The sequence below is a fragment of the Theropithecus gelada genome, chromosome 1 (assembly GCF_003255815.1).
Source record: "Theropithecus gelada isolate Dixy chromosome 1, Tgel_1.0, whole genome shotgun sequence".
Lineage (NCBI taxonomy): Eukaryota > Metazoa > Chordata > Mammalia > Primates > Cercopithecidae > Theropithecus > Theropithecus gelada.
In genome coordinates this window covers 121,181,563-121,241,598 of record NC_037668.1, presented here as the reverse complement: position 1 = coordinate 121,241,598, position 60,036 = coordinate 121,181,563, and the positions used below count along the sequence as shown (strand labels likewise).

The 60,036-nt window shown below is 41.7% G+C and overlaps 1 non-coding gene and 1 pseudogene across 2 annotated transcripts in view; one reads left to right on the top strand and one right to left on the bottom strand.

Annotated features, from left to right (window-relative positions):
* Window positions 1–29,801: 29,801 nt before the first annotated feature.
* LOC112615371 lies at window positions 29,802–29,908 on the bottom strand. The gene has a single exon (XR_003117334.1). It is a non-coding gene; the product is annotated as a U6 spliceosomal RNA (small nuclear RNA).
* Window positions 29,909–59,364: 29,456 nt separating this feature from the next.
* LOC112634911 overlaps window positions 59,365–60,036 on the top strand; it is a 962-nt pseudogene continuing 290 nt past the window's right edge. Inside the window, exon 1 of the transcript XR_003121846.1 lies at window positions 59,365–59,755. The product of XR_003121846.1 is annotated as a trafficking protein particle complex subunit 2-like protein (transcript). The remainder of the gene's footprint in view (window positions 59,756–60,036) is intronic.

The following is a 60,036-nucleotide window of genomic DNA, read 5'->3' as shown; positions in this document are numbered from 1 at the left end:
TTTTTTGAGACGGAGTCTCGCTCTGTCGCCCAGGCTGGAGTGCAGTGGCCGGATCTCAGCTCACTGCAAGCTCCGCCTCCCGGGTTTACGCCATTCTCCTGCCTCAGCCTCCCGAGTAGCTGGGACTACAGGCGTCCGCCACCTCGCCCGGCTAGTTTTTTGTATTTTTAGTAGAGACGGGGTTTCACCATGTCAGCCAGGATGGTCTCAATCTCCTGACCTTGTGATCCACCCGTCTCGGCCTCCCAAAGTGCTGGGATTACAGGCTTGAGCCACCGCGCCCGGCCTTAACATTTCTTGAGTTCTAATCTTTCTTCCCAACTGAGTGACTCTGAGCAAATGATGTATTGTTTGGCAAGTTCTTGGAATTGAATTGGATGTTTTCATCTCTCCCTTATCTTGTCCTGACTTAAAAAACTAGAAGAGTGAATTGCTGAGTCATTTTGCTCAATTTGTCAAAGTGAAGAACAGATGGCCCTGTTCAAAAGGTTTTAACCCCCAAGAGGGCCTGTGGTTGACAGGGAACAGGGGAGGGGTTGAGCAGTTGGATGTTGCTGGGAGCATGGGGCATGCATGTAGCTCAATGGGGCATGCATCTGATCCAGATGTGCATCAGGTAAACCAAGAGAGGTCTGATACAAAGCTCTTCAACCTCCTAATCCTCTCTAAGAAGAACAGCAGAGCATCAGAATAAATGGATAGAAAGGTAGTTGGTAAATTAAAATTGCAAATGCTCAACGATAATAAATATTGCTTTTTATCTACATGTCATTTAATGGCCTTAATAAAGGCAATATACAGATTACCTAGAGAAATATTTAAATAACAAGTTATTTATAATACTATTTAACCAGAAAAATATGTTAATCAGATTCACTAAGGTAAAGCACAGGACAACTCTAAGTTATTTTATAACTATGATAGTAATACAAGCTCAAAAATATTTACTGAATATAGAATTAGAAAAAGGAATCTAATTTTGAAGAAAACATTTTAAGCTGCAGCGATGGGCTGCTAGACACTATCAAATGTAGTAAATTCTACTATCCATTGTTCTATTAGTAAGAAATGCCTGTTATCTGAACATTTCCCTTTTTAATCCAGTACCATATAATTATTATAGGATTTCATATATTATTTCATTATTATAGGATTTCAATTCTGTGTTCATGGAGCAAATTTGGAGAGCCATATGCAGACCCTGGGACTCACGTAGTGATTCAAAATTTTTGAATGGTGACATTATGTTCCATTTTATTTCAATAATATTATCACATTTCAGTGCTTTGAAGACTTAATTTCTGGAATATCTTATTTATAATGTACACATAGTATTTGATTACCAATATATCCTATTCTCTGGCCAAACATAAAAACTCTAGTAAGTAAAGATTTTATTTACTTAATTTCTAGATGAAGATTTCCAAATTTCTCTATATATCAAAAACATATTTCTGCTTTTCAAAAAACTTTTCATCATTGTCAAATAAATGTAATACTTGATTTACTTTTCTAGACCTCTGCCCTTCTATAGTTATAAAATTCACTTTTGTTGCTTTCATGTGCCACAAGCCTTATATCAAAACAATGTACTCTTTTAAAACTGCAAGATGCAAGCGTAAATTTTATACCAGTACAGATGGTTAATACACTACTGATTGGTAAAGGGAGGTGGAAGCATGAGAAATACAATCTCAGACCAATTTTCATGGCATTGTTCAAGCATAGAACAATCAGAAAGCCCTTGTGGGATCTTCTTCTACATTAAGAATACTTAGTGCATGAACAGATGCATCAGCCTTTTAAAATGATGATGCATCTAGCTTGGTTGTTTTCTTAAGAAAACTATTTAACTATTAGCTAGAAAGAGGTATTTTTAACTTCTCTCTCAGTTAAACTTCCTCGGCATAAAAGTATATAAATCAAAGCTTTTCCTACACCTACTCTCCTATTTACTTTATTTGAATTGTATGAATTCCCATGGTATTGGACTTTTTATTTAAGAAACAGCTTTATCATGAATGCCATTAATCCAATATTTACGTAAAAATTTCTTTATCGGAAAGAAGTAAGTCAGCCGGGCATGGTGGCTCATGCCTGTAATCCCAACATTTTGGGAGGTCAAGGCGGGCAGAACACAAGGTCAGGAGATCAAAACCATCCTGGCCAACATGGTAAAACCCCATCTCTACTAAAAATATAAAGATTAGCTGGGCATAGTGGCGCATGCATGTAATTACAGCTACTCAGGAGGCTGAGGCAGGAGAATCGCTTGAACCCGGGAGGCGGAGGTTGCAGTGAGCTGAGATGGTGCCGCTGCACTCCAACCTGGTGACAGAGGGATACTCCGTCTAAAAAAAAAGAAGTAAGTTTGTGTTAGCAATCTAAGGACCCATAAATGATGGATGCTAGCACTGATCATCGGTGAACTGGGAAGCTGTATTGGAAACAATGACACCAAAGAAAAACCATAGACTTTCTTTTTTATCAACCAGACTGATAGATTGAGGAAATGCTAAGAATCGAATGTTTCCTAACTAGAGCAGAGAAGTTGGCAAAAATCTTCCATTGTCTCCTTGTGAGTAACATATTAAAGTGGAAGTGGAAGGATGGTATTACAGGTGGCTTCATAGCCCACGGAACACTGTACCCAAAGGGTGTCTACCAGTCTGGAAGGAATTTTCTAGTAAAGCATCCTGGGCAAGTACTTGGAATTGCCCATTTTAAGACTTATATCGGTGATTGAGATCATGGTTTTGAAGATATATAATATTTTTTCTTTTTTTATTTTTCTTAGAGACAGAATCTCACTCTTGCCCAGGCTGGAGTACAGTGGCATGATCATGGCTCACTGCAACCTTGAACTCTTAGGCTCAAGAAATCCTTCTACCCCAGCCTTCCGAGTAGCTAAAATTATAGTTGCACACCACCATACCTGGCTAATATTTTTTGTATTTTTGTAGAGTCAGGGTTTTATTGTGTTCCCCAGGTTGGTCTTCAACTCCTGGCCTCAAACGATCCTCATGTCTCAGCCTCCCAAAGTGCTGGGATTATAGGCATGAGCCACCGCTCCCAGCCTTAAAGATTAGTTTTGTAAAGTATAACTCTTTACTCAAGCAAAATCATCACAAAAGAACAATATATAAGTGGATAAAAATGGAATGGCTCTGGTGAAGACAACACATCTCTAGGTCTTTCCAAAGTTCAGTTAGAGAACTTGTGACCCAAGTTAATCATATTGGCTTTTTTTTTTTTTTGAGACAGAGTTTCACTCTTGTTGCCTAGGCTGGAGTGCAATGGCGAAATCTCAGCTCACTGCAACCTCTGCCTCCCAGATTCAAGCAATTCTCCTGTCTCAGACTTCTGAGTAGCTGGGATTACAGGCATCTACCATTATGCCCGGCTAATTTTTGGTATTTTTAGTAGAGACGGGGTTTCACCATGTTGGCCAGGCTAGTCTCAAACTACTGACCCCAGGTGATCCACCCTCCTCAGCCTCCCAAAGTGCTGGGATTACAGGCGTGAGTCACCGTGCCCGGTTCATATTGACTAACTTTTACTGGGAGTCACTATGTGCCAAGCATTGTGCTAAGAACTTTACAATCTATTTACAATCTATTATCTCATATAATCATCACCACCACCCCTTTCTATGAGAAACAATCCCTTATTAGCTCCATTTTACAGATAAAGAACCTAAAAGTCAAGAGCTAAGGTAATTGTTCATGGTCACATGGTAGTAAATAATGGAGCTGGGCTTGGACAGAGCTTTCGTGATTCCAAAGCTCAGTCTTTTTAACTGCTATGGCATTAGGCCTTCATGTTACAGGTGTCAAATGTTGGGCAGTGCAGTAGGGTGGGAGGAATAATAGTGGCACTGTGTTCACTCAAAGCAACCCAATCCCCAAAACACACCACCAAGCCAAGGCACACTGGCTTGCTCTCTATCTGCTCTCAAATCTCCTATCTCCATCTATTATCTCCTTCTGCCCTTCCTCTTTTCTCAGCTACTGATCTGTGCCTCTCTTAGTCTGTGGCATCCTTTGATCCAATTTGACACCTTGTGGTTAAACACAGGCTTCACCCCGTGATGTTCCCATTGCTTCTCTGATTGAGTCTGACACTCGCTTCCGCTTCTCAAGGAGCCCATACATCTGTTTTCAGTGCTGTGATGCCCCAGGTGTGGCCACCAGAATCCCAGTTATGGGCAACAGTTGCTACCATGAAAATTCAGAGTGAACATCAAATGCATTTTTTTTTTTTTTTACTTAGAACAAAAGCACAAGACACTTACATATGAGGTGAAATTGAGTGTTCTAGTTTCCACACTTATGTGTGAACTTCCTAATAATTTACTAGCTTGAGCAAAAGTATTTCAACATTGCTTTGAAAAGGAAAAGTTAGTTATTCTATACTGGTATGCAGTCATGAAAAAAATACTTTTAAGAAACGTGAGAAACGTAACTGCTTATTTCCTTCTGTCACGCACTATATATATTATATATATGTTATATATACTGTTTGTATATATGTGTGTATATGTACATGTACATACATAGTCTACATAGTACATATTATATACTACATAGTTAACATCTCAAATACAATAGACATTTAGCATTTGTGTAAAATTAAATGTATAGAAAGCATTTTCACACTGATCCTTCCAAAGTTCTCTCCATGACGTGGTCCAAATGAACCACGAGTTCAAAGAATCTGGGTTGCTGCAGGAGGCTGGTCTTGGCTCTCATCACATCAGCCTCCTAGAAAGGAGTCCTGCAGAGAGCCAAGGAGATGAGGCAACAAGACTGCACCTGCCTCCACATTGTTCAGACCCAATTGTCATTCACACTTTCTGTCCATGTTTTTTCAAGCCTCTTCAGGCTCCTGTGTCCACCATGGGATCCAATACTCCTATAATTCCGTAAGCCCGGGAAAATGCCTGTATTTCTGGAGAAATTTTAAAGTAGGGAGGTACTGCCTATTTGCTTGCCAAAATCCCAGCTTTGATAATTTCTGTTGAGACTTCAGACTGTATAATCAATAACATTTCCAGAACTTGGAACTAATTAGGAGAAAGATGCAAGGGTCAATTCGAGATCAAAATACCACTTTAATTATGATAAAGGGTAGTTTGGAGGATGTAGTTTAGCAGCAGACTGGGCTGCTATACAGACGGGCTACCCACTCGCAGGCAAACCTGGGTGACCCTGGAGCTCTTGCTGTACAATTCAGTGTAGAGGAGACACACAGAATGCATGTATTCCCTGCAGGAGGGCAGACGCCAAAGAGAAACAGAAAAGGAACATGCTCATCTTCCTTAACAACAGGAGTGAAAGGATAAATGGTCTGAGGCAAGAATATATACAGACTCTGGCAGTAGTCAATGGCCTGACCATCAGGGGCTGATCAGGGGCTTGAGGATTGGAGACAGAGGCGTGTGTAAGGACACGAGAGAGTAGGCACCAAGTGTGAAGATTTTTGCGTCATGTGTTAATGGCCACCAGAGCAACCACCACGGAATAATTCCTGAAGAAAGTAGACAAAATTTCTTGGCTAGTTGATGTTAATCAGCCTTTGCCACTGTCAATCCCAGGACAGGCACAATGGGCACATGAACAGACTGGCTATGGTGGCAGAAATGAAGGCCATGTATTATTGACCCAAAAGCATGGACTCCCACTTCCCAGGGCCAGCCTGGCTATTGCTGCCTCTCAATGTTCAAATTTTCAGCAATATAGACCAATACTGGGGTCCCCGAGGAGGCCAGCCTGAGGGTCCCTTCCATCCTAGGAGGGCCAGTAGTTCATGCTCACAGGCTAGATACTTATTCCAGACATGGATTTGCCTTTCCTGTCCACAGAGCCTTCGTCAGCACGATTTTCTGGAGGGTTTTGGAAAGGCTGACCCACAGATATAGAATTTCATCCAGTATAGCCTCTGACCAGGCAATCTATTTCATAAGGAAGACATGTGGCTCTGGGTCCATGACTCCATTTCCTGGTTGAATAGGACAGTCATGGCTGTAAACAGTGGTGTTCACAATGATTTGATCTGTTACAGATTTCTTTGTTCCTTCTCCACTCCTACTTCTTTACTTGAGTAGCCTTAAAAAAAGATGGAGAGAAAAAAGAAAATAATGTAAACTTTCCATTTTTCACTTAGCATTGCCTGAGTAGACATTGTGGAGTTGCTACATTTTGATCTTCTTATGTGCTGTTATAGATTGAATTGTGAACCCCCGAAATACACATGTTGAATTCCTAACCCCTAGTATGACAGCGTGTGACTATATTTGGAGACAGGGCTTTTGAAGAGGTAATTAAGGTAAAATGAGGTCACTTGGGTCCCATAATCCCACATGATTGGTGTCCTTATAATAAGAGGAGATTGGAACATAGACATACACAAAGGAAAGGCCATGTGAAGACAAGTGGAGAAGATGGCCATCTACAAGCCAAAGAGCAAGGTCTCAGAATGAAGCCAATCCTGCTGACCCTCCCCCCCACCCTTTTTTTTTTAAGGAAGGCGGATTGCCACATGCAGCACCTCATTTGGACTTGCCTGGAATTCTGGGAGATCCAACATGCGTTCCTACATTTTCTTCTTTTTTCTTTTTTTGAGATGGAGTCTCGCTGTGTCGCCCAGGCTGGAGTGCAGTGGCCGGATCTCAGCTCACTGCAAGCTCCACCTCCTGGGTTTACGCCATTCTCCTGCCTCAGCCTCCCAAGTAGCTGGGACTACAGGCGCCTGCCACCTCGCCCAGCTAGTTTTTTGTATTTTTTAGTAGAGATGGGGTTTCACCGAGTTAGCCAGGATGGTCTCGATCTCCTGACCTCATGATCTGCCCATCTCGGCCTCCCAAAGTGCTGGGATTACAGGCTTAAGCCACGGCGCCCGGCCACGTTCCTACATTTTCTTATAAAAAGACCTTGAAAGCTTATTTGGAGGTTGTAGCAAAACTCAGAAAGAGCACAGCTATTCTTCTTCTTATTTTTATTTTTATTTTTATTTGAGAATTGCTCACTGCAATCTCTGCCTCCCAGGTTCACGCCATTCTCCTGCCTCAGCCTCCCGAGCAGCTGGCACTACAGGTGCCTGCCACCACGCCCGGCTAATTTTTTGTACTTTTAGTAGAGATGGGGTTTCACCATATTAGCCAGGATGGTTTTGATATCCTGACCTCGTGATCTGCCTGCCTCAGCCTCGCAAAGTGCTGGGATTACTGGGGTGAGCCACCACGCCTGGCAGAGCACAGCTATTCTTATATCTTTGACGAAAGAATAGTTATGTCCCTTGCTAGAACCTGATGTATGTCCCTTGGTTTATCAGAAGTTACCAAAGCTACTTCCTTGAAAAACTCAGAAAAAGCACAGCTACTCTTATATCCTTGACCAAGGGACAGTCCTCCTCTATCAGCATGCAGCTTCAGGAGGGACACACATGGAGTGGTGAGGAAGGGGACACTCACTGAGCCAGCCAGATGAGCTGAGTCAACCCTGGGGATCATTGGGGTGACAGATGTTGCAGCCAGATGCCCTCACAACCCATGCCCACACCTTGATTTCAGACTTCCAGCCTCCAGAACTGTAAGAAAATAAATTTCTGGGGGTGCACCCAAGATGGCCAAATAGGAACAGCTCCAGCCTCCAGCTCCCAGCGTGAGCGACACAGAAGACAGGTGATTTCTGCATTTTCAACTGAGGTACCGGGTTCATCTCACTGGGGCATGTCGGACAGTTGGCGCTGGTCCATGGGTGCAGCCCGACCAGCGAGAGCTGAAGCAGGGCAAGGCATTGCCTCACCTGGGAAGCGCAAGGGGGAAGGGAATTCCTTTTCCTAGCCAAAGGAAATTGAGACACATGACACCTGGAAAATCAGGTAACTCCCACCCTAATACTGCGCTTTACCAAGGGTCTTAGCAAACGGGCACACCAGGAGATTATATCCCACACTTGGCCCAGAGGGTCCCAGGCCCACAGAGCCTCCCTCATTGCTAGCACAGGAGTCTGAGATCTAACTGCAAGGCAGCAGCGAGCCTAGGGGAGGGGCGCCTGCCATTGCTGAGGCTTAAGTAGGTAAAGAAAGCCACTGGGAAGCTCGAACTGGGTGGAGCCCACCACAGCTCAAGGAGGCCGGCCTGCCTCTGTAGACTCCTCCTCTGGGGACAGGGCATAGCTAAACAAAAAGCAGCAGAAACCTCAGCAGAGGTAAATGCCCCTCTCTGACAGCTTTGAAGAGGACAGTGGATCTCCCAGCACGGAGGTTGAGATCTGAGAATGGACAGACTGCCTGCTCAAGTAGGTCCCTGATCCCTGAGTAGCCTAACTGGGAGACATCCCCCACTATGTGCAGACCGACACCTCACACCTCACACGGTGGGGTACACCCCTGAGATGAAGCTTCCAGAGCAAGAATCAGACAGCAACACTTGCTGTTCAGCAATATTCTATCTTCTGCAGCCTCCACTGCTGATACCCAGGCAAACAGGGTTGAGAATGGACCTCAAGCAAACTCCAACAGACTTACAGCTGAGGGTTCTGACTGTTAGAAGGAAAACTAACAAACAGAAAGGACACCCACACCAAAACCCCATCAGTACGTCACCATCATCAAAGACCAAAGGCAGATAAAACCACAAAGATGGGGAAAAAGCAGGGCAGAAAAGCTGGAAATTCAAAAAATCAGAGCTCATCTCCCCCTCCAAAGGAACGCAGCTCATCGCCAGCAATGGAACAAAGCTGGACAGAGAATGACTTTGACGAGTTGAGAGAAGAAGGCTTCAGTCAATCAAACTTCTCAGAGCTAAAGGAGGAACTACATAACCAGCACAAAGAAACTAAAAACCTTGAAAAAAGAATGGATGAATGGATAACTAGAATAATCAATGCAGAGAAGACCTTAAAAGAACTGATAGAGATGAAAACCGTAACACAAGAACTATGTGACAAATGCACAAACTTTAGTAACCAACTTGATCAACTGGAAGAAAGAGTATCAGCGAATGAAGAGCAAATGAATGAAATGAAGCGAGAAGAGAAGTGTAGAGAAAAAAGAGTAAAAAGAAATAAACAAAGCCTCCAAGAAATATGGGATTATGTGAAAAGACCAAATCTACATCTGATTGGTGTGCCTGAAAGTGACAGGGAAAATGGAACCAAGTTGGAAAACACTCTTCAGGATATCATCCAGGAGAACTTCCCCAACCTAGTAAAGCAGGCCAACATTCAAATTCAGGAAATACAGAGAACACCACAAAGATACTCCTCGAGAAGAGCAACTCCAAGACACATAATTGTCAGATTCACCAAAGTTGAAATGAAGGAAAAAATGTTAAGGGCAGCCAGAGAGAAAGGTCGAGTTACACACAAAGGGAAGCCCATCAGACTAACAGCAGATCTCTCGGCAGAAACTCTACAAGCCAGAAGAGAGTAGGGGCCAATATTTAACATTCTTAAATAAAAGAATTTTCAACCCAGAATTTCATATCCAGCCAAACTAAGTTTCATAAGTGAAGGAGAAATAAAATCCTTTACAGACAAGCAAATGCTTAGAGATTTTGTCACCACCAGGCCTGCCCTACAAGAGATCCTGAAGGAAGCACTAAACATGGAAAGGAACAACCGGTACCAGCCATTGCAAAAACATGTCAAAATGTAAAGTCCATCGATGCTAGGAAGAAACTGCATCAACTAGCGAGTAAAATAACCAGCTAATATCATAATGACAGGATCAAGTTCACACGTAACAATATTAACCTTAAATGTAAATGGACTAAATGGTCCAATTAAAAGACACAGACTGGCAAATTGGATAAAGAGTCAAGACCCATCAGTTTGCTGTATTCAGGAGAACCATCTCACATGCAGAGACACACATAGGCTCAAAATAAAGGGATGGAGGAAGATCTACCAAGCAAATGGAAAACAAAAAAAAGCAGGGGTTGCAATACTAGTCACTGATAAAACAGACTTTAAACCATCAAAGATCAAAAGAGAGAAAGGCCATTACATAATGGTAAAGGGATCAATTCAGCAGGAAGAGCTAACTATCCTAAATATATATGCACCCAATACAGGAGCACACAGATTCATAAAGCAAGTCCTCAGAGACTTACAAAGAGACTTAGACTCCCATACAATAATAATGGGAGACTTTAACACCCCACTGTCAACATTAGACACATTAAAGAGACAGAAAGTTAACAAGGATATCCAGGAATTGAACTCAACTCTGCACCAACCGGACCTAATAGACATCTACAGAACTCTCCACCTCAAATCAACAGAATATACATTCTTCTCAGCACCACATCGCACTTATTCCAAAATTGACCACATAGTTGGAAGTAAAGCTCTCCTCAGCAAATGTAAAAGAACAGAAATTATAACAAACTGTCTCTCAGACCACAGTGCAATCAAACTAGAACTTAGGACTAAGAAACTCAATCAAAACTGCTCAACTACATGGAAACTGAACAACCTGCTCCTGAGTGACTACTGGGTACATAACGAAGTGAAGGCAGAAATAAAGATGTTCTTTGAAACCAATGAGAACAAAGATACATCATACCAGAATCTCTGGGACACATTTAAAGCAGTGTGTAGAGGGAAATTTATAGCACTAAATGCCCACAAGAGAAAGCAGGAAAGATCTAAAATTGACACCCTAGCATCACAATTAAAAGAACTAGAGAAGCAAGAGCAAACACATTCAAAAGCTAGCAGAAGGCAAGAAATAACTAAGATTAGAGCAGAACTGAAGGGGATAGAGACACAAAAAACCCTCCAAAAAAATCAACGAATCCAGGAGCTGGTTTTTTGAAAAGATTGACAAAATTAATAGACTGCTAACAAGACTAATAAAGAAGAAAAGAGAGAAGAATCAAACAGATGCAATAAAAAATGATAAAGGGGATATCACCACTGACCCCACAAACTACCATCAGAGAATACTATAAACACCTCTACGCAAACAAACTAGAAAACCTAGAAGAAATGGATAATTTCCTGGATACTTACATCCCAGGACTAAACCAGGAAGAAGTCGAATCCCTGAATAGACCAATAGGAGGCTCTGAAATTAAGGCAATAATTAATAGCCTACCAACCAAAAAAAGTCCAGGACCAGATGGATTCGCAGCCAAATTCTACCCGAGGTACAAGGAGGAGTTGGTACCATTCCTTCTGAAACTATTCCAATCAATAGAAAAAGAGGGAATCCTCCCTAACTCATTTTACGAGGCCAACATCATCCTGATACCAAAGCCTGGCAGAGATACAACAAAAAAAGAGAATTTTAGACCAATATCCTTGATGAACATCGATGCAAAAATCCTAAATAAAATGCTGGCAAACTAAATCCAGCAGCACATCAAAAAGCTCGTCCACCATGATCAAGTGGGCTTCATCCCTGGGATGCAAGGCTGATTCAACATACGCAAATCAATAAACGTAATCCAGCATATAAACGGAACCAAAGACAAAAACCACATGATTATCACAATAGATACAGAAAAGGCCTTCAACAAAATTCAACAGCCCTTCATGCTAAAAACTCTCAAAAGATTCGGTATTGATGGAACATATCTCAAAATAATAAGAGCTATTTATGACAAACCCACAGCCAATATCATACTGAATGGGCAAAAACTGGAAGCATTCCCTTTGAAAACTGGCACAAGACAGGGATACCCTCTCTCACCACTCCTATTCAACATAGTGTTGGAAGTTCTGGCTAGGGCAATCAGGCAAGAGAAAGAAATCAAGGGTATTCAGTTAGGAAAAGAAGAAGTCAAATTGTCCCTGTTTGCAGATGACATGATTGTATATTTAGAAAACCCCACTGTCTCATTCCAAAATCTCCTTAAGCTGATAAGCAACTTCAGCAAAATCTCAGGATACAAAATCAATGTACAAAAATTACAAGCACTCTTATACACCAGTAACAGACAGAGAGCCAAATCATGAATGAACTCCCATTCACAATAGCTTCAAAGAGAATAAAATACCTAGGAATCCAACTTACAAGGGATGTAAAGGACCAGTAACAGACAGAGAGCCAAATCATGAATGAACTCCCATTCACAATAGCTTCAAAGAGAATAAAATAGCTAGGAATCCAACTTACAAGGGATGTAAAGGACCTCTTCAAGGAGAGCTACAAACCACTCTCAGTGAAATAAAAGAGGACACGAACAAATGGAAGAACATACCATGCTCACGGATAGGAAGAATCAATATTGTGAAAATGGCCATACTGCCCAAGGTAATTTATAGATTCAACGCCATCCCATTAAGCTACCAATGACTTTCTTCACAGAATTGGAAAAAACTGCTTTGAAGTTCATATGGAACCAAAAAAGAGCCCACATTACCAAGACAATCCTAAGCCAAAAGAACAAAGCTGGACACATCACGCTACCTGACTTCAAACTATACTACAAGGCTACAGTAACCAAAACAGCATGGTACTGGTACTAAAACAGAGATACAGACCAATGGAACAGAACAGAGCCCTCAGAAATAATACCACACATCCACAGCCATCTGATCCTTGTCAAACCTGACAAAAACAAGAAATGGGGAAAGGATTCCCTATTTAATAAATGGTGCTGGGAAAATTGGCTAGTCATAAGTAGAAAGCTAAAACTGGATCCTTTCCTTACTCTTTATATGAAAATTAATTCAAAATGGATTAGAGACTTAAATGTTAGACCTAAAACCATAAAAACCCTAGATGAAAACTGAGGTAATACCATTCAGGACATAGGCATGGGCAAGGACTTCATGTCTAAAACACCAAAAGCAACGGCAACAAAAGCCAAAATTGACAAATGGGATCTAATTAAACTAAAGAGCTTCTGCACAGCAAAAGAAACTACTATCAGAGTGAACAGGGAACCTACAGAATGGGAGAAAATTTTTGCAATCTACTCATCTGACAAAGGGCTAATATCCAGAACCTATAAAGAAGTCAATCAAATTTACAAGAAAAAAACAAACAACCCCATCAAAAAGTGGGCAAAGATACAAACAGACACTTCTGAAAAGAAGACATTCATACAGCCAACAGACACATGAAAAAATGCTCACCATCACTCTTCATCAGAGAAATGCAAATCAAAACCACAATGAGATACCATCTCACACCAGTTAGAATGGCAATCATTAAAAAAATCAGGAAACAACAGGTGCTGGAGAGGATGTAGAGAAATAGGAACACTTTTACACTGTTGGTGGGACTGTAAACTAGTTCAAGCATTGTGGAAAACGGTGTGGCGATTCCTCAAGGATCTATAACTAGAAATACCATTTGACCCAGCCATCCCATTACTGGGGATATACCCAAAGGATTATAAGTCATGCTGCTATAAAGACACATGCACACGTATGTTTATTGCGGCACTATTCACAATAGCAAAGACCTGGAATCAACCCAAATGTCCATCAATAACAGACTGGATTAAGAAAATGTGGCACATATACACCATGGAATACTATGCAGCCATAAAAAAGGATGAGTTCGTGTCCTTTGTAGGAATATGGATGCAGCTGGAAACCATCATTCTCAGCAAACTATCACAAGAACAGAAAACCAAATACTGCATGTTCTACTCATAGGTGGGAATTGAACAATGAGATCACTTGGACACAGGAAGGGGACCATCACACACCAGGTCCTATTGTGGGGAGGAGGGGAGGAGGGATTAGGAGATATACCTAATGTAAATGAGGAGTTAATGGGTGCAGCACACCAAAATGGCACATGTATACATATGTAACAAACTTGCACATTGTGCACATATACCCTAGAACTTAAAGTATAATTTAAAAAAAAAAAAAAGCAAATTTGCAGCATCTACAAAAGTAAAAACAAGCAAAACTTAAATGTATATATGTATCAACATATTTGTTCAACTTTTATTATTTTCTACACATATACACATAACAGTCTCAGTTACACATAGAAATAAGTGGGAATTATAGCAGGGGGGAGTAGTAATTAAAGTGGCCTCTAAACATCTTCTTACCTAGTAATTCTCCCTTACCTCTAATATGAGAATCTAATAGAATAATTCACTGTTTAAATACTATGCATTGGCTAAGATCATACTTTTCTAATAAAATGGCATATACTAAATGCTCAATAAATGTTAGATTCTCTACCACACACACACAAAAAAAAGAATATAAATTTCTGTTGTTTAAGCCGCCCAGTCTGTGGTATTTGTTATGACAGACCTAGCAAACTAACACACATGCTAATTTAATAATAGTTAGCATTTATAGTTGGATTTATAGCTTATAAAGTACTTTTTTGAATCTCATAACAATCCCAGTGGTTGATAGGATGCTATCATTTTCATTTAGGAAACTGAGGACATGGGAAACCCTCTGTATGTGGGGATGACATGGTAAGAGGCAAAATTAGGTTTTGAACCCAAATATTTTGACTCCAGCCCCTCTCTACCAAGTGAGTCCTCTGTTTAAAAACCCTCAGTGGCTTTCCACTGCCCAAACTGTTTTCTGAGAACGGCATGCAAGGTCCCTTACGTGCCGGTGCACTAGCCTTCCAGTTCCATCTACCATCATTCACTTCCTTTCAACTCGTGCTTTATCAGTAAGGAATTAGTCAGCACTCTTCATAAATCACATGCACCTTGCTTTCTCATGCCATTGTGTGAGCTATTTCTCCAGCCGAGAGGTTTTCACTGCTTTCTTAACTTGAAAAATTACTGGGCATTCTTCACATGCCCAACTCAAATATTACCTTCCCTGTGAACCACATCATTGCTTTCTCTGTGCTCCCATATTTTGTATGTATTTTTACTATTGCACTTATGAGATAGGAAAGCAAATTAACAGAGTGGAAAGGGCTAGAGCTTTGGAGCCAGGCACACATAGGATCAAATCCTGACTCTGCCATATTTCATTCAATCCAATAGCTTTTATGGAGCATGAATTGCATGAGAAGCACTGAGCCATGTTCCAGGGATACAAAGATGACAAAGCTGTTCTCACCTGAAAGATTACAATCCTAATGCAATATACTTGAGGGTTCAGACAAATAATATATTAAAATTTTGAGAGACAAGTGCACTGTACAAAGGAGAGCAAGAGAAAGGCAAGGTAACTTCCTAAGCCTCAGTCTCCTCATCTGTAAATGGAGAGATGTGCACCTGCCCCTTACAGTTGGTGATAGGATTAAATGATATCGTATGTAAATCATCTAGTAAAGTGCCTGACATTAAGTACTCTAATTATGTTGTGGCTATATCTGTGTTTCTGTCTCTCCTACTTGACCATGGAATCTCCTTGAGGTCCAGGAACAGTCTTATTCATCTTTGTTTCTTTGTTGGTTGAATGAGATCATGAATGCATGGGAGCCTGAGAATGTGTTTTATGATCTTGTCTATTCAAAGCACCAAGGTAAGAAGGTTAAGGAGCCAAAGAAACTACAGCAGCCTTAAAAAAGCTCTTCAAAGTTGTAAAAACATTCCGTTTTTTAGTAGAGCAAGAGCGAGCTCAGTGGTTCACACCTGTAATTCCCAGCACTTTAGGAGGCTGAGGCAGGTGGATCATCTGAGGTCAGGAGTTTGAGACCAGCCTGGCAAATATGGTGAAACCCCGTCTGTACTAAAAATAAAAAAATTAGCCAGGCATGGTGGTGGGTGCCTGTAGTCCCAGCTACTTGGGAGGCTGAGACAGAAGAATTGCTTGAACCCGGGAGGCGGAGTTGCAGTGAGCCGAGATCACACCGCTGCACTCTATCCCAGGCAAGAGAGTGAGACTGTCTCAAAAAATAAATAAATAAAATTAGTAGAACAAATAAGGTTTCCTGAAGTGATGTATGCCCCTTGGTTTATCAGAAGTTACTAAATCTGCTACCTTAAAAAAATAACTCAGAAAGCAGGCTAGGCACAGTGGTTCACACTTGTAATCACCTGAGGCCAGGAGTTCGTGACCAGCCTGGCCAGCATGGCAAAACTTCGTCTCTACTAAAAACACAAAAATTAGCTGGGCCTGGTGGTGACGCCTGTAATTTCAGCTATTCATGAGGCTGAGGCAGGAGGATTGCTTGAATCCAAGAGGCGGAGGTTACAGTGAACCGAGTTTGTGACACTGTACTCCAGCCTGGGCGACAGAGTAAGATTCTGTCTCAAAAAAACAAGTAAAACAAAAACACCCAACAACTCAGAAAGCAACAGATCTAGGAAGGGTAGATTTTGAGATGAAAAAGAGGAGTAGCCGGGCGGGGTGGCTCAGGTCTGTAATCCCAGCACTTTGGGAGGCCGACGCTGGCCGATCATGAGGTCAGGAGATCGACATCATGGTGAAACCCCATCTCTACTAAAAATACAAAAAATTAGCCGGGCGCCTGTAGTCCCAGCTACTCGGGAGGCTGAGGCAGGAGAATGGCATGAACCCAGGAGGCCGAGCTTGCGGTGAGCCGAGATCGCAGCACTACACTCCAGCCTGGGCGACAGAGCCAGACTCTGTCTTTAAAAAAAAAAAAGAAAAGAAAAGAAAAGAAAAGAAAAAGAAAAAGAGGAGTAGAAAGTATAGGTCAGACCAAGTTTAATCCAAATCCCCTGATCTTTTTCCCCTGCAACAATTATCAATGCCTTATTTCAGAGAGTTTAAAACATGTATTTAACTAAGAAGTTGGTCAATGTTGGAAAGCTAGAAGATCAATATGTCAGAAACTCCCCCCTCCTTTTTTTAGTTTTTGCCCTTGTGGCAACCCTTAAGGAGGATCCTGGGAACATGGTAAAAGACACTACTTTAATAAATTCTATAAATACCGTGCACGTAAATAGAAGCTTCTAAGTCTTCAACAACCATTGTTTTTAGCACCAAAAAAAAAAAAAAAAAAAAAAAACGATGATATAAATACATTGGTCTTCAAGGTCAGATTCTCTTGTAACTATTAACTGTGAGAGTAATTAACTTGTAATTTAAGCACATTTTAAATAGCTTAACAAATCTTTGTCCCGTGAAGCATTCCTAAGAGGAGATGCCATACCTCTAGATTAATCTTAAAGGTTCTCAGCTGTATGTGCCATCTGAATTTATGCTCCAATACCAAATCCAGTTCTACTTTTCACTATTCCATAGATTTTCTTCAGTTTGTATGCAGATTTCTGCCAAGCAGGTGGCCTGTAGCTTGCAATTGACAACACCTACCAGCTGTTAAATTTACACATCGCTCCAATTTAAATGCTTAATTGCTCTCAGCGCACTCAATTTACAGCTCATAAACCCCTCCCAGATGGCCCCTAAACCTCTTTGCCAATGATAGATTCTAAAGTTAAATGAACCATAGTGTCCCTCGGTAGAAAATTAAATATCTGAATAATCTTATACTTTTGGAATGTTTATAATTATATGTTGGAAAAAATTAACATCTGAGGGTTTTCTTTTTATTTTATTTTATTTTTTTATTTTTTGAGACAAGGTCTTGCTCTCTCGGCCAGGCTGGAGTGCAGTGGCACAACCATTGCTCGCTGCAGCCTCAACCTCCAGGGCTCAAGCAATCCTCCTGCCTCAGCCTCCCAAGTAACTGGGACTACAGATGTATGCCACCACACCTGGCTAATTTTTTACTTTTTTGTAGAGACAGGGTCTCACTATGTTGCCCAGGCTGGCCTTGAACTCCTGGGCTCAAGTGATCCTCCCACTTCAGCTTCCCAAAGTACTGGAATTACAGGTGTGAGCCACCTTGCCCAGCCTAAGGGTTTTAAGTTAGCCTTGGAGAGAAATAAAAGTTTTAACAACTGTCATGTCTTCTACCAGTCTCCCTTAGCATACTTGTCTTTGAAACTGGAACATAAGGTTGTTACCTGCCCTTATATTTGTATAGTGTCCTAGATGACAGGGAGGATAAAGGAAATATTAAATATGTTGTGGACAATGACTGTATCATTACATTATGACTATCTCAATGTCAATGGCATCTAAGATAAAGAACACAGGTACTGTAAGTGTGGTAGTCTGGTAGGAGAGTCTGTGAAGGCTCTTCTACTGTCTGCCTGCCCCCTTACCTGGGAAGGTGAATGTTGAGTTTGAAAGAGCTCATGTCAGGCCGGGCGCGGTGGCTCACGCCTGTAATCCCAGCACTTTGGGAGGCCGAGGCAGGGGGATCACAAGGTCAGGAGATTGAGACCATCTTGGCTAACATGGTGAAGCCCCGTCTAAAAATACAAAAAATTACCCGGGCGTGGTGGCGGGCGCCTGTAGTCCCACCTACTCGGGAGGCTGAGACAGGAGAATGGCATGAACCCAGGAGGCAGAGCTTGCAGTGAGCCGAGATCGCACCACTGCACTCCAGCCTGGGCGATGAGCAAGACTCCATCTCAAAAAAAAAAAAAAAAAGAAAGAGCTCATGTCATTCAACTCACTCTGTTTATAGATGAGGATGCTGAGTCCCAGAAAGCTCAAGTGGATAGCCCAGCCAGTGAGTGAGGCGGGGCAGGACTGGGATCTCAAGTCATGGTCTCTTCAAATAGCATCTTAACCACTTGATCTACCCTGGTTTGTTGCCATCAGCATCAGAAAGGAGACAAGGCAGAATTCAAGTAAGTCTTTCTTAAACCTGTACAAGATACAGAAATAAATTTTTATTCAACCAATGATGCATACCCAGGTGCTTCCTGCTTTAAGTTGTACCATATATGAAAATAGAGATTTACACAAGGCTAAATTACAGAGTTCTTCTTGACCTAATTAAAAAGGATTCATTATTGGATTCCCTTAAATATCTAGCACCCCTAGTGAATTTTTAAGTTCACTTATGCCAGCCTCAAAGCACATTTATTATGTAAATTAAGACATTTAAGCAGTTTAACTGATTAGCAAGTGTTTATAAAGTACCTAACACTATGCCAGGTGCTATACAAGTTTTAAAAATAATAAGTTTAATATAAGCCATGTTCCCTGCTAACAAAAAGTTTACATCTTAGTGTGAGCACAAAACAAATGAAACAACTTGAAAACAAAACAGTATATAATGAAGCGTTGCATACTATAATATGGAAGGCTATGTACAATAAAGGAAAAAAAAAGACAAGTGAAACACTTTATGAAATTCAAACATCTCTAAACTCATTTCATTTGTGTGTTTTTCTTTTTATTCATGGGCTAGCAAAAGGAAACAGGTTAATGGCAACGTAGGTGAGAAACTGTCCTTTACTCCCTTTGAAATACGGTCATTAGACAGGTTTGTAAGTTTTGACACCTCCTAGTGGCAAGTCATAGTAACTGTCCGTCTGAACTTAATGTTCTGTAACAATTTTTGATGCCAAAAAACGGTGAGGAAAACTTTCATTTAAATCGACTTTTCAAAGTTTTCTTTGAATAAGAGAGGCTGAGTAGTGTAGTGGTCAAGCACGTAATCTCTGAGCTAGATTTGCCTCAATCCAAACATCAGCTTTGCCACTTACTAGCTACTTGAGCTTGGGCAAATATTCTGTCTATGAAGTGGGAATAATAGCAGTACTTTCTTTATGACATTATAATGAGGATTAACTGAGCGAATACTTGAAAAGCAATTAGAGTAGTGCATATCACATAATAAGCATAATATAAATGTTTGCTAAGTAAATTAGAGCAAATCACAATAAAGATCATTCTTATATTTAGGTTATACTGATGATAATTCACATTTTTGCTAACTTGGGGAAATTATCTTACTTCTCTGGGCCTTGGGTCATTTACTAATGAACAATTGGCTGGGTGCTGTGGCTCATGCCTGTAATCCTACCACCTTGGGAGGCCGAGGTGGGAGAGTCTTTTGAGTGCAGGGGTTTGCCACCAGCCTGGGCAACATGGTGAAACTCCATCTCTACTAAAAAAGCACTAAAATTAGCCAGGTTTGGTAGCGTGCACCCCTAGTCCCAGCTACCCCGGAGGCTGAGGTGGAAGGATGACTTGAGCCCAGGAGGCAGAGGCTGAATTGAGCTGAGATTGCAACACTGCACTGCAGCCTGGGCAACAGAGCCAGACTCTGTTTCAAAATAATAATAATAATAATAATAATAATAACAACAACAACTATGTGTCAGTAAATTTTTAAAAAATAGATTTTCTTTTCTTTTTATTTTTAAAATTTTTTTATAGAGATAGGGTCTCACTGTGTTGGCCATGCTGCTCTCAACTCTTGGCCTCAAGCAGTCCTCCCACCTCGGCCTCCCAAAGTGCTGGGATTACAGGTATGTGCCACCATGCCTGGTCAGATTTTATTCTCTAGAATGGTTTTAGATTTACAGAGAAATTGAGCTTTGAGGAGTACTGGTCAAGTGTTTTGGATCATGTTCTCCAATTGGAATTTGATGTTTTTCTTGTCTTAGATTGGGGTTATGAGGGCACAGGAGGAAGATTGTAGAGGCAAAGTGCCATTTTCATCACATCATATCCCTGTATATACTGTCATCATGAATTATGACTGCTGATGTTGACCTTGATCACTGACTGAGGTGGTTTTTGTCAAGTTTCTCCACTGTAAAGTTACTCTTTTTCCTCTCTTTCCATAATCTTTGGAGGGAAGTCACTATGTGTTGCCCATACATAAGGAGTGGATGTATGCTCCCTTCTGGTGGGGGGCAGAGTATCTACATAAATTATTTGCAATTCTTCTGTACGGACAATTTGTCTCTTCCCACCACTTATTAATTTATTCAATTATGTATTTATAACATAATTAGCTCGTGCGTACTTGTTTTATACTTAAGGTTATGATTCAATATTACTGTTTTTTTTTTTTTGCTCAAATTGTTTCCCCTTTGGTCACCAGGAACTCTTTCAGTTGGCTCTTATGCCCCTTTGACATAATCCAACAACATGATTTTTTTTTTCTAGCACTTCCTTACTTTTCGGCACTGCAACATGCTCCAGGCACATCTTGTCTTTCCTTCCCCAGTTCTAGAATCAGTCATGTCTCCAAAAAGCCCTTAGTTCCTTTTATTAGATAATGGTATTAGGAACCAAGATCTGGATGGTAGGTGTCTGGGTACTAGAGAATATGCTAGGTCTTTGAAGACTTCTCTGCCAACAGATCAAATAAATAAATGTGTGTATACTAACCAGTGTATATACATCTATCTATAAATATTTTTATATGGGTCGGGTGCAGTGGCTCATGCCCAGAATTCCAGCTACCGAGAAGGTTGAGTCGGGAGGATTTCTTGGGGCCAGGAGTTTGAGACCAGCCTGGGCAGTATAGAGAGACCCATCTCTAAAAAATTAAAAATAAATTAGCTGGATGTAGTGGTGCATGCCTGTAGTCCCAGCTATTCAAAAGGCCAAGGCAAGAGCATTGCTTGAACCCAAGAGTTCAAGGCTGCAGTGAGCTATGATCATGCCATTGTGCTCCAGCCTGGGCAATAGAACTAGACCCTGTCTCTTAAAAAAACAATCTATATTCATATTAAGCTAAATATGAGTTCTTACTGATGTGTCCAACTTTAATCCATTAGTATATGGATCATTCTAGCTTTTTCTCCTTGCTTATCTGTAAATTCCCACTCCAGCAGTGAGAAACCTAGCTCCTACAATCCGCCATCTGTTTACTCAGTCATTTAGTTCCAATACACATGTGTAGCAGTATCAGAATTGTGAACCCATGCCCCCAAATGAAACAACTTTATCAACTAAAGCAGCATTCTTTTTTAAATTTGTTTTTATTTCAATAACTTTAGAGGTAAAAGTGATTTTTGGTAACATAGATAAATTGTACAGTGGTGAAATTTGGGGTTTTAGTATATCTGTGTGTAGTGTACCCAACAGGTAATTTTTTCTCCCCATCCTCCTTCCACCCTCCCTCACTTCTGAGTCTCCAGTGTCCATTACGACAGTCTATATGCCTTTGCACATCCATAGCTTAGCTTCTACTTTTAAGTGAGAACATATGGTATTTGGTTTTCTATTTTGTAGTCACTTCACTTAGAATAACGGCCTTCAGTTCCATCCAAGTTGCTGCAAAATACATTATCTTGTTCTTTTTATGGCTGAGTAGTATTTCATGGTATATGTGTATCACATTTTCTTTATCCACTCATCTGTTGATGGGCACTTAGGTTGATTTCATATCTTTGTAATTGTGAATTGTTCTGCAATAAACGTACAAGTGCGGGTGTCTTTTTTTTTTTTTTTTTTTTTTTTTTTTTTGATAAAATTTTTCTATGTCCCCCGGTTTTTTTTTTTTTTTTTTTTTTTTTTTTTGAGACAGAATCTTGCTCTGTCACCCGGGCTGGAGTAGAGTGGTGTGATCTCAGCTTACTGCAACCTTCACCTCCTGGGTTCAGGCAATTCTCCTGCCTCACTCAGCCTCTCGAGTAGCTGGGATCACGGGCGTGCACCACCATACCCGGCTAAATTTTGTATTTTTGGTAGAGATGGGGTTTCACCATGTTGGCCAGGCTAGTCTCGAACTCCTGACCTCAGGTGTTCGGCCTGCCTTGGCCTCCCAAAGTGCTGGGATTACAGGCGTGAGCCACCGCGCCCGGCCCACATGTCTTTTTTGTACAATGACTTCTTTTCCTTTGAGTAGATACCTAGTAGTAGGATTACTAGATCGAATGGTAGATTTACTTTCAGTTCTTTGATAAATCTGCATACTTTTTTCCATAGAAGTTGTACTAATTTACATTCCTACCAACAGTGTGCAAGCATTCTCTTTTCACCACATCTGCGCCAACCTCTATTGTTTTTTGACTTTTTCAAATGGCCATTCTGACTGGAGTAAGGTGGTATCTCATTGTGGTTTTAATTTACATTTGCCTGATATTAGTGGTGCTGAGTATTTTTCATGTCTGTTGGCCATTTGTATATCTTCTTTTGAGAACTGTCTATTCATATCATTTGCCCAGTTTTTAATGGAATTGTTTTATTTTTGCTGATTTGTTTGAGTTCCTTATAGATTTTGGATATTAGTCCTTTGTCAGATGTATAGTTTGCAAATATTTTCTCTCATTCTAAAGGTTGTCTGTTTACTCTGTTGATTATTTATTTTGCTATACAGAAGCTTTCTAGTTTAATTAAGTCCTGTTTATTTATTTTTGTTTTTATTGCATTTTTAAAGAAGTGTTCTTACATGCTTTTAGTATGCAATTTCTTTTGCCTTTAGTCTTAAATATTCCACTCATTTCCAAAGTAAGTTTAGGTCAGTATGTGTTCCCCCTACTTCCTTCAGTGAGGTCGTTTCATACATTTTTAATAGTTAGATTTTACTGCCATGGTCTGCCTCCTTTCCTGAAACTCTCCTACCTCCTAAATGACTTTACTTAATCAGCATAATGGCTGAAAGCGGCTGCTGCAGCCAGAGTCAAAGGGCATGCAAGACAGCATCTCTTTAGTCATCCTCACACACGTGAACAGCAACTCCATTCCGAGTGTCAGCTTCCAACAGGAGGAATTATAGAGTGCTTCTGCAGCTTTGCATGTATGTGTGTTACACATGCACATGTGTAACATGAAGAATTATGAGGAAAAATGTGTGTGAAGTGCCCAGCACTGTGTCTGACACATGGTAGTAGGTGCTCTATAAGTTAGAGTTACTGTTATCATCAGAGTGAAAGGGCACCTGACATTCTGGAAAAGGCAAATCTATAGAGACAATACATCTCCAGCAATTGCCAGGGGTTGAGAATGGGGGTTCATTAGGAAGATGAAGCACAGCAGATATTTAGGGAGGTAAAACTATTCGGTATAATATTGTAATGGTGGATACATGACATTATGCATTCATCAAAACCCACATTTACAACACAGCCGTTTCTCACTCCAGCTCCTCTTCTAGAGGTCCCAAAGCTTTGGAAAAGCTGTGGCATTATCATTTGCTGCATTCCCCAGCAACCTCCTCTGTCTTAATCAGGGATCAGGTCTCCAGCACATTGCATTTTTTTCCCTTACCTCTATGACTCTTTGTTTACCTAAACAATTCCAAGAATGAGTGATGATAGGAATTCAGAATAGAATGGGAAAGCACCAAGCTTTTCTTTTATGAAAGTAATAAAATGAAGTCAACTTTCTCTTCACTCTGCCCCATGTAAGTTTCCTGAAGAAAGTCAAAGCAATTCTGTTAATCTGCGTTTAGACCGTTTACTTCCTACTCAAAGAGTTCAAAACTGAGCCTTGAGATTGGATCAACAGTCCATGGAGGCCATTAGAATAGCACTATTAAGAAATAAAATTCTCCAGGAGGAAGATTTATAAGCATGTGGAAACTGGGGAAAAAAACTGCCTCAGTTGCACTCTGTTTGGTCGTCATGACTTTTGACACTATAAGATGACATGTCAATTTGTACCAAAACCAAAATACCAGTTTGGGATAATCTTTGGTGAAGACTTGGCAACCCTATTGACTCTGCAGATCTTTCTCATATTTCAACTAATGCAATCCTCTAGAGAACATATACTGAGTGACACATCACATAGCTAAAAATAAAGCAGCAGTTAATTTGACACCCACTGCTAGATAATAAAAAGTGATTCATAATTATTATTTCCAACATTTCAAAAACTGGTAATTGAGTTTCCTGTATGCATTTTCCTCAGAGGCAAACTTCCAAAAATTAAACTCAAATTTGTTGTAGAATAAAATTTAAGGATCTGAAGAACTGTAGATAGTCAGAATTGCACAAATATAAACATGTATCCTCTTCCTAATGTGGTTAGTTAACATTTAGTTTACAGTCATTATCATTTTATCATTATTGTAATTACACCTTCCCCTTTCGAAAGAAAGTTATTTTAGTCAAGTTTAACTAGAGGTAGTTGTGTATACTGTGCAACTAATTCTGCTACTGTATCAAAGCATCCTGAGGGTAGGTGTGTGTTTCAAGTGTCCTTGTACCCTCCGTGCAGCAGAGGCTTCCAATTGTCCTCTAATATTCGTTGTACTAGATCCCTCAGTTTTTAAATGGGTCACATGGCCACTCAGAGTAAAAACCACGTTTCCGACTGGGTGCGGTGGCTCACGCTTGTAATCCCAGCACTTTCAGAGGTCGAGGCAGGCAGATCACTTGAGGTCAGGAGTTCAAGACCAGCCTGACCAACATGGTGAAACCCAGTCTATACTAAAAATACAAAAATTAGCCGGGAGTGATGATGCATGCCTGTAATTCCAGCTACTTGGGAGGCTGAGGCAGGAGAATCACTTGAACTCGGGAGGCAGAGGTTGCAGTGAGCCAAGATTGTGCCATTGCACTCCAGACTGGGCAACAAGAGTGAAACTCCGTCCCAAAACAAAAACAGAAACAAAACCACGTTTTCTCAGCCTGCCTTACAGACAGCTGTGGCCTGGTAACTAAGTTCAGGCAAATAGATGCAAGCTTACGTGTTATATAGCAGTCTTTAAGAATCTTTCTTAATATTGCTTTTTTCTCCATTCCTTCCTTCTTCCTTCTGACTTGGTGGTGGAGCTGATGGCTGGGGGTGAGCAGCTATCTTGGATCATGGAGTGATCTTAGAAGAAAATTCAGACCCAGCAGATCAACTCCATGGAACAAGATCACCACACCAGTTCTGGCCTGTCTCACTTTGGACTTCTACGTGGGATAAACTTCTATCTTGTTCAAGCCGCTGTCACTTGCAATGAAACAGAATTCTAGCCAATAAACTCCACAATCTCAAGCATATCCTAGCCTGTCACTAGAGCAAAATATATAGTAATAAATGTTTATTGAATAAATGTTGCAAATTTGGGCTTTGGGGAAGTACACTATTTTTGTTAGTCCAGAAGTTTATGAGCTGAAACAGGACAGCAGTGAGGTCATCTAAGGCCAGAGGGAAATGAGACCAAGTGACTGAAGCAACCAGGAGACCACTGACCATCAGGCAAATAAGGAAGGAACAGTCAAAGCTAAGGCTGAAAGAAAGAAGACACCCCTCAGTCTGGGGAATCTGGAGGCAAGAGAAGTTTGAAAACATCTGTCTCTGGTCTGGAGGATAGCGAGCAAGTAGCTCAGAGTCCACAGTCAGCAGTTCTCAGCTGGGGGCAATTTTGCTCTTCAGGGGACACTGGCAATATCTGGAGACATTTTTGGTTGTCACAACTGGTTGGGGAGGAGTTGTGCTATGGGCATCTCATGTATAGAGGCCAAGGATGCTGCTAAAAATTTCACCATGCAAAGGACAGCCCCCAAAGCAAAGAATTATCTGGCCTAAAATGTCGATAGTGCTCAGGAAAAGAAACCCTGGTTCACTTCGGGCCCCAAACTCCAGCTACTCTTAGAGTTCAGGCCAGAGGGGAGATGGGTCATTTAGCCAGCCTGGATAACAGCTTGGAAATAGACAATCCAGACTTTCGTGTTCAGCATCATTAAGCAGACTTTGTGACTAAGCTGAGTACCTGCAAATTGCTCTCTGAATATTAAGTAGCTTATACCACAGAGTTCTTCCCACAATACAAAGATAATTATGCCCTACCCCAGGCTAACAGAGACTGTGACATGCTCACAAGCCATTAAGAAGAGTCTGAAATATAAAACAGGTATACACTGGGGTCCTAAGGTCTCAGAGAAGCTCTTTTGCATACCAAATGTGGGGAAGGGAGTAGAACTGACCAGCAGCTTCTCTTTTGATGTGAGTCCTGAATGTGGGAATCGTCGGTCACCATATTCCCAAGGCCAGGGTTTGTGTCAGAGAAGGTCCATGCCAGAGGAGGCTGAGAGGGCATTCACTATTCTTGATTCTGCAGTTGACTTGCCATTTGAACCCTCTGACTTTTCCAGGCACTGGTTTTCCTTATAGTGTGAAAGTCAAAATTATCATTAGCTGGAGGGGAGGCCTGAGGGAAAGAGAGAGGAAGAGCAAGTTGATTGAGCTGCTTAGGCTGCTAGGCCCTATATGCATAAATCAGTAAGCTTAAACCTCGGTGGTTTATCCCTGGTGGCTCAAGGATGACAGCATTATGGAAATAAAGTCCTTTTTATATTCCTGCATCTGTATTAGCATACATACATTTACTTCTCATATTTATGAGATCCTTATAAATTTCTTTTCTAAAAAGTTTTTTTGCCAAACTGAATTAAGTGTTAATTGCATACTTATTATACACAAAGCACTATGCTTGGTGTTATGTGGTTTCTGCCCACAAAAGGCTTTCATTCCAGTAAAGAGGCAAAGATTTACACAAATAAATCACCATACAAGGTAGAAAGTCGTAATGCCAAAAGAGAGACATAAATAGTGTTGTGGGTTCACAGAGAATGGAATACTTAATATAGTTGGAAGAGGTAGGTTCAGTTGTTCATTATTTTGTTTAAAAAATATTTCTTGCACTTCTACTACATGCCAGGATGTTTGCTAAATGACAGAGATTCAAAAAGGAATGACACCAAGCCCTTAGCTGAATGGGGAAAAGTATATCAAGAGTGGCATTTGAGCAATGTAAGGTTGAAAGTTGTGCTAATGTCAGATTTTGGAATGGGAGCAGGTAGAAAGGGAGCATATTCCAGGCAAAGGAAAAAATAAGCAAAATATCAGAGTAGCAAACCAGCTTGTATTTCATCAGCCTCCGTGTGCGGTTCCCCACTACTACCGAATCCCAACACCCACCCACACACATCAGTTAATTTAGGACGGGGCTTCTCCCTGAGCATGCTCTGTAATACAAATCCTCTGTGAGGTTGGTTTATTTGCCAGAAGAACAATATTTCTCCTATTAGCAATTATCTAGGTTGTTTCTGATTGGAAACTGTAATTAAAATGATACCATGAACATCCTCATACATGTGTCTTTGTGTACTTATGTGAATATTTTCTACAGACTAAAGTTTTAAAATAGGGTTATAATAAACCAGTTTCAAGGATGAGTCACCAATGGACAGGATCTCAGATTCCCAGGGTGATGATGAGTGTGTAAGAGAGAGCACTGAGCACTCCCCACAAGGGAAGATGGAAGTCTCTGAAGACAAATGTCACCTGCCTCCTAATTTCATCTAGTGGAAGCTCTGCCTATAACCTCAAAACTGGGGTTTGCTTCCAGTCACAGTGGCTCTCACCTATAATCCCAGCACTTTAGGAGGCTAAGGCAGGAGGATTGTTGGAGGTCAGGAGTTTGAGATCAGCCTGGGCAACATAGTGTGAACCTGTCTGTATATATATATTAACCAGGTGTGGTGGTGCGCACCTGTAGTTGCAGCTACTTGGGAGGCTGAAGCAGAAGGGTCACTTGAGCCCAGGAGTTCGAGGCTGCAGTGAGTTGTGATGACGCCACTGCACTCCAGCCTGGGTGACAAAGTAGGGAGACCCTGTCTCTAAAAAACAGAAACAAAAACAAAACTGAGGTTTGCCAAATAGGTCTGCCTTCTAGTGCTCTCTGAGACTCATTTCTCTCTTGGTGTGGTAAGCATTGCATTAACACTCCCCAACAGACAAGTGGAAGCAGTACCAACGTTTTAAGATATAGTATGTGTGAAAATCTGAACACTGAGAAATATATACCCATTAACCTTTTACCTGTCATTGAAAAAGGTGGGACCTATTTCATTCTAGCTCTTGATAGTAAGTGCCTGGAAACCCCTGGGTCTGATGCAAGTGTCAGGCCCTTGTCCAAATCCTGCTTCTCTTGTTCTGCTTCGCTGAAGGGCAGGAGCACTGAGCAGAGAAGGAGCAACAGGAGCTACCCCTGCTCAAAAATATCTCCCCCTTACATCCTAACAGGAGAGTCAACAAATTGCTCAATCTGTTTCCCTTTTTAAAAAAATTTACATATGGTTTACATACCATAAAATTCACCATTTAAAAATGCAAGGTTCTGTGGTTTTTAAATATACTCGCAAGGTTGTTCAGCCATTACTATCTAATTCCAGAACACTATTACCCCCAAAAGAAGTTCCATACCCGGCTGGGCACCATGGCTCATGCCTGTAATCCCAGCAATTTTGGAGGCCAAGGCAGGAAGATCGCTTAAGGTCAGGAGGTCGAGACCAGCCTGGCCAACATGGTGAAACCCTGTCTCTACTAACAATATAAAAATTAGCTGGGCATAGTGACACATGCCTGTTCTTCTCAGCTACTGGCGAGGCTAACTTGAGCCTGGGAGGTGGAGGTTGCAGTGAGCAGAGATCGCGCCACTGCACTCCAGCCTGGGCAACAGAGCAAGACTGTCTAAAAACAAAACAAAACAAAACAAAACAAAACAAAAGCCCAGTCCCTCCCTATATCCCTTCCCCCATTTCCTAATCTACTTTAAGTCTTTATGGATTTGCCTATTCTGATCATTTCATCTAAATGTAGCCATACAAAACATGGTCTTCTGTGACTGGCTTCTTTCAATAAGCGTGATGTTTTCAATATGTGCTGTAGCATGTATCAATACTTTACTCCTTTTTATGGCTGAATAAGATTATATTGTATAAATAACCATATTTTTAAATGCATTCATCTGTTGATGGACATTTGGGTTGTTTCCACTTTTTGGCTATTATGAACAATGTTGCTATGATCATTTGTGTATAAGGGTTTTTTGAGGTGAAAGAAGTTTTTTGTTTGTTTTGTTTTGTTTTTTCGAGACAGAGTCTCACTCTGTCGCCCAGGCTGCACGATCTCAGCGCACTGCAAGCCCTGCCTCCTGGGTTCACGCCATCCTCCTGCCTCAGCCTGTTGCTGGGACTACAGGCGCCTGCCACCATGCCTGGCTAATTTTTTGTGTGTTTTTAGTAGAGATGGGGTTTCACTGTGTTAGCCAGGATGGTCTTGATCTCCTGGCCTCATGATCCGCCTGCCTCGGCCTCACAAAGTGCTGGGATTACAGGTGTAAGCCACCACGCCTGGCCGAGGTGAAAGAAGTTTTAATGGAAAAATATGAAATGCTTTCTGAATATGCATGTCATTCTTGTGCAGGGGCCATGCTAATCTTCTCTGTATTGTTCCAGTTTTATTGGGCTGGTGCAAATGTAATTGCGGTTTTTGCATTGTTGAAATTTGCTGTTTGATATTGGAATACTTTCTTAAATAAATGTGGTTATGTTATACATGATTTTAATGTACATTTCTTGCTTTTGTTTTTTGGTAATGACTTATTACTTGCTGTTTATTTTATATTTATTTTAGACTATGTAAATGACGTTGGACAAAAAGCAAATTCACGCAATTTTCTTATTGGAGTTCAAAATGGATCGTAAAGCAGGGGAGACAACTTGCAACATCAACAACGCATTTGGCCCAGGAACTGCTAACGAATGAACGTACAGTGCAGTGGTGGTTCAAGAAGTTTTGCAAAGGAGAAAAGAGCCTTGAAGATGAGAAGCCTAGTGGCCAGCCATCGGAAGTTGACGACGACCAACTGAGAGCAATCATCGAAGGTGATCCTCTTACAACTACATGAGAAGTTGACGAAGAACTCAACGTCAACCATTCTATGGTTGTTCAGCATTTGAAGCAAATTAGAAAGCTGAAAAAGCTCCGTGAGTGGATGTCTCATGAGCTGAGCAAAAATTAAAAAAAAAAATCATTGCTTTAAAATGTCCTCTTCTCTTATTCTCCGCAACAACAACAAACCATTTCTAGATCGGATTGTGACGTGCAATGATTTTATACAGTCAGCAATGACCAGCTCATTAGTTGGACCAAGAAGAAGCTCCAAAGCACTTCCAAAGCCAAACTTGCACCAGAAAAAGGTCATGGTCACTGTTTGTGGTCTGCTGCTGATCTGATCCACTACAGCTTTCTGAATCCTGAGGAAACCATTATATCTGAGAAGTATGCTCAGCAAATCCATGAGATGCACCAAAAACTGCAACACCTGCAGCACTGGTCAACAGAAAGGGCCCAACTCTTCTCCATGACAACCTCGCTTCGTGCTACTTCACGCCACACAACCAATGCTTCAAAAGTTGAACAAATTGGGCTATGAAGTTTTACCTCACCTGCCATAGTCACCTGATATCTTGCCAACTGACTGCCACTTCTTCAAGCATCTCGACAACTTTTTTCAGGGAACATGCTTCCACAATCAGCAGGATGCAAAAAATGCTTTCCAAGAGTTCATGGAATCCCGAAGCACGGATTTCTATGCTACAGGAATAAACAAACTTATTTCTCATTGGCAAAATTATGTTGATTGTAATGATTCCTACTTTGATGAATAAAGATGTGTTTGAGCTGAGTTATAATGATTTAAAATTCATGGTCTGAGGCCGCAATTACTTTTGCACCAACCTAATGGTATGTGCGCTGCTAAAGCAAGCACTTATGTACAAATGTTGGTGTGCATATACCCTTTTTCAATTCTCTTGGTTATATACCCAGAAGTAGAATTGCTTGGTCATAAAGTTGTTCAATCTTAAGGACCAAGGCTCCAGGGAAGCTTTTAAGATTTTTTTAAACAGCAGTTTTAAATTCACAGCAAAATTTAGATGGTACAGAGGTTTCCCATGTGCCCTTGCCCCCACCTGTGTGTAGTCTACCCCATTATCAACACAAGGAAGCTTCTGAATTGTCCATACCGCAGGGTGAATTGCTTCAAGTAGCCAACCAGATTACTTTGGGCTATCACCTTGAGGAAGAATTTTATTTGGAAGCAGGGGAGCAGGAGGGCAATTTTAGAACTTAGGGCAATGTGGAGGAAGACATTTATATTAGGATTCGTATTATGAAAGAAATTGAGCACAATTAAATTAGGCAAAGGCGGAGGTTTTTTGGCAGCCTTTCATAATTGCAGAGGGGATATAGTTGGAATTCCAGGATATCTGGAAGCAGGAGCTCCAATACCACTAACTCTTCCTTATCTCTCAGCTTCTGTCTGCATGAGGCTTCATTCTCTCAGCACAGCCTCCTTCATAGCAAGGAACAGGACTGTCAACAGTTCCCCTGCCTTGGTACTCACAATGTTGTTCCTAGACAAAGAGTGAATTTCTTTCCTTAAGCTCCAAGTGAAAAAATCCTGGTGATGGATGCTGCTTAACTTGGCTCGTGGTTTGGCCTAGCTTTGACCAGGCTGTGGAATGCTCTGTGGTCAGTGCACAAAGTATTCTGACTGGCCCAGTTTTAGTCATGTTCCCACCCAAAGACTCACGAATGTGGCCAAAGGGCAGGATTTGTAATAACGTGGCGCTCCTTTTGAACCACATGTTTGTAATGGGGAGAAGAACATGCGTCAGAAGAAAAGGGGTTCCGTTACCCAAAGAAGGGAGGAGTTCTGGGCTGGCACACAACAGGTGTCCACCAGAAATGCCTGGGTGGGTTGGCATGACCCTGGGCAGCGTGAGTGCCCTGGGGGCCCAGAGGGGCAAAAGACTCAGAGAGAGGTGTGTTTTTTGTTTGTTTTTTGTTTTTGAAATGGAGTCTTGCTCTGTCACTCAAGCTGGAGTGCAGTGGTGCGATCTCAGCTCACTGCAACCTCCATATCCCAGGTTCAAGTGTCTCCTTCCTCAGCCTCCTGAGTAGCTGGGACCACAGGCGTGTGCCACCATGCCCAGATAATTTTTGTATTTTTAGTAGAGATGCTGTTTCACCATGTTGGCCAGGCTGGTGTCAAACTCCTGACCTCAGGTGATCCACCCAACTTGACCTCCCAAAGTGCTGGGATTACAGGCATGAGCCACCGTGACTAGCTGAGAAAGGTTTAAGTGTAGCAAAGACAAACTCCTGGCACATTTTTTAAGGGCCCCAGAAGTCCTAACAGCCCTGCATAGTCCCCCAAGTCACCCCTGGTTATAGCTTCTGATAATCTAGCAAACCACATACTGACTGAGGCCTCTTACCTTCTGCTACTCAGGTGGCTGGTGAAGGAAATGCACCCATTTCTGATCATTAGCATTTCTTCCTCAAGACATTAGGTTGTAATGTGAACCACAGGGCCCTAGTGTGGCATTTCATGTCAAATATCACATTGCACCAATTTGCTCTGTTCTCCTGACATTTTCTGGCTTGCTCCCACACTGTATTTACAGCGTTTATTGTATTCACATTGAAAGTCACCTCTTTGGAGACCTCCCTCACCCACTTAGGCACCCTCACCTCTATTCTCATATTTGATTCCTTTTTTTTTTTTTTGAGATGGAGTCTTGTTCTGTCACCCAGACGGAAGTACAACGGTGCGATCTCGTCTCACCGAAACCTCCGCCTCCTGGGTTCAAGTGATTCTCCTGCCTCAGCCTTCTGAGTAGCTGGTATTACAGGCATGCGCCACCACACCTGGCTAATTTTTGTATTTTTAGTAGAGACAGGGTTTCACCATGTTGGTCAGGCTTGCCTCGAACTCCTGACCTCGTGATCCACCCACCTCGGCCTCCCAAAGTGCCAGGATTACAGGCGCGAGCCACCACACCCGGTCTGATTCCATTTTTAACACATTGATCATTACCTGATATCTATGGGTTTCTCACTTAATATTTTTCTCAACCCCTCTGACAGAGCAGTGGTCTTCATACTTATTCAGGATAAGATATTGGGAAATCGTGATGCTCTTTGTGACATAATAATGTATTGAATTTTATCTTACGGGATGGGAACAATTTCCTTCCAGAAAAATGGTTGTATGCATGTACTTTTTGGTGAGGCTCTCAGCTTAGCCTAAACTATAATTCAGATGTCCATCTGGGCATACAGGTCCTACAGCCACCCCACCGTGATCCCAGACTGGCATTGGGCAAGTAACAAAATATCCCTTTTATTTGCATATGTATATAAAAGTATAGCAAATGGAATAGAATGATACTTATCGAGTTTAAAATAATAAATTCACTGGGGGCTTGGCACGGTGGCTCACGCCTATAATCCCAGCACTTTGGGAGGCCAAGATAGGTGGATCACTTGAGGTCAGGAACCTGAGACCAGCTTGGCCGACATGGTAAAGCCCTGTCTCTACTGAAAATACAAAGATTAGCCAGGCATGGTGGCGCATGCCTGTAGTCCCATTTACTTGGGAGGCTGAGGCAGAGAATCACTTGAACCTGGGAGGTGGAGGTTGCAGTGAGCTGAGATTGTGCCACTGCACTCCAACCTGAGCACCAGAGTAAGACTCAGTCTCAATAAATAAATAAATAAATTCACTGGGCATGATTGTGCACATCTGTAGTCCCAGCTACTTGGGAGGCTGAGGTAGGAGGATCACTTGAGCCCAGGAGATGGAGGCTGCAGTGAGCCGTGATTGTGCCTCTGCACTCCATCCTGGATAAGAGAGCAAGACCCTGTATCAAAACAAAAAAAAATTAAAATAATGATTACTTCTGGGAACCAAGAGGGATAACATTCAAAAGAGACTTGAGCATTAACTTAATGTTCCAATATTTTTTAAAGAAGTATATATGTGTGTGCACATATATGTATATACACAGTCAGAGAGAGAGACAGCGACAAAAAGATGGAGAGAGACAGTGAGACAGAGAGCAATGTTTTTAAAAATAGTAGGAACATCAAAAAGGACTTGGACGCAAATATGCCACAATATTAACAGGAGTTAATTTTGAGTGGTAGGAATATAGCAGATTATTTTTTTCTCTATTCTCTTACTTATTTTCTTAACTATTCCTCACTAAATAAAATGATATAAAAATAAAATTAATCACAAAAATAGAAATGCATCACTGCTAAGAAGGCTTTTACTGTATTAAACTGATTGAATAGCTTAACTTTTTTTCTCCGCAATACCAAACTCATATTCTTGCACTTTTAGTTCATAGGTCTAGAATTTCTCTCTCTTTCTCTCTCTCTCTTTTTTTAAACATTTTATTTTTAATACAGTGCTGATGTTCTGAAATTCTCTGGAGAGGAAAGATGTGAGCATGACCTTGTGGCTTCTCTTGACTTTCCAGAGCCATTTTAGATTCAGAACTGATTACATATTATCTCTAACCAGCAGAGTGATTCAGCTCTTTGAACAATTAGAATTTTAATGTCTCTTTCTATTAATAGCTTGCATTTTTAATATGCTTTGTTGAGTAGATTAGTCTTAGCATCTGCAAAATCTGTATTAAAACTTGTTTGATCATAAAGTCTTTGATGGATCCAGTAAGTGCTCTGCACCCCCTTTCAGCGCTCAGAATTTTAGTAATCAAATGGCTGATATTGACAGCTGTGGAACTGTTCAGGGCAAGGATTTCTGTCTGCTTTTTTCATTGCCATAAGCTTCCCCAGTTCCAAGCACAATAGGTAGGTAGCATGGAAAGTGCTCAATAAATGTTGAATAAATACATGAATTTGAAGCATTTAGGAAATCCTTACTTATGTATTGCTTAATTTAAGAGTTTGTCTACTTTCTCTATGGGTGACAGTCTCTAAGAACATGCATAATAAAGTACGAGGGTTTCAATGATGTCTTCTCCGATGGAAGAGAAGAAAAGCCCCAGGGTATGAGAGCCTAGACTGATCAGACTTGGGTCACATGCCCACTGGGGGAGTGGGAGGCAGTATGAAGATTGGAGTGCGACCCACTTATGTCAGGAATCCAAAACAGTCAAACTCACAGAAGCATAGAGCAGAATGGTGCTTCCCAGGAGCTGGGTAAAGGGAAATGGAAATGGTGAGGTGTCAGCCAAAGGGTGCAAAAAGTTTCAGTTATGCAAGATAAATAAGTCCTAGATAGCTACCGTACTACATAGTATATATAGTTAACAGTACTGTAGAATATGCTTAAAAATTTGCTAAGAGGGTAGATCTTAGGCTAAACATTCTTATTACACAAACACACACACACACACACACACAAAGAGAAAGTGAGGAGGAATCTTAGGGGTGATGGGGATGTTTATGGCATCGTCTATAGTGAATGTTAAACAGGTGTATACTTATCTTCAGACTCTTCAAGATGTATATATTAACTAGGTACAGCGTTTTATATGTAAATTATACCTCAATTTTTAAAAAATGAATTGGCATAGGAGAGGATCAGTTGAAGAGTACAGTTAACAAGAGAATAGGACATAGAGCGTTGGAGAAGTAAATGCACATGGTATCCATGAGCACACCATAAACTATTCAACCACATTAGAAATTTCAGAGACAAAACTTAAAAAGAGAAACAGGAGAAAGATGGTAGGTATGATGGTGAGGGGCAGAAGTTGGAGGAATAGAAGAGGCCAGAATGTGTGAGGTCTAGCACCCTGGGATGAGCACTGAGAGGGAGTCAAGCAACAGATTAGCAGGCACAGCAGGTGCAGCAGGCCAGGGCGCAGGGCTAGGGTTTTACTCTGTGCGTGGAAAGCCCTCAGAGGGTCTTGAGCCAAGAGGTGACATGATCCATTTCTGTTTTTATTTTTATTTATTTATTTTTTTAAATTTGGGGCCGGACACGGTGGCTCACGCCTGTAATCCCAGCACTTTGGAAGGCCAAGGTGAGTGGATCATGAGGTCAAGAGATCACGACCATCCTGGCCAACATGGTGAAACCCTGTCTCTACTCAAACTATAAAAATTAGCTGGGCTTGTTAGCATGCACCTGTAGTCCCATCTACTCAGGAGGCTCAGGCAGGAGAATCGCTTGAATCCAGGAGGTGGAAGTTGCAGTGAGCCAATATCACGCCACTGCACTCTAGGCTGGGCGACAGGGAGAGACTCCATCTGAAAAATAAAATTAAAATTGTATGTATGTATTTATTTATTAGAGATGGGGTCTCACTCAGGCTGGAGCGCAGTGTCACAATCATAGCTCATTGCAATCTCAAACTCTTGGGCTCAAGCGATCCTCCTGCCTCAGCCTCCTGAGTAGCTGGGACTACAGGTGCCCGCCACCATGCCTGGCTAATTTTTTTAGATATTTATTTTGTAGGGATGGGGTTTTGCTATGTTGCCCAGGCTGGTGTCGAGCTCCCAGCCTCAAGCTATCCTCCTGTCTCGGCCTCCCAAAGTGCTGAGATTACAGGTATGAGCCACCAGACCCAGCTTATTTACGTTTTTAAAAGCTCATTCTGGCACCATGTGGAAAACTGAACATGGGGAGGTAGCAAGAGTGGAAGCCTGGAAACTGGTTAGGAGGGTCTTTCAGCCATCCAGGCAAGCAGTAGAGAGACATACTAGACTTGTCAGGCATTAAGTGACAATTCACATAGCTAATTGTGACTGGGATATATGTTACAAAAGGGATGAATAGAGCAACTTGGTCTTGTCTAGGGGATGGGAGGGGAGTTGGCTAAGGTTTCTCTGAGCAAATGACATTTAAGCTGGGACCTAAAGGATGAGTGAAAGGGAGATGAGAAGAAAATTTCTAGCACAAGGGATACTGGTGAGAAGTTTTGAGGCCAGGGAAAGCCCAGCTCACTCCAGAAACTAAAAGGAGACCAGAAACTAAAAGGAGACCTCTTGCTCTTTGCTCCAGTGTGCGTGGAGCAAAGAGCAAGGGGAGCAGTTGTGTGAGATGAGGCAGCAGGAAGCAGATCTTCCAGAATCTTGCAAGCCTTACAAGCCTGGTCAGACTGTTGGGCTTTAGCTTAAGTGCAGTAGGAAGCCATGGAGGGATTTTAAGCCTAAAAGGAACATCACTTGTTCCCTAACTTAACATTTATTCATTAAGCAATTCTACCTGACAAGATGAGATTCACAGTATAGAAAGAGCACTTTGCAGCATGGGATCTTTTTAAGAGGGGGCACAGAGCCGAGTGGGCAGGCTTCTAAAGTAGATATTGGGAGACCGTAGTGCTTTGGGTCACAGAGGTGGGAAAGGGAATAGAGGAAGGTGGGGGACATGGTAATTGGCAGGCTGGTGGAGCAAGGGTGAGGGCAAGGCTCTGAGATTGGGCACTGCACAATAAGCACTGGCAGATGGGGTTCAGCAATGGGCTGAGACATTGTATTAGATTCCAAGGAGCATGTAGTCAGTCCCTGGCTTCTTATCCCATGAGTATCTTAGAATATCCTTAGAGGACTGCGATAAGACTTGAAGAATTATAAGACTTGAAGAATTATAAGACTAGCAGGAATTCGATGATGCTTAACTTACAATCATTCTAAGTGGATTTATTTACAAAGGGTTGCTTATAGAGATGTGGGCAGGATATAGGGGAACCACAAAGGATAACCCTCGGCCCCAGTGATGAGGGAGGGAGCAGTCACCAGACGCCAGAAGGAGGTAGTCACATGGAGAAGGTCACCTGGAAAGAAGCTGTAATCTTTGGTCAAGGGACTCACAGGGAAGAAGCCAAGGAGTAAAAATTCTTCCTGACTCATTTTCCTCCCTTTCATCAGTCCAGTGCTCCAAATCCCCATTGGTCAACCTCAACCAGAAGCCAGAGGACTTGGAAGGTACGGTGCGGAGTGTTCAGACCAACCTCCAGGTGGAAGTGTGGAACAAAGAATGGAAAATGGAGCTGAAGTAGCAAACAGAAGCCAACCAAACTCTGTCAAACTCTACCAGACATAGTCAACCAAGTTTACAATTCAAAGTCTCACTTCTTGGCCTACATTGGGGTAGAATTTTATTCATTTTCATTTTTTTAATAATACAGATGGGAGTCCCACTATGTTGCCAAGGCTAGTCTCAAACTCCTGGGCTCAAGCAGTCCTCCCACCTTGGTCTCCCAAAATGCTGGGATTACGAGATGAGTCACCTCGCCCAGCCAAGGGTAGGATTTTAAATATTCTAGGCCGGGCGCGGTGGCTCAAGCCTGTAATTCCAGCACTTTGGGAGGCCGAGACGGGCGGATCACGAGGTCACAAGATCAAGACCATCCTGGCTAACACGGTGAAACCCCGTCTCTACTTAAAAAATACAAAAAAAAAAAACTAGCCGGGCGAGGTGGTGGGCGCCTGTAGTCCCAGCTACTCAGGAGGCTGAGGCAGGAGAATGGCGTGAACCCAGGAGGCGGAGCTTGCAGTGAGCTGAGATCCGGCCACTGTACTCCAGCCTGGGCGACAGAGTGAGGACTCCGTCTCAAAAAATAAATAAATAAATAAATAAATAAATAAATAAATAAATAAAATAAATATTCTAATTGGGAAACAAAAATGGAAGAAGGAAAATGTGTGAAGTTTTTCCTCAACTTTGGAGTTGACAAATAAAAGTTATATATACTTATGTTGTACCATGTAATGTTTCAATATATGTATACATTGTGAAATGGTTACATCAAGCTGATTAACATATCTAACACCTCACCTATTTATGGCCTTTCTTTGTGAGACCTTCACCCATGCTTATCTGTTACTCAGGATATTTAGTTGTAAATTCCAGTGAAAATAACTTTTTGGTATCTGTAGCTTTTGCCAATCTTTCAGCAAAATCTTCTAAAATACTTTTTGAGAAATGCAGATTTCACAGTGAAGTTCAAAGGAATTCAGTTTGCATCCTACACAAATGCGGATTGTTTTCCACAAAGACAAACTAGGCAACTCTCTGGAGCTTAAGCATATCAGGACCGGGCCATCCTGGCCAAATAACAAAATTATTTCTGCTGTATCATGAATTTGAGTCATCAAGCTTTCTGCCAGTTATTTTCCCCCACTAACCAAGTTACAGCAAATTTGTTTTTCTAAGCACATTGTCTTTTTAAAATCCATGACAAATCATATGGGAAAAATGTCATTCTTGCTTAAAATCCAGCTGGTCAGGACATTTTCCATCTATGACTCAATAAAACAGGTTAGTCAGGTATCTTATTTCTTTGCTCTCTAAAATGGTATAATCCTGGAACAGGCTTTTAATATTTTTCTTAATAGCTCTGGTTTCCAATGAAGTTAACAATGATTACTTGTGGTCTGACAGTTCTCTTGGCACTACACCAAAAACAGAAGCGAGAAAGCACATTCTCAGCCAGAGAGGCTTAACAGCTAAGCCAGACATTCAGCCAGGAATCCAAATTTCCTTCTCTTCTATACCTCCTCCCTTCCTTGAGCAAAAATGTCATCTGGCAGGTTTTCTGGTTTCCTAACTCCAGAAAGATATTTGAGCCCAGCAATTCCCAAAAATGTCACAGTATTTTTAAGTGCGTATAAATGTCGATCCGTTTTCTTAAATAGAATATTTGCCTGCAAGTTAAATCAAGTACTTTCTTCTCTACTTAGATAAAGGTTCTTTATCAAATATTGTCTTGGGCCAAACTGCAGCCTGAGATTAATCATGTAGGCAGGTCAACAGCAGGTTGTGAGGTGGATACAAACAAAGTGGAATGCTATCCCTTCTCCCCTTTCCTCTTCCTCCTGCAGTCTGTCTGTGCCCTCCTAGGATAGTTCTCCCCTTGAGAAAGGGGAAACAACATTGAGAGGGTGAGGCGGGGAGGCTGCATGAAGAGCTTGGAAAAGCTTGGTTTCTGAACACTTTAACTATTGAAGTTTAAGAGCAACAAAGAAGTTACAGTAAAAAGCCTCAGAAGCAAAAGGCAACTTAATTTAGTCTTTTAGCTTTAAAAATTTTTTTTTTTTTTTTTTTTTTTTTTTTTTTTTTTGAGACGGAGTCTCGCTCTGTGGCCCAGGCTGGAGTGCAGTGGCCGGATCTCAGCTCACTGCAAGCTCCGCCTCCTGGGTTTACGCCATTCTCCTGCCTCAGCCTCCCGAGTAGCTGGGACTACAGGTGCCCGCCACCTCGCCCGGCTAGTTTTTTGTATTTTTTTCAGTAGAGACGGGGTTTCACCGTGTTAGCCAGGATGGTCTCGATCTCCTGACCTCGTGATCCGCCCGTCTCGGCCTCCCAAAGTGCTGGGATTACAGGCTTGAGCCACCGCGCCCGGCTAGCTTTAAAAATTAAAAGTAAGGAACAGAAAATTCTACTTAACCAAAGTAAAAATTAATTCAAAAAATCCAATTCTAAGTTATAATCATTTAAGGGCAAGAGAGATGATGGAGAATGAAGGAAAATGAAGAGGGAGAAATAGAAAAGTGACCTTGATGATTGTGAAATTCCTGTGGAATTCCTGAGAAGCGCAGGTCTAATGTATTCATATTAGTACTATATATGAACACCATTAATATATTAATCCCATTTTTAAAAATGCAACCCTTTAAAAAACCTGGGTACCACTAGAACTTATTTTTCTAAAAGAGGAAATTGCTACCCAGAACTTAGAAACCTCAGCATTTGTAAATCTCTCTATCTTTATTATTTTAAACTAGAGAAACTCTTACTTCCGGGTATGAAAGTGGAGAATGTCATATCATATGCATAGAGAATTGGGTCAAGTTGAAATGGATCAGCCCCATTTCAAGATTCTTTGGAATATTGCCACATGAGGTGGAAATAAGTGGGGTTTTCACTTTTTTTTTTTTTTTTTTTTTTTTTTTTTTTTTTTTTTTGAGACGGAGTCTGGCTTTGTCGCCCAGGCTGGAGTGCAGTGGCCGGATCTCAGCTCACTGCAAGCTCCGCCTCCCGGGTTTACACCATTCTCCTGCCTCAGCCTCCCGAGTAGCTGGGACTACAGGCGCCCGCCACTTCGCCCGGCTAGTTTTTTGTATTTTTAGTAGAGACGGGGTTTCATCGTGTTAGCCAGGATGGTCTCGATCTCCTGACCTCCTGATCCGCCCGTCTCGGCCTCCCAAAGTGCTGGGATTACAGGCTTGAGCCACCGCGCCCGGCCGGGTTTTCACTTTTTATAATTTTCACTAATGGTATTACTCCATGGGGCTGATGAAATTAACAAAGTTCCCCTGTCCCTCCTTTACATGAACTCAATTCAAAAAGTTGAGGAAGGGCCAGGTACTGCGGCTCGTGCCTATAATCTCAGCACTTTGGGAGGCCCAGACAGGAGGATCACTTGAGGCCAGGAGTTCAAGACCAGGCTAGGCAACATAGCAAGACCTCATCTCTACAACAAAAATAAAAATAAAAATAAAAATTGCCAAGTGTGGTGGTTCACACTGTGGTCCTAGCTATTCAGGAGGCCGAGATGGCAGGATGATTTGAGCCCAGGAGTTGAAGGCTGCAGTGAGCTATGATGGCACCACTGCACTCCAGCCTGGGTGACAGAGCAAAGTTCTCTTTAAAAAGAAAAGTTGAGAAGAGCCTACAAATATCTTCCATTTCTTTCATGAAATCTGAATATCCACAGGCCTCTAGCCTGTAAGTACAAATGAGCATTTTTATACACATTTTGTGAGGCGATGATCCCCACCTATTCATGACCACCCCACTACAGTGTTCTCCCTCCCAACTCCACAGCAGTGTTTCTAGAAGTCTCCACAGAGCGTCTATGGGTACTGAGGAATTCCACAAGTTCCCATCCTGCTAGACTTGTTGGGCATCTCCATGTCATTTGGACTTCTGTTTATGGGGGAAGCAAAGGGACTCACCCTCTGGCTCTCAGCTCCCCTTCGGGTGGCCTCACACTGCTTTCTCCTGGAAGTCTAGGCAGCTGTGTGGTGAGATGGCCTGCAGGTTGCCATGGGCTCCTCTGCCCTTGGAAGGCCCAGGAGTCAGGTGAGGGTCAGGGAAGGGTCTGATGACAGGGGTGAGGTCCAGCAAAGGGGAGACCTAGAGGGAAAAGCTTGGGCCTGGCTGTCCTATTAGAGCAGAAAGATAAAGGAGACTTCTGTAGTTTCTGTGATTTCCAGCACAGCTCAGTGGAGCAGGAGACCAAAAGAGATTTGAGATCAAATTTTGGACCAAAGCTAGGGCCATTTTGCCTGGCTTCATCCCCTGGCTCTATGGCTCTCCAGGACTTACAGATGCCATGTATGTAACTGGCCAGTTACATACAACACAGCTCACTTCATATGTCTTGTGTCAGAGATGCCCACACAGACAGGGTTTCGGTACATTTTCTTTTATTTGCTTTAAACTTCCACCAGCAACCTCAGAAAATCTCTCTATGGGCAACTCAATACACTGACATTAACTCCTCCCACCACAAAGCAAATCAGCCAAGATGTTCAAAAATAAGTTTTATTAAAACCAATTTGTGAAAACTAATTCCTGTTCATCTTTAACAGTAAAGTTACAGGTTTCCAAAGTCCATCTAGTTCCTCAAAATCTTTTCCCTGGGTCACTCACAGTACTGGGGGTTCTATGGTCATTCTTGACTATTCATTTGCTTAATTTCTTGCTTTGATAACATAGCTTTTCCAGCTCTCACTTATCTGCCTGACTTCTGACCTGACTCTCATATACCTGGTCAGAACTGGGTCAGACCCCATTCCCATGCGGGGAGATTGGCCTGATTCCTTTAGGCAAATGGAAGATAGACCCAGAGAAAGGGCTATCTCTTCGCAGGCCTGGAGGCTATAGAGTGGAAGGCAAATTCTACAACTGTGGCCAAAATCAAGAGCCAGTCTAAACCAGAGAAGTGTGTCCAAATGGGTCATCAGAATAAAGGGGTTCAGTACTGGCCAAGTTGGACACAGTGAGAGGAGGGAGATCTGGGGTAGCAAGATTGAGTAGGGTAGCAGGATGAATTTTACAGAAACTGATATCTGGGAGATGTTCATACACTTCTTTGGAAGATGTTGCACAGACAGGCCACACCCATTTAAAGGCAGCAGGATGGGATGGACAGACAGTTCTCTGACTATGTCCTGACAGGACCTCATTCTCTGCCCACATGCTCCTCCCTAGCCTGTTACAAACGCCACCTCCCACCCCCCAGAGCTCACCCAGTTTCTGCCACGACCTGTGAAATCTCTATCTCCTTAATTTCTATTGATCTTGTTTAGAATTTATAATTCCTTCCTTTGCATTGGCCTCTAATTTTTATGGGCACCTGGATAAAATATTTACTGATGACTTCTTGCCCAGCTGAGATAAGGAACTCTTGTCTTTTTCTGAGCGCTGTATCTAGTAGAATAGCCCAGACCTTGAAGTTAGGCAGGTCTGTGTTTGGATCTCACCCTGCCAACTTGCCAGTTGTGTAATTTTGGTTAAGTTACTAACTACTCCAAGCCTCAGTTTTCTCATTTGTCAAATATGCACAGTGAGGTTATTGTGAGGATCATGTGAGACTTCATATATAAAACAAATGGCATAATGCCTGGCAGAATATACACTTTGCATTCGCCTTTCTTTTGAACTCCTTTTGTAGGGAAAAAGTGAGTGAAGAAGCCCTGGTTTTGTGGGCACCTAAAGTTCTGTTTTATATATCACCAAGAAGAGAAATAGGATTCTCTGGGTTTATGAGAACCTGATAACTAAAATTCCTGGCAATAGATGAGTCTCATGATGTCTTAATCCCAAAAGTAAGAATCACAGGAAAAGCAGTGGTATCTGCAGTGTCCATGGCACCATTTAACACTATTCAAACATTTCAGTCAAATCTCAGTAGTAATGTGTTTTGCAGTAGCCCTTTTCATTTTTTGCTTGGCAAACTGACATGACCTAATTGTTGGAAAGGGACTTGGATAGAAAAAGGGAAACCCCGAATATTAATCAGTTCCCATGTTTATGAATGGTAAAGAGAATTAAAACTGATGAAATTAATGTATTAAAAACCTCTTTAATAGAGCAAAAAGAACTCCAAAAAGGAAAATAGGTTTGGCATAATATGCCTCTAAAAAAGTAATTTATTTTTCAATAAGGGCGATGGCAGAAAAAATATAGATAATTAATCAGAATAAACATAGTTAAGAAAAACTATTTCGGCCAGGCGTGGTGGCACACACCTGTAATCCCAGAACTTTAGGAGGCCGAGGCGGGCAGATCACTTGAGGTCAGGAGTTTGAGACCAGCCTGGCCAACGTGGTAAAACCCGGTCTCTGCTAAAACTACAAAAATTAGCTGGGCATGGTGGCGTGCACCTGTAATCCCAGCTACTCAGTGGGCAAGGCAGGAGAATCGCTTGAACCCAGGAGGTGGATGTTGCAGTGAGCCAAGATCACGCCATTGCTCTCCAGCCTGGGGGACAGAGCGAGACGCCAACTCAAAAACAAGCAAACAAAAACAAACCCAGGAAGTGAAGAAAAACTCAGGCAAAGATTTAGTAATAAATAATAAAAATGATTAAGTGACTGACATTAAAGAAATTAAGTTGCCCTCATAAATGCATCCTGACTCAAGAAAAACACTCAATGATTCAGAAGCAATGGAGATAATACCATGATCTATAGACAAATTTGCTGGATGATGGGCACCTGGGGAAAGCAGGGAAGTACGTGCTATAAAATAGGCACCTGTGGCTTGTTATTGGCCTTGACAGCCTGGAGTTCTCCAGTTTGCCTATGCAAAGATCTCATTCCAGGCAGAGGATCTAGAAGTCACCAGGCTAAGCTTGCTAATATCCTTGTACTTACCTGGACCCTTCCAGAGTGTCTGAGACTTGCACCTCCTCCCTTCCACAGCAATCCCAAAGCTTCTCCCAACCCCCATCCTTGGGACAAAAGAAATGACTAAGTAAAAAACACAAGACTTTAGCAAGCTCCTGATACAGCAGGGCCAAGAAATTATGCAAAATCTGAGTTTATCTATAATTACCTCAGAGAAGGTCATGGCTTTTGTTTGTCACAAGCTTCCCTTCCACCTGGTCTGATTTCAATCCACAGCATAATACTCTAAGTAGCCAGCCTAACCTCCCAGAATACCACAGGGCTAAGGAAGGAGTCAAAACTGGCACGTTCCAGATAGATGGCAGAAGACACAGGCTTGCTCAATTTGAGCCTGTGCCACTAGGACAGGCGTAAAACCAAATCCTGCATTTGAGCACCACTCACCGAAGTATTTTGCTTTGCCATGGTACTGGAGATTAAAGGTAGGAAAGATTACATGGTCACATCAGAAACCATCAGGAAAGTTTACTTTCCTGCCTACGCAGCAGTGGCTTGTTTGCCCAGTAATCTTACTTCTTTATTAAGCAATATTATGGTGGGGCATGGAGGGGGCTGGAGACATTCTAGGAGACAGGAGCACAGCAGCAGACTGTTGAGAAGGGAGAGGCTATACCCACTCCCTCGCCTCTTAGCCTTTCCTCTAAACACATCTTCTCCACACCTCAAACAAAAGTAAGGCCCTCTCTCCTTTATGCAACCTCCCAGTCATGTCAACCCATTCTTCAATTTGATCATTCCCTTAGTCACTCAAATGATTACTGAGTGCCTGCTATGCGCTGTCTTATGATAGTTCCCTTCATGAATGCCTATGGCACTTACTCCTCACTGTGCTCGGTTATATCCATCAATCATTCAGTATGCATTTGTGCATAACTGTGACGATTACTGTGCTCATACTATGAGGTCTTTGAAATTGCTCCTGTGAATCTGCTGGGGAAGACATGATATGTCCACTTATCATTGAAGAATAAATGATAAATGCCAAACAAATGATGCAGATAGAAAGTGTTACGGTTCAGGAAGAGGTCACTGTGGACTAATGTGGCCAGTAAAGGAAGACTTTCTGGAGATGCTGTGGTGTGAGTAGTGATCAGATAAATGGAGAAGGGCATACCAAAAACAGTGTAAGAGAAGGCACAAAGACCTGCATTAAAAAGGCATATTAGGAAACTGAGATATGACAAAACTGGTTTAGCTGCTCACCAGGTGAGAGCAACGCTAAATGCTACAATGCCAGCCTGAACACAATGTCCTGGTGAAAAGAAGCCAGATCCCCTTTTGCATTCCTTCTTGCTGGGTCTCATGGCTTTTCCATCTTTCTATTCTACGGAAGGCACCCTGAGCCCTGTTTAGAAGCCGAGGTCCTGCTTTTCCACCTCATTCATGCCATCCCATTTCCCGGGAGCTGGGCCCCCATTCCTTCTGGGGACCTAAATTTTGAGTAGATTACCTTGAATAGCATCTCTGCATAGAATAAGACACATGTTAAGACCAGTAAATCCAATAAACTTATGAATAGCTTCATTCTCAAACTTCCAACCTCAGGTGATCTGCCCGCCTCGGCCTCCCAAAGTGTTGGGATTACAGGCGTGAGCCACTGCGCCCAGCAGCTTTACTTCTTTTACTATAAAATAAGCTCCTTAATCAGAAACAGTGTTTTATGGTATACCATGATGGTGAATGAGGCAGTAAGTAAATCTATAGATAATATTTCTCTCAGATGTATGGCGGGCAAGAAAGGCAGATTATCCAGAATGAATTTCTGTTCCAAAGAGAGTAAATTACCAAATTGCTCTTCCTTAGTCAAAGAAGGGGACAATGTAATCAACCTGCCACCAGGTGTCAGTCTTTTCTTGCTGAGTATAGCAGTGAATTGAGGGCTCAAGGTCAGGCTGACATTCAAGCAATGGCAGTAGCCAGATTAGCTTTGCTGAGGGGAAGCCCATATTAAGACCATAAGTAATTGTGCAAGTACAGAAGTGTTTGGGGAAAAAATATGAGAGTCATAAAATGGGTAATCTTGTCCACTGGCTATTCAGAACGTCTCAACCGCAAAGGCTATCTGGCAGTCATTCACATGAGACACAAATATTCTTACATTCTGGATCATTCCGAGATATTCATTCACATACATTTCCCCTAAATCTTCAGCTACCAATCCCTTGGTGTTCTGTTCTTTCTTCCAAGTTTTTGAACATGTGACCTTACACTTAGCCCCTGCCCCTGAAAGTACGTAGATCTGCATCTCAGTCCACCTTTTTCAGCAAATGGACCATGGCGTGTAGTGATCAAAGTTGTGTTCAGCGGGAGGATTTACATTCTTTATTGTCTTTCAGGCCACATCTAAGTTGGACAGCTGTTGTGGTTCAATTTTGACTGGTAACACCACACTATGAAGAGCCATCTGTTATCCAGGCTTGAACCCCTTCTTCCTTTCTCAACTGATCACAGGGAACTTCCCATTAGGATATAGTTGTGGACTGAGTGTGAAAAGCGTAGGCATACTGTGAGTGAGGGTCACCTGCTTAACTAATTAGTCTTCAGAAGCTGCTTAAACCTGAGCTTATGTATGCCAATTCCGCTTAATGATGAAATGCTCTAGGCTCACCAAATTTATGGTTTGGTGTCTCAGACAAGTCCCAGTTAAAATGGGCAACTCACTTCATATTAGGTGTCCCGTGGTCAGGTACAGGTGGCTGGATGCCTTGGTAAGACATGTGGATTCCAGAATTGGTCGATACACTCCATGAAGATTCAGGGCCCAGCTACTTCAGTGTGGTTTTTAGGAGTCCAGTGGTGAGAGACTTGCTGGAATAGCCGCTCCAAAGTAAAAGACAAGTTGTGGCATCTTCCACCTTAACCCAAAGAAGAAAGCACAGAGCCTGGAAGTCTCTTTAGGTTCTGATGCAACATATCCCACGCTTAGGAATATTGCACCTGCCCGTATTCTGGTTGACATGGAAGGCTGCCAGCTTTGAGGGGGCTTGGAGCAGAAAGGGCACTCCATCAGGTCCAGACTGTGGTACAAGCAGCCCCCTCCTCAGGTCACGTGATCCAGCAGGCCCTATGGTGTTGGAGGTATCAGTGTAGACTAAAGATGCAGTGAGGGGCTTATGGAGAACTCCAGTGAGAGAATCACAATGCTGACCCCTGGGATTCTGGAGAAAGGTCATGCCGCCCGCAGCAGAAAATTACATACCCTTTGAAAAACAGTTCTTGTCAAGTTCTTGTCTTGGCAAGTTGCAGAAGGCAAGTTACTCTGGTAGAGGCAGAATGTTTGACTATTGAACATGAAATGACCCATGCGTTCAGAACTTCTTCCCATTATAATCAGGGTTCTATCCGTAACATCAAGTTAAAAAGTTAGATGGACCCAGTAGCAATCCATCGGTTGATGAAAATGGTATATCCAGGTACATCCAGGATCAAGTCCAAGTGGGACCAGAGGGTAAAGCCAGCTCTATCGGCAAATAGCTCAGGCCCTCGCGTCACCCATTACAGTTCACTAGTTCCTCTGCCATGGCTTACACCAATGGCCTTGTGAAAGGTCTCTTATGACGAGTTAAAGTGGAAGGAAAAGCCCAAGATTCGTTTATAGATGGGTCCTCTCATGAAGTGCATACTAAAAATGAGTGGTGACTGCATTATAGCCACATTCAGAGGTGTTCCTTAAAGACAGTGGAGAGGAAAAATCTTCCCCAAGGACAGAGCTGGGAATCTGCTTTGGTGGAAGGAAAAATGGCTTACATATAAATTCCTCGGTTGTGGCCAATGGCTTGGCTGTCTGGTTGAAGGCCTGGAATGCAGAGGACTGGAAGACCAGAGACAAAGGAAATCTGGGTAGAGGAAGTGGATGGACATGTGAGAGTAGGCACAAAGTATGAAGACAGTTGTATCACATGTCTACCAGAAAGTATCCACCAGACATTAAACAACCAAGCAGACATAATGGCTCTGCCAATCGATATTAGACTGCATCACTGGCAATCCCAGAGCTGAGATAATGGGCACATAAGTGGGGTGACCATATAGCACAGGTGGAGACCACATATGGGCCCAACAGCACGGACTCAGAGCAAAACCAGTCTAGTTACCTCTGAATGTTCGACTTGTCGGCAACAGAGGCCATCACTAAGTCTTCAACATATTATTTCTCAAGGAAAACATCCTGGATATTGGAACTCTCCTATTCCGTAAGGGTTAGTGGTTCACTGTCACAAGAATAATGCCTATTCCAGGTATGGGTTTGCCTTTCCTACCCACAGAGCCTCAGCCAGGACGGCTATCTAGGGGTTTATAGAATGCTTGATCCATAGGCACGGAATCCCACACAGCATAACATCTGGCCAAGTGACCTGCTTTGAAGCAGAGGTACAGGAATGGACCCATGACCATGGGTTCCACTGGTCATATCACATGCCACACCATCCAGATGTCATGAGGCTCAAAGAATGCCAAAATGGCCTTCTAAAGGGGCAACTGAAATACTGACTTTATGGGTGGGTCAGTCTGTCTATATTCATTTATTTATTTGTCAATGTAACATGATAAAAATACCAGCAGTGATTATTTCTTTTCTAAAATTTATTTTTATTTTTATTTTTATAGAGATGAAGTCTCACTGTGTTTCCCAGGCTGATCTTGAACTCCTGGGCTCAAGTGATCTTCCCACTTCGGCACCACGCTCAGCCTCTTTTTATTTTTATTTATTATTTATTTATTTATTTATTTATTTATTTATTTATTTATTTATTTTTTATAGAGATGGGATTTCACTACGTTGCCCAGGCTGGTTTTAAACTCCTAGACTCAATCTATCTTCTTGCCTTGGCCTCTCAAAGAAAAGTGCTGGGATTATAGGTGTGAGCCACTAAGCCTGGCAACAGCGATTATTTCCGTACAGTGATTTTTATTTTCTTCTTTTTGCCTACCTATATTTTCTAAACTTTCTGAATGCATTAGTGTTAAATTAACAGGGTAAAAATAAAGAAACCTCCTCTTTTCATTACTCTATAAAATAGCCCTCCAATTTTTGAGCTCTGGCATTCTTACCTTTCCTCTTTTGAATGCTCTCAACTCTTTGTGACTCTCTTATCACCATAAAAAACATCTGGTACTTCTCCGGAAATACAGAACCACTTTCCTGCAACCATTTACCACAGAAATCTGCATTGGACTCTCTGAACCTGTGAATACTGTTTTGTCAAGTGTTCTGAGTGCTTTGTACACAATATGGCAAAGAAATTTACCCTTCTGAGTTCTAGAAACCTGCTACTATTTATCTCAAATCCTAGAAACTCCTATTTCATTGTGAATCTGTATTATTTATTGCTGCATAACAAATTATCCCAAAATTAGCAGCTTAAAGTAACATTTATCTCACACAGTTTCCAAAAGTCAGAATCCAGGAATACCTTAGCAAGGTGCATCTGCTTCCAAGATGGCTCACTCACATGGCAGCTGACATTACCTGTGATCCTCCTATGCCATGGAGGCCATCACTTACTCCTTCTCTTGAGTGTGCATGGATAAACCCAGGGGCATGATTAGATCATTGAAGTTTTTTCTTTTTTAATACAGACAGAGTTTTGCTATGTTGCCCAGGCTGCTCTTAAACTTCTGGCCTAAGCTATCCTCCCACCTTGCCTTCCCAAAGTGCTGGGATTACAGGTGTGAGCCACCATGCCCAGTTATCCTTGAGTTTTGTTTTGTTTTTGAGACAGGGTCTCACTCTGTCACCCAGCCTGGAGTGAGTGCAGTGGCAGGAACACAGCTCACTATAACCTCAAAGGATCCTCGCACCTCAGACTTCTGAGTAGCTGGGACTACAGCTGCACACCACCTCACTCTGTTAATTTTTAAATTTTTTGTACAGACAGGGTCTCACCGTGTTACCCAGGCTGGTCTCCAACTCCTGAGCTCAAGTGATCCTGCTGCCTCACTCTCCCAAACTGTTGGGATTACAGGTATGAGTCACAGCATCTAGTGAGTTTTTTGTTTTTTGTTTTTAATATTTTTTTCCCTTAGATTGCCAATCATGCTGTTATTGCTAAAAATGCTAAAGTATTTCTTCTTAGAAAATGTGCTGAGCTGTAAGCTTACAAAGTACAAAATACTATATAATTCGAATGTTTTGTCCTCTCCAAAATTCATAAAACTTAATCCCCAATGCAACAATATTAGGAGATGTGGCCTATAAAAGGTGATTGAGTCATGACAGCTTCACCCTCATGAATAAGATTAGGTGCCCTTATAAAGGGCTTGATGGAGAGAGTTTGCCACTTTTTGCCCCTTCTATGCCTTCCTCTATGTGAGGACACAGCGTTTCTCCCCTCCAGAGGATGCTGCAACAAATCACCATCTTGGAAGGGAACACCAGGCCCTCACCAGACACCGAACCTGCTGGCATCTTGATCTTGGACTTCCTAGTCTCCAGGCTGTAAGAAATAAATTTCTGTTGTTTATAAGTTACCTAGTCTCAGGTGTTTTGTTATAGCAACAATAATGGATTAAGACACAAAGAAAGGTCATAGAATATAAAAAGGTTAAGTGTTTCACTCAGAAAGAACTACCAATTTGTTTCTAATTTTGTTCAAATGAACAAATGAAAACCAGGCCAGGTACAGGGGCTCATGCCAGAAATCCTAGCACTCTGAGGCCAAGACAGGAGAATCAATTGAGCCCAGGAGTTCAAAATCGTAGTGAGCAATAATCGTATCACTGCACTCCAGCCCAGGCAACACAGCAAGACCCTGTCTCTAGCAGATTTGGAATCTGTAGGCCTAACAAATATGAAAAGAAAGATCTCGGCTCAGTGATCAATAATAGTTTGATGAAGACATGATTATGAACTTAATCTTACTTCATTTCCAGACACGATGGGATTTGGGAACTAGATTTACTCTCCTGCCAGTCACAACAAAAAAAAGAAAAAACTTTAGAAACTTAACAAACTACTTTAAGAACTAGGCACAATGGTGTGCCCCTGTAGTCCCAGCTACTCAAGAGGCTGAGGCAGGAAGATTGCTTGAGCCCAGGAGTTCAAGGCCAGCCTGGGCAACATGGTGAGTCTCTGTCTCTAAAAAAAAAAAAAAAAAAAAAAAAAAAAAAAAATTAAGAAACTAGAAAAAGAAGAGCAAATTCAACTAAGAGTGAGCAGAAGAACAGAAATAATAAATATGAGATACAAATAAATAAAAAAGAAAAGGCAAAAACAATAGGAAAAAATTAATGAAACTGAAAGCTGGTTCTTTGAGAAGATCAGGAAAAAAGAAAGAATATATGAATTATCAATATCAAGAACGTGAGTGGTAACATCACTAAAGATTCTATAGTTATTAAAATAATAATATGGAAATATTATAAGTAACTTTTTACATATCAATTCAACAGCATAGATGAAATGGATAAATTTTTTGGATGACAGAAACTATTAAAATTCACTCAAGAAGAAATAAGTAACCTGAATAGCCTTATATCTATTCAAGAATTGAATTTGTTTAAAAAAGTCTTCCCACAAAGAAAAGTCGAAGTTGCTTCACTAGTAAATTCTAAATAATATAGAAGGAAGAAACAATACCAATTCTACAGAAATTTTACCAGAAAATTGAAAAGTAGGGGATTTTCCCTCAAATAATTCTATAAGGCCAGTATTATCCTGATACCAAAAACCAGACAAAGGCAGTATAAGAAAAGAAAACTATAGACAAGTATCCCTCATAAATATAGTTGCAAAAATTCTAAAAATATTTTTAGCAAGTTAAATTCAATAATATATAAAAAAGACAACATAATAGCCAAATACAGTTTAACCCAGGAATGCAAAATTGGTTTAACATTTGAAAATCAATGTAATTTATCATATTAACAAGCTGAAAAAGAAAAAATATATGATCATCTCAATAGATGCAGGAAAAGCATTCAACAAAATCCAGCATCCATTGATGATAAATCTTCTCTACAGATAAAGACTAGAAGGGAACTTCCTCAACTTGATAACAGCCTTTATGAAAAACCTACAGCTAACATCATACTTAATGGTAAAAGACTAAGTACTTTCTACCTAAGATTGATAATAATTCTCATTATCTCTGCTTAACATCATACTAGAGGTTCTAGGCAGTATAATTGAAAAAGGAGATACAGATTAGAAAGGAGGAAGTAAAAATATCTTTATTTACAAATAAAATAATTATCTATGTAGAAAGTCTAACAGGATCTCCCAAAATCTACTAGAACTAATAAACAAAAAATAGATATAGGCTATTTTGGTGACTCAACCCTATAATCCCAATAATGTGGGAGGCTGAGGCGGGAGGACTGCTTGAGCCCAAGAGTTCTAGACCAGCTTGAGCAATGTAGCGAGACCCTGTCTCTGCAAAAATTGAAAAAAACAAAAAAATTAGCCAGGTACAGTGGTTCATGCCTGCAGTCCCAGCTACTTGGGAAATGAGGTGGGAAGATTGCTTGAGCCCAGGAGTTCAAGGTTACACTGAGCTATGATTGCATCACTGTACTCCAGCCTGCATGACAGAGCAAGACCCCGTCTCAAAAAAAACTACTAGAACTAATAAATGACTTTAGCAAGGTCTCAAGATACAAGATTAACATTCAAAAATCTATTATATTGTTATATAATTGTAACAAAGAATTATAAATTGAAATTTTGAAATATAATTTTACAATAGTGTCACAAATATAATACTCCAGCTCTTTCTTGATTCATAAAAAATTTTAATTAAAAAAAGTTAAATACATAGAGATAAATCTGACATAAGATGTCAAAGGCCTATACACTGAACACTATAAAACATTGTTGAAAGAAGTGAAAGAATAACTTAATGGAGAGTCATACTTTGTTCTGATCCAGAAAACTAAATATTGTTATGATGTCAATTCTTTCCAATTTGTTCTATATATTCAAAGCAATTCAAATAAAAATCCCAGCAGACTTTCTTTGGAATTTGCAAATTGATTATAAAAGTTATATGGAAATGCAAAATATTGCAATAACCAAAACAACTTTGAAAAAAAAAAAACAAATTTGGAGGGCAAATACTACCTGATATAAAGACTTATAGAGACTTATACAGTATTCAAGACTGTGTATTATTGTTGTAAAGATAGAAAAATAGAGCAAAACAATAGAATTGAGTGGTCTGGACTGAATGTGTCCTACTCAAAATTTATATGTTGAAACCCTACTGCCCAATATGATGGTATGAAGAGGTGGGATCTTTAAGAGGTGATTAGGTTTAGATGAGGTCCTATGGGTGGAGACCTCATTAATGGAATTAGTGCACTTATGAAGTCATGAGAGAGCTTGCTTTCCCTCTCTGTTCTCTGCTATGTGAAGATACAGCAAGAAGTAAACCGTCTACAACTTGGAGAGGGCCCTCAGCAGAACCCTACCATGCTGACACCTTCTCTTGGACTTCCAGCTTCCACTATGAGAAAAATATTTTTGTGGTTTATGAACCACCCAGTTTATGGTGCTCTGTCATAGCAGCCCAAACTGACTATGACAAGAGAGTCTGAGAAAAAGACCCCACATATTATGCACACTGATTTTTAACAAATGTATGAAGAAAATTCAGTGGGTCAAGGATAGTCTTTTCAATAAATGGTGCTCGAACAATTGCATATGCAGAAGGAAAACAATGAACAATGAACTCCAATCTGTACCTCATGTTATACGTAGAAATTAACTCAAAATGGATCATAGCCTAAACATGAGACCTAAAGCTATAATAACATTTCTTATAAATAGAATAAAGTCTGTGATATTAAGTCAGGTAAAGATTTCCTAGGTATAACACCAAAATCCATAAAAGAAAACTAAAACTGGGCACAGTGGCTCATGCCTCTAATCATAGCACTTTGGGAGGCTGAGGCAGGAAGATCACTTGAGGTCCAGACCAGCCCTGGCAACATAGCGAGTCCCTGTCTCTACAAAAAATTTAAAAATTAGCTGGACATGATGGCACATGCTTATAGTCCCAGCTACTCTGGAGACTGAGGTGGAAGTTTTGCTTGAGCCGGGGAGCTTGAGGCTGCAGTGGTATGTGATGGCCCCACTGCACTCCGGCCTGGGTGACAGAGTAAGACTCTGTCTCAAACAAAAAGGAAAAGAGGCCAGGCACGGTGACTCACACTTGTAATCCCAGCACTTTGGGAGGCCGAGGCAGGCGGATCACGAGGTCAGGAGTTCGAGACCAGCCTCAGCAACACAGTGAAACCCCGTCTCTACTAAAAATACAAAAAATTAGCCGGTGGGGTGGCAGGTGCCTGTAATCCCAGCTGCTTGGGAGGTTGAGGCAGGAGAATCGCTTGAACCCGGGAGGTGGAGGTTGCAGTGAGACAAGATCATGCCATTGCATCCAGCCTGGGAGACAGTGCGAGACTCCGTCTCGAAAGAAAGAAAGAAAGAAAGAAGGAAAGAAAGAAAGAAAGAAAGAAAGAAAGAAAGAAAGAAAGAAAGAAAGAAAGAAAGAAAGAAAGAGAGAGAGGGAGAGAGAGGAAGGAAGGAAGGAAGGAAGGAAGGAAGGAAGGAAGGAAGGAAGGAAGGAAGGAAGGAATTCAACTTCAGCAAAATTAAAAACTTCTGCTCTTCAAAAGACACTGTTAAGATAATGAAAAGACAAGTCATCAACCAGGAAAGAACATTTCAAAGGATACATCTCAAAAATAAGTTGTACTCAGAATATATAAAGAACTCTTACAACTCCATAAGAAGACAAACATCCAACAAAAAATGGGCAAACTATCTGAGCAGTTGCTTCACCAAAGAAGCTATACAGATGACAAATAAGCACATGAAAAGATGCTCAACGTTATTAGACATTAGGGAAATGCAAATTAAAACCACAATAAGTTACCACTATGCAGCCACTATAATAGGAAATTGTTGTCAAAGATATGAAGAAACTGGAACTTCATACACTGCTGGTGGGAATACAAAATTATACCCATCAGTTTGGAAGTTTTTCAAAAAGTAAAATATTTATCTATCATATGATCCAGCCAACTCCTAGGCATTTACCCAAGAGGAAAGTAAACATATGTTTATATAAATACTTGTACATTAACATTCATAGCAGAGTTATTTGTAATAGCAAAAAACTGAAGCAATCCAAACGTCTATCGATGGGTAAATAGACAAACTGTGATCTATCCAAACAATGGCACACTACTTACAGTAAACAGCAAAGAACTATTGATACACACAACAGCATGGATGAATCTCAAAATAATTATGCTGAGTGAAAGAATCTAGAAAAAAAATAAGGCACACTGTAGTATTTCATTTATATAAAACTCTAGAAGCTGCTGACTAATCTATAGTGATGAAAACAGATCAATCATTACCTGGGGAGGAGTGGCTAGAGAGGGGCAGAAGGACAGGGGTACAGGAAACTTGTGTGGGTGATGAATATATCCCCTATCTTTTGTGGTGATTGCTTGACAGTATATACATATGTCAAAACTTACCAAACTGTACACTTCAAATACATGCAGTTTATTGTATATCAATTATATCTCGATAAAAGTGTTTAAAGACAAAAGTGATAGTTTGGCAAGAACTTGAAGGAAGTGAGAAAATTCACCTTGTGGATAACTAATGGGAGATTTTTGAAAGATTATTAACAAAATCTGTGCAGAGACATTTCGATTTTTTGTTTACCCAGAAATTTTACCTTCTTCTGGTGTAACAGCACCTTCTATATCAGTTAGGATTTGTGTTGGCTGCAAGTGACAGCAAATTCAACACAGTAGGAACTTAGGCAAGTTAAAGTTTAATTTTTCCCTTCCATAAATCTAGGCAGTTTAGGGTTGGTATGACGACGGGCAGGCAGACTCAGGAAATGCTGTCTTTATTCTTTTTTTCTTTCTTTCTTTCTTTTTTTTTTTTTTTGAGACAGAATTTTGCTCTGTCACCCAGGCTGGAGTGCAGTGGTGCCATCTTGGTTCACTGCGACCTGTACCTCCCGGGTTCAAGTGATTCTCGTGCTTCAGTCTCACAAGTAGCTGGGATTACAGGTGCCTGCCACCACGTCCAGCTAATTTTTGTATTTTTAGTAGAGACAGGGTTTCACCATGTTTGGCCAGGCTGGTCTCGAACTCCTGACTTCAAGCGATTCACCCGCCTCAGCCTCCCAAAGTGCTGGGATTACAGATGTGAGCCACTGCACCCGGCCCCAATTTCTTAAAATAAGACAGCAAAGATGTTTGCCACCTGAATTGACTCTACCTTTCATGAAAGATTTCTCTAGCATGTGATGTTGCTTGATAGCATTTTACTCGTAATAGAACTTCTTTCAAAATTGGAGCCAGTCCTCTCAAACCCTGCTGCTCCTTTATCAATGATGTTTATGTAATATCTAAATCCTTCGTTGTCATTTCAACAATGTTCACAGCATGTTCACCAGGAGTAGATTCCATCTTGAGAAACTACTTTCTTTGCTCATCCACAAGAAGCAACTCCTCACTGGTTCAAGTTGGATCATGAGATTGCAGCAATTCAGTCCCATCTTCAGGCTTCACAATTTTTTTTTTTTTTTTTGAGATGGAGTTTCACTCTTGTTACCCAGGCTGGAGTGCAATGGCACCATCTCGGCTCACCGCAACCTCCGCCTCCTGGGTTCAAGCAGTTCTCCTACCTCAGCCTCCTGAGTAGCTGGGATCACAGGCATGCACCACCATGCAGGGCTAATTTTGCATTTTTAGTAGAGATGGGGTTTATCCATGTTGGTTAGGCTGGTCTCGAACTCCTGACCTCAAGTGATCCGCCCACCTCTGCCTCCCAAAGTGCTAGGATTACAGTCGTGAGCCACTGTGCCTGGCCTCCACTTCTAATTCTAGTTCTCTTGCTCTTTCCACATCTGCAGTAACTTCCTTCACTGAAGTCTTGAACCCCTCAAAGTCATCTGTGATGGTTGGATCAACTTCTTCCAAACTCCTGTTAATGTTGATATTTTGACCTCCTCCTATGAATAACCAATTTTTTTAGAGGTAGGGTCTCACTACGTTTCCCAGGCTGGAGTACAGTGGCTATTCACAGGCACAGTCATGGCACACTGCAGCCTTGAATTCCTGGCCTAAAGTAATCCTCCTGCCTTAGCCTCCTGAGTAGCTACGTGCATGCCACCGGATCAGACTTATGAAGGTTCCCAATGGCATCTAGAATAGTGAATCCCTCCCAGAAGGAGTTCTATTTACTTTGTCCAAATCTGTCAGAGGAATCGTTATCTATGGCAGCTATTGCCTTATGAAATGTATTTCTTAAATAAGACTGAAAATTTTGAAGTAAATCAAAATTACTTTTTTTTTTTTTTTTTAGACAGTGTCTCACTCTGTCACCCAGGCTGGAGCGCAGTGGTACAATGTCAGCTTAGTTCAGCCTTGACCTCCCAGGCTCAGGTGATCCTCAGCCTCCCTGGCAGCTGGGACTACAGATGCACACCACCACCACTCCTGGCTAATTTTTGTACTTTTTGTAGAGATGGGTTTTCGCCATGTTGCCCAGGTTGGTCTCGAACTCCTGGGCTCAAGCAATCTGCCTGCCTTGGCCTTCCAAAGTGCTGGGATTACAGGAGTGAGCCACTGCACCCAGCCCCAAGTTACTTCTTGATGATCCATGGGCTGCAGAATGGATGTTGTAAGCAGGCATGAAAACAACATTCATCTCCTTGTACACCTTCATCAGAAGTCTTGGGAGACCAGGTGCACTGTCAAGAGCAGTAATATTTAAAAAATAACATATTTTTCTTAGTGGTAGGTCTCAACAGTGGGCTTAAAATATTTAGTAAACCATGCTGTAATCCTATGTGCTGTCACTCCAGGTTTTGTTGCTCCATTTACAGGGCATAGATAGAGTAGATTTGGCATAATTCTTAATTGCCCTAGAATTTTCAGACTGGTAGATAAGCATTGGCTTCAACTTAAAGTCACCAGCTGCATTAGCCCCTAACAAGACAGCCTGTTTTTTGAAGATTAGAAGCCAGGCATTGATTTCTCTCCATCTATTAAAGTCCTAGGTAACATCTTTCCCAATGTAAGACAGTTCTGCCTACCCTGATAATCTATTGTTGGCCAGCCGTGGTGACTCATGCCTTTAATCCCATCACTTTGGGAGGCGAAGGCCAACAGATCGCTAGAGTTCAGTTGTTTAAGACCAGCCCTGGGTGCGGGGGAGGGGCGGAGCTGCGTGACCAGCGGCGGGTCACGTGATGCGGCACGCGCCGGGCCTCCCAAGATGGCGGTTTGCATCGTGGTGATCGCCAAGGAGAATTACCCCTTCTACATTCGCAGCACCCCCACGGAGAACGAGCTGAAGTTCCACTACATGGTGCACACATCTCTGGACGTGGTGGATGAGAAGATCTCCGCAATGGCGAAGGCCCTGGTCGACCAGAGGGAGCTGTACCAGGACCTGCTCTACCCCACGGAGGACTACAAGGTATACGGCTACCTCACCAACTCCAAGGTGAAGTTTGTCATGGTGGTGGATTCCTCCAACACAGCCCTTCGAGACAACGAAATTCGCAGCATGTTCAGGAAGCTACACAACTCCTACACGGACGTGGTGCAACCCCTTCTACAACCCGGGGGACTGCATCCAGTCCAGGGCCTTTGATAACATGGTGACGTCTGCCGGGCGCGGTGGCTCAAGCCTGTAATCCCAGCACTTTGGGAGGCCGAGACGGGCGGATCACGAGGTCAGGAGATCAAGACCATCCTGGCTAACACGGTGAAACCCCGTCTCTACTAAAAATACAAAAAAAAACTAGCCGGGCGAGGTGGCGGGCGCTTGTAGTCCCAGCTACTCGGGAGGCTGAGGCAGGAGAATGGCGTAAACCCAGGAGGCGGAGCTTGCAGTGAGCTGAGATCTGGCCACTGCACTCCAGCCTGGGCGACAGAG